General features: G+C 39.4%; 2 protein-coding genes across 4 annotated transcripts; both read left to right on the forward strand.

The window, feature by feature from the left end:
- Nucleotides 1-331: 331 nt before the first annotated feature.
- On the forward strand, nt 332-33,507 carry LOC144512669 (gamma-aminobutyric acid receptor subunit beta-3-like). 3 transcript variants are annotated; one of them, XM_078243507.1, is made up of 10 exons: nt 332-411; nt 512-603; nt 733-800; nt 14,709-14,929; nt 17,830-17,912; nt 18,749-18,886; nt 24,627-24,779; nt 30,593-30,840; nt 31,307-31,375; nt 33,136-33,507. In XM_078243507.1, exons 1-10 carry the CDS (start codon nt 332-334, stop codon nt 33,505-33,507), a joined length of 1,524 nt encoding a protein of 507 aa, XP_078099633.1. The 3 variants fall into 3 exon arrangements, with proteins under 3 accessions (XP_078099633.1, XP_078099634.1, XP_078099636.1); XM_078243508.1 differs by lacking the exon at nt 31,307-31,375; XM_078243510.1 differs by lacking the exons at nt 332-411; nt 512-603; nt 733-800; nt 31,307-31,375 and adding an exon at nt 9,393-9,419.
- An 18,623-nt stretch (nt 33,508-52,130) lies between these two features.
- Nucleotides 52,131-65,474, forward strand: ndfip2 (Nedd4 family interacting protein 2). The gene is made up of 8 exons (XM_078243386.1): nt 52,131-52,357; nt 59,224-59,458; nt 60,046-60,176; nt 60,688-60,775; nt 61,167-61,291; nt 61,442-61,508; nt 61,632-61,739; nt 62,134-65,474. The coding sequence occupies exons 1-7, from the start codon at nt 52,331-52,333 to the stop codon at nt 61,733-61,735; spliced, it is 777 nt and encodes a 258-aa protein (XP_078099512.1). The 5' UTR covers nt 52,131-52,330; the 3' UTR covers nt 61,736-61,739; nt 62,134-65,474.
- The last annotated feature ends 6,615 nt before the right edge of the window (nt 65,475-72,089 follow it).

The raw sequence follows: 72,089 nt of genomic DNA on the forward strand, positions 1-72,089 counted from the left end.
GCCACCAGCAGCAGCATCCCTGCACACCCTCCTCATCAATATATGCGCTTCAGCTCCTGAATGTAAGAGCCTCACAGTCAGAGACGGCAAAGAAAAGCGGAGCCAGTGTTCATGCCGAGGAGCCGATGTCTGCCCATATTTCATATCTGACTCCATCCACTGCAAGCTGCTGACACCCCCCCCCCCCCCCCCCTTTCTCAGTCGACTCTCTCCTCTCGGGCAATCAATGGATTTACTCTGATTTGAAGAGCGTCCGGAGCCGTCTCGACTGTTGCTGTTATTGTGGTTGTAAAGAGCGGAAAAGAAAGAAATAAAGAAATAGGAAAGGGTGATGTTTGCTTTGCACAGGGTTCGTCAGTTTCACGTCTTAACCGCACTGGTTGTCGGTTCGATTGTGTGTTGCGCGAAAAGGTGAGTGCTTTTGTCATTCTGTAAAGTCAAGGTTACTGCCCCGGCTGATTGACCATAAAAAACACAGGAGTCAAGGTAATGTTTTCCTTCTTGTTTCTAGCGTCAATGAACCGGGCAACATGTCTTTCGTGAAGGAGACGGTGGATAAACTACTGAAGGGATATGATATCCGACTGAGGCCGGACTTTGGAGGTATGTGTCGTATTTACGTCCATCAATCTTGCTTCACGCCGTAGGCAGCTTCATTTTTGGCGCCATTCACAGTCTTTCATTCACAGGTGTAGGCCTATATACATTTTTATGCTGTGTAACCTCCTCCAGGGGCCCCTGTTGCAGTCGGGATGAGCATAGACGTGGCCAGCATAGACATGGTGTCAGAAGTCAACATGGTGAGTGAATTTACATATAAACACTGTTTCCTCTGTGTTTACTCGACCGCATAATACATGCAGTCATCTATGTACATTGGCACTTACACAGCATGATTTCCTAGCTCACTTGCTGTAGTAGAAGTGCTGATGTAAATCCATTTTTCCCCCTCTCAGGCCATTATGTGATGCTGAGATGGATGGGCTGGGTTTCCTGTAAGCATTAAAACATCTTTATCTCACAAACTGCCAGCGCAGTGTTACCTTACAATACACAAAACCGCTCAGCCAGGGTGTAAGAAATTAACAGAGCTTCCAACAATGCTGATGCTCAGACAATAGCTTGCTGGGAGGATAGATTAGAGCTGCAACAGTGGTTTTGCAATCAACACAGTCCACATACAAAACCTCTACTTGTTAACCTCTGGAGACACAGTGTTTCAGGAGTGCCCTTAGCAGAGAGCCATCAGGGAACTCTGGAACTTGTGAGCTGGATGCAGTTTGCCCCGTGTTGACACGTGTCCCCACATGCAGGAAAGTAACTTCAGTAGGGCTGCAACTAATGATTTCTTTTATTGTCGATTAATCTGTCGATTTCTTCCTCGTTTGGTCTATAAAATGTCAGAAAATGGTGGAAAATGTTAATCAGTGTTTCCCCAAGCCCAAGACGACGTCCTCAAATGTCTTGTTTTGTCCACAACTCAAAGATATTCAGTTTATTGTCACAGAGGAGAGAACAAACTATTCACATTTAAGAAGCTAGAATCAAAGAACTTTTTTTTTCATTATAAAAAATTACTCAAACTGAATAATCAAAAAAATAGTTGCCGATTAATTTAAAGTTCACAACTAATTGATTAGTCGATTTCTCTTTACAGCTCCAAACTTTAGGCTTTTTATCTTAAAATAGCAGCAGGCAATAACAGCAGGCAATGACCCACACTGGAAACGAGTGATAAAAAAGACATGTACAAAAGATGTGATTTTTAGACCACATTGAATGACCTGTCCATGTGAAAATTGTTCGTAATTGCTTTGGGTCCAGGCTCTAAAAAGCCACAAGCCACAATCGCTGATTCGCAGATCAACACTGTTTCATGGTCCATTGGCTGTGCAGGTGTAACCATTAGGACTTTTAGAGATGATGGCTGGTGAGTACAGTCAGTCACAAAAGCACTGTGGTCATGAGGAGTCAAATTCAGGTCAGTCAGGGATGCACCATCACAGTAAACACACGTAATGTCTGTTCCTTATCGACCAGATCTACTAAAGAGGGGAAAAGGCTACATTTTTACTGCACCATATTAGAAAATGGTCATTATTTATCTAGTGGGGGCTGTGTGTGTGGGCGGGTGTTGATCAATGGTAAGGACTCAATAGTTTCTTCACCAGTTGACTCATGGCTTTGACTTCCCAGCCTCCTTCCGGTACTGAGGGGTTTAAACAAGAGCTCCCTGTTCTTTGACGTTTCAACACACCTCAAAAGCAACTTACATTTGTAGGCTACTAGTTTGTTTAGCCAATTATGTTTTGTGGGAAACATCATTTCTGCCCAGATTATATTTACCTGAAGTGATATATATATATATACTATAGGCAAAAACAATACTTACAATCAAATATTACCAATTTCCACCCACTCAACTGCTAGGATTTGCTGTTTTTTTGTCTTATATTATATTAATTTAATGATTTTGGGGTTTTTGACTAAAAACAGCAATTTGATGACGTCAACTTGGCATTTTCACTCTTTTCTGACATTTATTATGGTGTATTCATTGTTATTATTTTATCAGTCTTGCTTTATCCTTCTGATGTTCTGTGCACCTTGATCTTCATATTTCACCTAATTCATTATATTATTATACATTATTTGTTGTAACCTCTATGTTTTGGTGTTGCTGTCTTGGACACTCCTGTGAAAGACATTTATAATATATAACTTATAGACCAAAAAAATATATCAAAAAGGTTACTGTAGTTACAGCCCTACTTCAATATTCTTAGTTGTGAACGTTCACGCAAATTACATAACACAAATAGCTAACACATTATATATTACACGAGGAGAGACTGTAAAGGCAAGCTATATCATACACATTTGAAATAATATAACATATTTTACAATAAACCTATAGTTTCAGCCGAGCCTTTATGATCCATGCAATAAGTTTTGTTTGCCAACAGTTCAGTTGCTAAATTTGGCTGACAAGCCAAGTATATTCTTTACAGAGCGAATGAAGACCAGGGAATTAGACATATGAGATCACACTTAAAATTGATAATTAATTAGTTCTATTTCTCATTGCCACCAGTTCACTGGGGGACTGTATATGTGCATTTGTGCATCTGTGCTTGTTAGATGAACAATTCCTGGCTGTGATCCAGTGTTGAAGCCAAAAACAAGACTGGTCATGCTGTTTGTTATTTTCACACCAGCGTTTGACATTTAGTGGATGCTTTTCATCCAATGCTCGGACCGTCTGTGGCTTTAGCATGGAGGATTTCTCCAGCGAGAAATGGATAATGAGTGCTTTTGTCCTGACAGTGACAGTGCCATGGTTTATCCACTGAACAACACTAAACAGCACAGCCCCGATAAATGCTGCTGTCTCTTTTTCTTTTTGTTAGGCTCTATCTTACATGGATTTCAGTAGAACTTCAGCTGCTAAATCCACTTCACCAGCCTAGTGGAATGACCCACAGGCATAATTGGGAAACTAGTTTTTAAAAGTTTACATGTATTGCTTGCTATGCTGAAATGAGGCCTGGATCATACTCCGCATGTTCTACAAGGAGCACAGATTTGCAAATCAATACTGCCACATTTTAGGCTTGCTGTGCTTATGTTCTCTAACCTGACGAGCCAGGTGGTTTGTTACATTGAAAACTGTTTGGAAAAGGGCAGGCACTTTTAAAAAAATACCTGGCAAGTGATTGGATGAACTATCTGTCTAACACGTCGGCAGTTGTTTAGAACAAACAGTCGCGACCGTCACACACACCTAAACCAAGCCCGTAGCTGCCAGTAGCACCTCACCGGACCATGATTGGTTCGGAAAGCTGGTAGTTCAGACACAAAGGTATTACTTGAAGCCTGACAAGATGGATTTTCGTGTGATATGTGATCCTGCGATTCTTGCATGATCTCGTGATATCGCGAGAATGCGCAGCTGCCGTGCAAGGTAAGACGTTCTCTCCCATACAAAGAGAATAACAGAATAGCAGAACACTTTATATATAATAAAACAAAATGATTCCAAAGCATGAATATTCCTAATTTTGTTATGTTTGCTAATTTGGAAATTGCTAATTTCTTCTATTGGTGATGCAACAGAGCCAGAGATTTTGCCTTGTATTTCACACATTGTATTTCTTCCTTGTCAAACCCTGGGACCTACATCTGCAACAATGCAACTCCACTGCGCACAGTTTGGTCTGAGATTCAGTTGTGTTATTCTAGTAGTGGCTAATGTAACATTGAGCTGCTAGCAGTGATGGGAATAACGGCGTTACTAACGGCGTTACTTTTTTTCAGTAACGAGTAATCTAAATGATTATGATCTTAAAAACGCCGTTACCGTTACTGCCAAAAAATGCGGCGCGTTACTATATTTGAAGCTGTTTTTTTCATCAGACCAACTAGATCTCTGAGTCGGCAAATACTTTTTTTTACTGTTCTTCCTTGGTTAGTGGGCAGTGCACGACGCAAGCGCATAAATGCTGACGATTGGCTGAGGTTGAGTAAAATGTCATGGTTAGCCAATCAGAGGTAGAGTTGGGCGGGTGTTCGAAAGCATGCATAGTCAGACACACAAGAACAACACAAGCGAGTCAGTCAACGAGAGAGAGACAGGTATGGCGTATTTAGGTATAAAGATCAGGCCACTTACGTTATTTGCACTACAAAGAGTGTATATATTTGTTATTTATTTTTGGTATAGTGCTTAACAAGCATAATTTAATTTTGCCCAGTTGTGGCCTGTTGAGGTGTTGTGTTATTTGTATCGATCCACTATATAAACATAATATCTACATACATGGCATTTGATTGAAGGCTAGTCTCACTTTGTCCCACAGCAACATTAAAATAGTTTAGATTTGTGTACATTGTTTCTGTTAATAATGTATTGTATTAAGTGTCCATTTCATTATAATATTCAGATTTATCATAAATAATTGAACATGCATGTATTTTGAGGTTCCATTAAAGAGGGGTAGGTGGAGGTGGGGTCACATTTGAGCATTTACAAATGTACTTGAAAGTAACACAATAGTTACTTTCTGAAGTAACTAGCTCCTTTGATAATTTGTAACTATATAACTAATTTAGTTACTTTTTGGAAGAAGTAACTAGTAACTGTAACTAATTACTTTTTAAAAGTAACTTGCCCAACACTGGCTGCTAGCCTCAAGCAGTGATGAGCGGGCTACAGGGGTCCACAGTTGTGAGCTGCCTTCTAACGCTTTCTAAATAATTTATAAACTTGTAGTCTTCAATAAATACAACATTCTTCACATATGCAGTAGTCATAGGTTATTTACATGTTAAATCATTTATGCTTTGCCTCTTATTAATTAATAATGGTGAAACTAGTTGTACAAACTCAGTAGTATATTTTAAGATGTTAGGCGGAGGGTCAAAAGAAAGGAAGGCGCAAAATATGTGTGAAACCATTCCAAATCAAGTATTCTGTTGCTTCAGGATGTCCCGGCCTACAAATCGTATCCTACAAACTAAAGAAAACATATCTGTTTGGTACAGATCCTCACAAAAATCACACTATAATCAAATTACATTTTTTCAATGAAAATTAGAATAATGATACAAAAATTATCATTCCTTCCAATATAGTGAATCATATTGCAATATCAGTCAAAAATAATCGCAATTAGATATTCCTCATATCGTGAAGGCCTATCCGTTTGTCAGTGTTTCCGTCCATTTTTTTAAATTCCAAGGTGTTGTTTGTGTTTTGTGTTGTCCGTTGTTCACAAAGCTGACAGGTCTTTTTTAAATGGTGGTTGCCGTTGCATTGGCTCATGTGTTTGACCAATCACTGTACACTTACTTCACTCAGAGTTCTTTTGTGCTGGGAGAGTACCAACTCTGAAATAGGAGTTAGAAAAGTCCCTGAAAAAAATCGTTCCTAGTTATCGCACCGTGGTGGACACAATGAAAGGAATTATGTTCCTAGAACTATGAAAAGGTTCCTCTGGTTCGAAAATGCCTGTTGATAACGCTGGGGAGGGCCAATAATTTGTTGCAGTCCCTTAATATTAATAGTGATGAATATATCCAAAGCCTCACACTATATATTCTCCTGACCCCTGTACTATAAGATCTAAACATTTATTGAGTGACTGAGTGAGTATGGCATCTGGCTCGTCCAAGAATCCACCTGGCAGGGCAGGTTGACTAACTCAGTTACTCAGACGCCTTCGCAGAGCGCAAGCTTCTGCACTAGCAGATGCTAGAGCGTCTCAGAAAGGCGCACTAATTACCTCTGAGGTTTGTTTGTGATGTGCCAGGGGCCTCCGCTGATGAGAAACACATACTAGGACAAGATCAGAGCAAGGCAAAATAGAATATGCGTGTGCTGAGTAGAGGTGTTGAAATTAATCAAATAATCGATGCATCGAATCGTGGACATGGACGATGCTGCATCGATAATCGGCCGGGCCATAATCGATTATTTCTGTTTACAATTTACTATGCCTAATAACCTTTCTGTTTACATATTCTGTTATGTTTTGCACATTCAGGAAGTGCCATGTGCTCAGTGCTGTAGTTTTGTGTATCCAATGTATTTAGTATTAGAGCACTGCAGCATGTTTTGTTTTTGAAGCTTGAAAAGCTATGAATTAAATATCCTATATGGCTTTATTGGAAACATTTATTTGACGCATCGTGATGCATCGAGATATCGAATCGAAGACATGATAATCGTAATTGAATCGGGAGATCAGTGAAGAATCACACCTCTAGTGCTGAGGCAGTGCTTGCTCGGAAACTAGTTGTACACTTACTGTAGGAATGTATCACTTTAACAAAGAAATGTGTCACTTGTTAGTGCACTGAGGGGAGTTTTTAAAAGGCTTTTTTTTGGGTATTGGACAATTAGTTAAATGAAAGGTTTGGAGGTGGAAATTAAAGTATCAACTGAATTTACTGCAGCTAGTGTTGCCTGCATTCATAATGTTTTGAAATACTCCTACTAAGAAAGTTTAAGTGCAAAATAAGGGCACTATGTGTAGGTGTGTTTTCATGATCGTGACCTCCTCTTGCAGGAATGGACAAACAGGCGTGATTCTCTGTTGCAGTAAGAGCTATCAAGGGCTTTTATTCCATTCCATTATCGAAAGTCATCATAATTTGGGGAAATTTAATTAAAATGATGGTAGAGCTCCTCGCACAGGGAAATGGACAGAGTCGGCACTGTGAATGTAGTTGCAGTAACAGGCTGAACAAGCTAGTCATCCATACGCCCACGGCTGCGTGTGGGTGTCAAAAAGAAGAAAAAAAAATCTGTCATTATGAAGAGGTGAAAAGATCTCTCTCTCCATCTCTCTTTCTCCAAATGTTCCTTCTGCCTGGTTTGTTTTTTAGAGTGCACCAGTAACACAACAAGACCATAAAGTAGCTTCCAATTTATTTGTTTGCCTTGACTATTAATCAGGTAAATTAAATGTAATGTACAGTATGTGTGCATGTAGATTTCTGCTGAATGACATTAGGGTGACTTTATTAGGTATTGAAGTTACACAACCTGGTCTGACCCTGGTTGTGCCACAATCACCAAGGTAACCTCATCCATATACTGCGCACTGCATTAAATACATCTTGGAATCAGATGTTGCCAATGCACAAACTATTTCACCCTAATTATCTTATATAAGTCTTCCAGCTATGCGAAAAGAGCATATCTTTTTATGTGTGCTCTGAGTGTGGCTTAATATACCCCCATGTCTTTTATCCGGCATCCGGCTTCCTGCCTGATGGAATGTAATTGGCCTCAGGAGAGAGCACGCTGTATAGGGTGAAGTGATGATTTAGAGTAAGCACAGCGGGCACTTCCTGGTTTGCAGTGCCAACCAACCAAGAGGACGCAAGATTTGATGGGGGATTGCCCATTCTACTGACTCTAACTCTACATTCCCATCTTGATAATAGCTTCACTCTGAGGTGCATACACCTTTAAAATGCTGCATGTCTTGGTCTGGGGAATCTAAAATTGACAGGCGCCGGCCTAGTTTCCTCTCTCAGTGCCACTCAAGCAGTCGTAATGTTGTAGCAAATAAAAAGAGGCAGGTAAACTATGAAGTGGATTTATGATGGGGGTTATTGTAAAGGTCATCAGTCAACAGTCTTATTCCACTAACTGTAATGGATGGAGCAGATATATGAGGTTTCAGGAGAGTAAAGACGCCTGCAGCAATAAAATGAAGGAGCACTACACACGTTTGGTTTTGAAACTGATTTGAAGAAAAATCCAGCCTTCCATTTTTAGGTTGATCATTATTAGTCAGTCAAAATTTTTTTAGCATGAACGTACACACGCATGAATAATGTGAGTGGGTTGGACCACTCGGGAATTTCTTTCCAACTAAGAAACATTCAAAATACGACAATGTTTGTGAATGGGACATCTGCAAGTGCTAGCTAACAAATCTTTTCCTATGAGTGATTCTCGCATGAACCTCTTTGTCTGTTTCTTGCTGTTGGTAGACATTACTGTACACTGTGTCACTGTTTAACCAGAACAACTCTGGAGATCAAAAGAAGTACATAAAGGGTCTAATTTTGTATTTTTTGTTTGAAAATGACTGGGTTCACACATTGGGTTCCCAACTGAGCTGATCTCTGTACATCTCTAATCCATACACTTTAAAAAGTTAGTTAATTCCACTTACTACATAAATCTACTATGCTTTCCCCTTTGAGGCCTGTGCTGATGATGCCTAAACTTTGGCTACTTCCCAAACAAAAAACCTCTGGAACCTGTTTTGCCACTCTAGCTGCGCCTTTTCTAACTGCATATGTTATTTCAGCATATACTGTATGACACACTTCTGGGACCATTCAATAAAAAAACTTTCACACTGCATTTTCCTACAATCCAAAGATAATGGCCAACCCAAAAATTAATCCATCAACTTATAATAGCTTTACATGAAAAAGCAAATCCTTAAGAAACAAAATCTTCAAGAAAAGGATGTGATATACACCAATGCAGTGTCACAGTTGCTCTGTTCATTTAAGAGAACATGTTTTATTTGTACATTTACTACTGTTTGCTTCCTGTCTTCTCTCCCTCGATCTCTATCCCTCTTACCTTGTTATGAGGCAATACATCATAAAATATTAGACAGTGAGGAAATTATCCTGTATATTGCAGGCCAACACTGTCATTTGGAGGAAAAGCCCAATTTACCTCCCCCATGTTTGCTCTCGCGCTATTTTTACCATTCTATAGCAGCAGGAGGAGGGGGATAGGACCTCGCTGAGGGATTCCCCTGCACTGCGGTGATATACTGCCTCTGGGCCATCCCAAGGGAGGGCTCCGAAATTACATTGAAGTGACGCAAATTGCTTTACTTGAACGTGGGTTCATGTGGAGTACATGGAGATTACATACAGTATATCATCGTTTTTTTCTCTCAAAGATGTGAAGTTTAGCCGGGGAAAACTTGCAGAGCGGCGGTGTGTCAGGTGTAATGATCATTTCTCTCCAGTTTATTAACACATTTTCCATTCACTCCTATTGTGCTGCAGCCTATGATGATGAGCTGGTGGCAGCATATGCTCGGGACAAGAGAGCATATGCCATATGACAAACAATGTTAGCAGGATATTTCCTAGGTACTGTTGGTATCACGACGTAGCAGTCAGTATGGTAGCGCTGCAGAGAGATGGTGAGAGGGAGAGATTAAATTGAATATGGGTCAGTTCACAGCCAAAACTCTGCTTATCTGAATTCTCACACACCCTGAATGAAAGTGTTTATCCAGTCGAGTTAATTGAATAATTGAGGCTTGCTGGAAATCATTTCCACTGGTCACTGTCATTATCTCTGCTGAAAACATATGCTAATAACCAAACAGCAATGGTAAAGCTGTGTGTATTGGGAATTTATGAGTTGTGGGAAATGGGGGGTGGTCAATAATTCATAATCCATAGTCCTAGTTTATAGCAAATCTGTGCCCACCTCCCTTGAGTTCCACGGCAGGTACTGAGAAGCTGCACTCGTCCTCATCTGAAATTCAATTTGATTGTCCCCATGCAATATTGATGAGGATGGCCGCATGTTTGTACAGGATACCAGGTTAGTTTAAATCATTTATGTCTTACGAGGCTGGTGCATTGTAGCCGCTTGCTGCGCTGCCCACCTGCTGACACTCTGGCGGGAGATGGAAATGCATACCTAAAGCGTGATACCGCCCGGGGGAGAAGCGGGGGAGAACCAGGAGGGTGAGAAGTGCAAGGCAGTGTGAAAGAGATATTAGTCATTTGTAGGGATTAATGGGGGGTAAAGTTAAAGTGGTGATGGAGGAGACGGGGAAGTCTACAGTACTCATTCTTACAGCAAATGTAATTTTCACCACATGCTGTGATCAATCCACATTGACCACTTTAATGAGACTGTGACTGATAACATATTTTACCCTTTGTGACACTAAATCCTGGAAACTGACAAGGATTTATTTGTATCATTTAGAGGAACAGAAGAATGGTTAACTCCATGCTATGACTGGTCAACTGTTAGCTTCCTGCATTGGCAAGTAATTCAAAGGATGAAGACGAACCCATGTAGGAAGAAGTTATTACTGTTTTTATCACATGGCCAGTAGATTCATATACCTATTCTGAGCAAAAATACATCCGCCAGAGCTGTATATCCTATAGAATGAGAGAAAAAGAGAAAGTAGTCCCTGCTATATAATGGCAAGATTAACCAACTCTCCCTTGCCACAAAAAGATGTGTGACTTTCAAGAACCTAACACAACAGACTACACCTTAATTATACCGGCTTAATTATACCAGCTTAATTATATTTCACCTTAAGCCCCAACCAGTACTGAATGGCAATAAGTATGTGTTAATAAAACACAAATGTATTTAGAAAAAAACAAATATGCACAATTTAAGCATAAAAATTAACTGAAGTAAAAAAAGTCATTTTTGACACAGGACTCAACTGAAAGAGGAACTTCAAGTGGGTCCTTAGATCAGAATTCAATTCAATCAAGAATTATTTGATAAAGAATGGTCATAATTGAAGCATAAACATCCTGACCTTTTGTCCCTAGAGTTGGTCAAGCTCCAAAGGAGCCTCCTAGAATTCCCATAATACAACTCAATAGCATCTTTCATTAGGCCCCCTGCCTCCAAAATAGCCATTCTTAAACCCCACACCCAAGCTTCCTGTGAAATATTTTTAGTGTCAAAGCTAAGCTAAAATGACCCTGATGACAACATCAGGGTAATTTTTTTGGAAAAGCTCCAGAGACACAGAGGCTATTATACAGCTGTTTTCACATGCTGGGTAGAGCCAGTAATTAAAGAGGTACTCCAGCCAGTTAGTATTACAGTTGCATTATCTTAAGGGACTCACAAAAGCCAGTTTAAAAAATGCAATAAAGCATCTTTTCCTGACTTTTAGTCCGTAGTATGGGTAAAATGCTACAATTCCCACAATGCAACTCAATGGCATCTTAATCTCATATGTACCAATCCCCTACTAAATGGCAACTTGTTTCAAACCCCACACCACCAGAATGTAATGCAGGGTTATTTTTTTCAAGTAGTATTCTATATTATGTATTATGACAAGTAAACCATACTTCACATGCTAAATTGCTGGCCTGCCCCTTTAAATGTCCTATAGTTTCAGGTGGGATGAGTTTAAGCTGCATATTTCCAACACATTTTTTACCACCCACATCATTTTACCATAAACCAATGGAGATCATGAACTAGAAGCTTTCAGAGCCCCTTGGGGTAAAGCAGGTGTTGGGACCAATGGGATTTTAAGGAAATCACACTTACTTTTAGGGCTGCAGCTAATGACCATTTCCATTATTGATAAGTGTATTGTTTTGATTAAACATTTAGTTAAAGGACAGTGAAAAATGGCCATCACAAGCTCCCAGAGCCCATGGTGACCAACCAACAGTCCAAAAGATTTTTTTTTTTAATCAATTTACAATGATATGAAAGAGAGAAAAGCAGCAAATCCTCACATTTGAAAAGCTGGAAACGGAGAATGTTTGGTAATTTAGCTCGATAAATGAGATTAGATAATAGATCACTAAAGGTAATTGCAATCTTAGATTTTTGGGGGCTGCAGATACCAAACCGGCCATGGTTCCACCACTATACATTTATGGCTCAGTGCCAATGAGCTTTCCTTGTCATGCTGGGGGAACAATCTGTATCCTGTGCTGACTAAGATCATCCTTGTTCACATCTCTGTGTGCTAACAAAACCTGGAAAACATGTTCATTGAGTATGACGTTTTAGTAAAAATAAAGGAATGAAAAATTAATAAGCAGGCATACTTTCATTTAATTCTATTCTTTAGTTATCTCATGCAAATACAAATCCTCAAGTGTTTTCTAAGCTTTGGTAATACAGTGTTGAAATTACAGTTTCAGTTATGTAACACATTTTTTTGGAAGCCATGCTCATTGCAGTGGCCGTTTTAATCTTCATTTTTATTTCCGTTTGGTGCGAACCTGAAATCTGCAGCACCAACGGACATGTGTGCCTTTGCCAGTGCCAGCTCGGTGCGGGCTGGTTTCATTTCAACGCCACAGCGGGCAGAGGGGAGATAATGGCATGGCCGAGAGCGAGAGAGCGAGAGCGAGAGAGAGAGAGAGAGAGACTGATTTAGCTTGGGTAAGTGGATTATATGATGTGGAAGTTAGGAGGGAGGGAGAGAGGGGCTCTGTCCTCTATCTGCTCTGCCGCTTCTGCTCTGGCCAAATACCACTTGAATCAAGGCAAAACAAAAACACGTACTTGCTTACCGTCCTTTTTTATTTTTTATTTTTTTAACTTACACAATGTCCTAAAAATGGCCAACTAATAGTATCCTCATGGCTGGATTTAGGAAAGTCTTGCCAATACTTATTTGGCTTAGGTGCCAGATGGCGAGGGTTTGTTACTCAGAAAGATTCAGAGACTATTTAAATCTTACATGTTTGCAAACACTTAAGTTATTTAAAAGGAAACCATTAATTAACTCAGTTGTAAAGCCCATTTGTACAATGTAGTTTGAGGGGACTTATATGATAACATTGTATTCAGAGAAAAGTCACAGGCCAACTAAAGATCATTCACCTTACATTTTGATCCTTTGAAATCTGATTAATTGTCTCATGATTGCCCTTAAAGAACTCAGAGTTTTCACATTATTTGGACTCAACAATAATGTCATTCAACAAGTCACACCGCCATGCTTGAGGCTCTGTGAGGCTGAACTTAGCATGCTAACATACTCACAGTGACAGTGCTAGCATGCTAATGCTTAGCAGGTCGTATTTACCAGGTTCACCTTCTTAGCTCAGCCCTTTACCATGCTAGCATTTGCTAATTAGGACTAATTGCAAAGTACAGTTGAGGTTCATGGAAATGTCATTAGTTTTCCAGGACAGACAGACCGACATTGCCACTAGCGTGGCTTAACATCAATGATAGATTAATCATCATTGTAAATAAACATTACTCACAATCAAGAACAGGAGGTCACTACAGCAAATGAGAAATCAAACAAAAAATAAAAGTACCCATAGAACAAATGGTCTACCAGTTTAAACAACTTAAAGCGAGCCTATGTAACTTTTGCTTAACAGTGACTATTATGGGATAATGGTAATGCTAAAAGGTAATGTCACAGTAGCGAGTGAAAAGTGAGTCATAAAGTCAGTGAACTGACTCAGTAATGTCAGCAAAGTTTACTTACATAAGCGAACATTAGCCACCATAAGCTACTGGTCATAGCAGACCAAGTAAGGCTGTAGCAGCAAAACCTGTGAGTGTATTGAGGGTGTGTTTTAATGCTTAGATGAGGATTGTTCAATTCTTTATTCAAAAGTTACACAGTCCAATTTTAACAGCCAGCTTGACTGTTAATACAGCTAAGATTGTACTTACATGAAGTTAAAGTAAGTATGTTATATTCTGAAATTTACCCTTTGAGATTCAGTCTTTTTGATTTTGATTGCATATCGGGAATGGGGAAATAGCTATTTAACTTATTTAGACATATTGTTTTAGGTACCCTGTGGAGAGCAAATAATAATAGCTTGGCATACAAATTGCATTGAATTAAAACTAGTTAAACAACAGTTTACAGTAATTTACTTTTTTTGAAAGAATAATAAAGTCCTGTAAATCTCAAGAGTCAAACAATTTGAATGAAATAAAAGGGAACATATGTTTAAAAAGCTCTTGGGCGCAATTTCCGTTCAACTCTGAGGATTGGTGAATCACTGTGCTTATACTGGGAATACACTACTGTTGATATATTAGGTGAAATTTTCTATGAAATCTTTCTATGAAAACCACTAAAGCTGCAGCTACATGAGTCAGCCTGCCCACATGCTTGTATTACTGTAAGGGTAACTGTATTCCAGAAGGAAGGGCAAAGGCACTTGAATTTGGCTGCAGCGTGTGACCAGTTGGCCCACACTCCGTCCAGCTTGTGGGATGCTGTGATATGTCATATAAATAATCGGAGCCCTAACAGTGGGGAATGAGCAGAGTTAATATTTCAGAGGAGTTAGTATTTGTAAGATCTGCAGCAGCTTGTTCAATGCAGGAAAATGTGAAGGGTCCGTAAAATTTAAGAATTAAAAAAAATATTACTTATCTGATGTGACTTGTTGTTATTGTCTTTTTTTTCCTGTGTTTGCATCCATAGGACTACACATTGACCATGTATTTCCAACAGTACTGGCGGGACAAGCGTCTAGCCTACATAGGAATCCCCCTCAACTTGACCCTGGATAACAGGGTTGCCGACCAGCTCTGGGTCCCTGACACCTACTTCCTCAACGACAAAAAGTCTTTCGTCCACGGAGTCACCGTCAAAAACCGCATGATCCGCCTGCATCCAGATGGAACCGTTCTTTACGGCCTCAGGTGGGTTCTGCTTCTCACTCCACCAAGGCCTCCCTCTATTTGCCCAAATTTAGATTTGGAAAAGACTGGCGATTTTCTCTCTCCAAGGATTATTTGTCAACAAACCCTAAGACGGAGCAAAGACCAAAACCAACAATTAATAGATCCTACAGTGCAACTAAGTATTGTCTGTGTAACCAACACATTATATGTCTTATTCCTCTGTGCCATAGAGCTCCACTGTTGACCAACAACTATTAAGAACACACCATTGAGCCACAGCATTGCACTATGTGACATGTTCCTTCATTACCATGAACCTGGGCACAGCAGTTTTCTTTTTTTTTAATTCTTCATACACTCTCCTGCTGCCGGAAATACTCACTAGAGCACCAAATGTGTATTAATCCCCAAGTGAAAATAGTCCCCAACAAATACACCACTTCCTCCTGTTCGAGGAGCATTTGCTAAAAACTACAGTGACCAGCTGTTTTAGGAAACTACTGAGCCTTTTTCTTTTTTTACAAATTCAAACTATATACTTGTGACCAGATTTTAGAGATGCATGTCTTCAGTAGAAACCATTGGCCTTGGGGTTGTGTGCCACAGTCAGAGAAGTTGACAAATTGTTAGTTTTGGATTTTTCATCGTTTGTCTGCAATAAGAAAAACACAAAGAATCTAAATTTAATTGATTTTACATGTAACTATTTGTTGTGTTTCCCAGTGAGTTTATTTATGTTGTTAGAGTGGTAATGTGCAATTTATGGGCCATGCAAATGAGCAACACTCCCCACAACAGGTGAACAACAAAGTGAAGCTCAGGGTCAAAATGTTCTCAGATGTTTCCCCGTGTCAAGTTAATTCTATGTGTTTAAAGCCCTATTACGGCACCACAGTTGCCCATGCTGAGAACTTGGCAGTTTTCTGCTGCCGGCTGCTGAGCAGCCAGAGGATTATGTGTCGTGCTCAAGGGCAACCTGGCATAAGGGATGGAGGGTGCAGTCAGAGATCACCCATGAAAGGAAGTATGAACAGGTTAGACGGTGCATTAATGCAATGTTAAGCTTGCAGCTGTTGTTTGATATTTGTTTCATAAAGCCCTTATTTTGAATTTCCATTGATCTTTTCGACTGGCAGGTTCAGAAGAGTTAGTGCGACCTATGAATATGGATGCATGCTTTGAGTGCAGAGCGAAATGTGTGTGCGTGTGTGTGTTTGCACGTGTACTTGCGTGCTTGTGTTTGTATCCGTCAGTGTTGATACTTCACAGTCATACAGCCATGCTTGATTTTGTAAGTGGAGTTCATAGCACTTGGCCTTGTGGGCTACTTTTAGACCTCTCAATGCTTTTAAGAGATCAAAGGGAGAGGGAGATTTGTGACGTGGTGTTTTTGATACGAGCTGTTAAATAAATGTATGTCAGGTAAGGCTGAGTAACATGCTGAATACAGATTTCTTTCATGGTATTAAATAATGCACTCTGTATGTTTGCTATTTATTAAGGCTGCAACTAATTGTTTTCTCAATCTATGAAGCATTTGCTTTATGAAGTGGCAGAAAATAGTGAAAAAAGGCCAGAGGTTTTCATATTGGCAGTATTCTACTACCCTACATTGATTTTTATTTGAAATATATATAGCCTATACTTTTTTGCTAAATTGAACCTTAGAAACAAACCATTGAAAACAGGCATTTTGAAAAAAAGATTTTATAATGGAAAAAAAGAACAACAATAAAGTTATCTTATTTTGGAAATAAGAATGATGAGTTAAGTTTGAATCATTTATTTCCAAATGTATTGGGTCATTTAGGCTATAGCCCATGTTTTACACAATTTATGCATGCAATAATTCCATTGTCTTATTTGATTATTTAACACTTTTTGACTACATAACCTGCAGTCCCAAAATATATTAGATTTACTTACAGAGACTATAAATTATACAACTCTGCTGTTTATTATTATTGAAGTTTGCAATATGTAGTTTGTAGTGTATTTTCTGAAAAGGTGATGTAACATACAGGCTTCTCTAAGTGAGAAAATGCAGTCACAGAAATTACAATACATCTATATCTTACAGACACCATGTTATGTTGTTGTAATTTTAGCTGTATAATAATATCACCTAATGGGTTTCCACAGCGTCATCTGAGTCTTAACTGAATGAAGACATCCAGTGGCTAACTGCCAAGCAGCCGGCTTTTAATTAGGGCAGACTTAGCCTAAATCACTTTGAATTTGCATTTCACTTTGCTGCTTATTTTAACTGTCTGATTATCAGCCATTTGAGCTCATACTTCTAATAAACAAAGGGATACCTCCTGATGACTCAGTTCAGATGAGCAGCCACTAAACTCTGCCAAAATGTGTTGCCTTAATATGATTTTTATTTGCATAATTTTTCACTTAATCACTGGATGGAGGGTAGCCAGTTTGTTTGGGGGACATGAACTGCTTTAAATACAAGACTGAGGACTGCTTGTCTGTCTGTGATCTATAGCATAATTATGTATACAGTTACACAGTCAGCATTTTACTTTGGAGGGGGTGCCATAATCTTATTTTAAAATGACAATGCCAATAATCTCCAGTAATATGATGCCAACTGAGGAACTTAGTGTAAAGACAAATGGAGATTTAGTTTCCTCTAAAGATAAGGCAAAGTCAAGTGCTATCACCCCTAGTGCTTTAATCTAATTGTATTTCCACAGTCCCTTATACTTCCTTGTTAAGTAACTAATTACCTGCTTTGCAGTTTTTATAATAATTCAAATGGGCTACAAAATTTGTGTCACCCCTCGCTTCCTTACTACCTTCCCATCCATCTTCCTGTCAATACAATTTGTGTAAATCACATACAGTATTTAACCTATTCTCTCCTGCGTCCTCTCTTCCCTCATCTGTGTATCCTTTTTCAGGATTACTACAACAGCAGCGTGTATGATGGATCTTAGGAGGTATCCCCTGGATGAACAGAACTGCACTCTGGAGATAGAGAGCTGTGAGTAGAGAGACCTAATGCCTTTAGGACTGACTATCCGCACACTATGCAGGCTAAGAATAAAACCAACACTGTGAAATATTACAGAAACAATATCAAACCTGGTTTATTTTTTCTTCTTCTTTTGAGGTCTTTAGCATTTGTTTAAAATCTTGTATGGCAACTATTAATGGCAGAATTCATCAGCACCTTAAAGGGGTATATAATGATGTCCTTCCACAAAGTTTGGAGACTTTTGAGAGACAATTAAGAAGAAAATTGAAGCAGCACAGGCTGAGCTAGTCAAGACTAAAAAAGGCAGAATATCAGTCAAGCTCCAATAACACTGGGTGCTACACTTTCCACAACTCAATAGCCATTGTGGTCTCCAAGCCAAAATTGATATTAGCCTGAGGACATCACAAAGGTTATTTTTTCAGAAAGACCTCCCTCCAGACCCACAGAACACATGATATAAAAAAGGATCGGGGTTATCAGAGAAACCTGGATCCTGTTGGCATCCTTATAGGTTAAGTTGAGCTAAAGCTAGTTTCTCAAATAGTCAATGAGACTTTTTGCTAATAGTTTGTGTTAGATTTCTAAAAAAGGAGTTTACAAAAATATAGGAAATGTCAGATATTTTTGTAAATCTTTTGACATTTTTGTGAACTCAAGTGAACCCATTAACTGACTTGCTTTTCAAAGCAACGTCTGGTTCTTGGAAACAACTTCAAACATGTTTTATTCCAAATGACAGCCCAGTTGGATGATCAGCAACACTGCATATCTTGGTCTCCAGTGATGGTTAGACAGATGGTTACACCTTGGTGCATGTGTGTGTGTTTCTTCTTGTGCAGATGGCTACACCACAGACGACATTGAGTTTTACTGGAAAGGAGGCGACACAGCTGTAACGGGGGTGACGCGGATCGAGTTGCCTCAGTTCTCCATTGTCGATTACAAGCTGGTGTCCAGAAACGTAGTCTTTTCCACAGGTACAGTAAATGCTCTACTGTAATTTAGTGCTTTGGCACTGGAATAATACATGATAGACTGACAAGTCAATCTCAGCATTTTTTGAGATTGTTCATATCAAGCGTTGGTCTATTTCCAAGATGATTATTTAATCAATTAATGTAGTAAACAAATCTGTGCCAAAGCTTGATCTGTTGATCTTAAATCCTCAGAGCCAAAGAGTTTGTGTTTGTCAGTGCTTCTAATTGGGTTGAAGTGAGGAAATGCGCTGCCTTTGAAGTATCCCGCAAGTAACAGTGGCGAGGCAAGGATGGTGGAATGGTACTTAACCAAAACATGATGTAAACGCTGTGATTTATGGAGCAACTTATGTCAAAATCAGTTGGCCTTTGACCCTGAGAGGTGACGCTGGAATTAATAGTTTGGTTATCATGCTGATGCTAACAAAATGTAGCTGAGGACCCCAATAATAGTTAGTGCAATTTAATTTGCGCTTCTCAGAAATGTTATAGATTGTCTATTTCATGTATATTATGTTATCACCATACCACCTTCGCATATCCATCGACTTACTTACACTTCAATTTGAGCCGGCTTGAACTGCCTACTTAATCTGTACCTTTGTAGCCTATTGTATTCGGTTTTCTTGTACGATATTGAATGTGAAACTATATGTTGTCTTGTACGCTTATGCTTTTCTTGGCCAGGTCGCCATTTCAAATGAGAACCTGTTCTCAACGGCCTACCTGGTTAAATGAAAATAAAAAAATTAATTCTGTCAGTCAATACAATCAATTAATGTCAGCAGCCGGTTTATCTAAAAGCCCCTGGAAACTTAGTTTCAAACCTCAAGTACTTCTTTAAACATTAAATAGGCATGATTAAATAAGCAACAATCTAAGTTAACATCCATAGAAGTCAGAAACTCAGCTAATGTTGCTCTATTCTGATTGGTGCATGGAAGTACGTGGCATCACTTTTTCACAACTATGCCTAGCCCACCAAACCGGTGAGAAAAGCAACAAAAACAGTATCAATACCCTGCAGCGGATCCAATGGAGCCTCCAAACCGCAAATTAATATTTAGTGATCATAAATGAAACATGGATGCTCAGGAAAAATAAATGCAAACACAAGAAAGAGATGTACACAGCTTATATATGGTGTCATCATTAACTGGTGTTGTGAAACCCATCAATCAAGTGTTATTTATAGGTTCACAATGGACATTTTCACAAGAGATTTTCATCTATCAAGACAATTAATTAGATTACAGGGTGACATGTTAAAGCAATTTGTCAAGTAAGTTAGATTAAATATTTACATTTGCAGTATTGTAATTCATGCGATTCATTTGTGTTGCTAACTTGGAAAAGTGTATTGAAGTAATTCAACGATCCTCATTGCTCACAGGGGTGATCTGCTATATGCTGTGAACTTTGTTTTTTATTTGTTGTACACCAAGGTCCTCAATTAATCAGATTTTTTATGTGTACATTTAGTCCTAGATACAGCACTTTATTGACGCTCCCTAACCAACTGCCATATAATCTGGTCAGTGGAGACTCATTCAGAGAATGGGAAATAAAAGCTGTGTGACATTTAGTAATAACACAAAGTTATGCTCATGAGGAGGAGCTACACCCAGTCTGAAAAGGGTATGAAGAGTAAACAATTGTTTGCTTTTTGGGTATTTTTAACATTTCTATTGAGGCTACACAGTATATTTCCATGCCAAGTCTTCCCACAAGTGCCTCACCCTGAGCTAAAGCATCCTTTTCGCCCTCATTCTCACTGTGGGTATCTCTTTGTTATCTCACAATACTGCACGTGCTGCATTGCGTTAACCATCAGTTCTGGCTGTGTAAAGTACACACGTCTCTGCCTGCATGTGTGAATCACTTGCTAATGTGATGAGGCGAGCGCACCAGAGTGCACTTGTTTATGAGCAGGGGCATGTCCCCTGTGGGTGGCGACAATTAAAGGTTAGTGTCCAGTGATCTACTCCTGTGCTCTTAGCATGATGTGTGAAGCACATCAAAGGCTCCCCGCAAGGCTGCCTAAGTACATGTGCCACTAGCCAGCCTTTTATTCCATACCCCCTTTTTCTATTCCCCCTTTCTGTCCTGTCTTGGCATCTCTCTTACCCGCTGTCGTTTCTTTTACTTTTTTTTCTTTCCCTTCCCCAATCTTCTTTAGTATACTGTATATTTTCCTCTCTCTTGTGAGAGGTGCGGTTGGATGCCAATTACCCTGTTCTCTGACAGAAAAACAGCCCAGGATTCAGGGCATCATATATTTATGTGGAATGAGGCCCACATCAATTATTCTCCTCTAAGCACAGATAAAATCACTGCCTGTTTGTGTGTGTACATACAGTAAGCATGTCCATATGCAAACGTGTGCGTGACCGGATAACGTCGCTGTGTTAGGTGACATTTCAGAGTGTTATTTTGCGCACTGTGCCCATTAATCAATGTCATGGCTATCATCACTTTTTTTGTCTTCATCTACTTCATTAAGTGGATGACCACTTCATAGTCATCTTCATTAAGATAGCTGCAAAAATAACAGCTTTGAAAATTCTATCTATATTTCATGTTTTTGCTGTAATTTGACAGTAAAGCCCTTGAATATTCCTTCACATTTGTAGGTGTTTGAAAACATGAACTGCGTCACTAACGGCTTTTGAAATTAGCCCTTTAATATAGCGTTGAAATCATTAGTATACCTTAGGACTCTAGCGCTAGCCCTTAGTGACTGTTGCTACGCCTGTCAAGCTTTCCATTCTCAAATTGCACATATTACAATAACAGTGGCAGATTTACCACTCACAATTCATTTGGAAACAACAGGTTCTTGTCTCCTGCTAAGAATCTTTTTAAAGAGATTAAATATGCACTTGCACTACATGTCCCCGGTAAAAAGTCAGAATCCAGCATAACATATTTCATTTTTAAAGCTACAAGAAAAAAGGCTTTTAGGAACAGGACCAGTGTTTCTGCCTGACGTAAAGCTATGTTGGATAAGGGGTTTAAGGTTTCTGAAGTGTAATGCCGACACAGTGGTTGAAATATTGGTGGGTGCTATTATGATCTTGTAACCTGTAACCCTTCAAAGTCTAATTAGCTAATGCTCCTTGGCCTTAGAAGTAACTCTCATTTAGGTTACTACTGTAGGTAGTAAGCCAGACATCCTAACATTTGCAGACAAAAGACATGTTTTAATCCCTTCCTTACAGTTTTGCTCTTGTGTTTTTGGTTTCAGAATGGGCAAAAGAAACTTTAAAAAGAACTAACCCTGATCAGATCAAAACTGCCAGTGTTACATCACATTCATTCACTGCAACTCCCCTGCCATGAGGGTGACAAGAGAGACAAAAAAGGAGACAGTAGACCTCCTACTCCTCAGCACTCTCCTAGCCACCATCCCAGTCTCTACTGTTTTAATGTTATCATCCACTCAACTTTTATATTCATCCCATCTCCTCTTCTCTCTCCCTCTTCTCTGCCTCACACATGGTGTTCCTCCCACTCGCGAATTTTGTTTGGTGTAGCAGTTACAGCCAGTACAGTTCTACACCCACGCACAAGTGAACCAGAGCCTACTCTCGCATCTGCTACTGTGAAGATACTCTGCTCCCATTTAGGCTGTCGGAGCTGCCATTAAGGATACATCAAAAGAAGTGAATGGGATATTTTAAGACCTGTGACAGTCTATTCCTATATTCACACAGTAATGAAATGTATGTTTAGCGTGTGTTGAGTTTGTTCACTGCTCTCAGACTGTTAACCACAAGCCAAATACAGGAGGATCATCTAATGTGATAGATAAGGCAGGGTTTGCAGATCTATATATGCTCAACTACCTACCAGCTTTATATTAAAATGAGCTGATCGTTTGATTTTATACAAAGTTCTTGATAAGTTAGTTTATCAACATAAAATGTTTTTTTGTAACTTAGTATTTGTTTAAGTTACAGATCAAGCAAACTTGGGTTAGGGTTAGGTTTAGCTAGTTAGTTGTAAATTTGATGTAATTAGGTTCTGGACTGTAACAAAACAAGACATTTGAAGATGTTGGCTTCACCATTTAGACTTTATAGAATAAACAACTCATTAGATATTGGATAAATGAATGGGTTGTAATATATCAAGGTGTTTTTTGGTTTTTTTACATAGATGAAGGCGGACTTAAGAGGTAAAAACGTGCAAACACTTGCAAAAATGTACAAGATAACATTACAGGTACCACTTAATTCTTACTTAATTTTTCAATTAAGGTGCAAGGGTATAGTAAAAATAACAGATATGGAGTAAAATGATAAAGTAGGACTATAATATATTAAGTGGTTCTTGTTAAGGCCCCTCCAAAGTATTGGACACATTTAATGTTTGGACTTGTGATGGTGCTGTATGGAAAATGAAGGCATCACAAGTTACTACAATTCATCCTGAGGGGGAACATAAATGTGTGTGCCAAATGTCATAGCAATCTATGCGACATTTTACAAATGTCAACGTCATGGTGGCGCTAAAGGGAAAAGATTGAGGGATCACTGCAATTTACGTCTGCAATTTAATGTTAAATGTTATTTATTTCTTGTGTGACAAATGTCTCACCACTGCAACAATATTTTTGGTGAACTGTGGGCTGTGCATTTGTATATGCATAAAAGAGTAAATAACAACACAATTCCCATATACAGTAGACCCATATATTTGCTCAGGTTACAAACTGGGTCTTCTGGTTGCTGACTGCCTTTGGATGCCAATTACATCAGTCAGTAGTTATAGATAATATCATTTGATGAACAACCCAGCCCTTTACAATAACATGTTTGGATTTTATTGCAATCTAACTTACAGTCGCCACAGAACCTAATGAGATTGTGTGTTTTTTCAGAGTGACTCTCCATCCAACCGTGCACACGAGGGTGCAGTTGATTGGACCCACGCTCGCCACAAGTAGCTTTGGCTGAAACCCACGGATTGGAAATTACAGTGTAATGGCACCCAGTTCTCCTCCAATAGAAAAAAATTGGAAAATAACTGGGAAAAGTGGGAGTAACAAGCCATAGATTCAATCCATAAAGAGACATATGCTGGGCGATCGGAGAGAAATCATAAATCACACTTATATTCAAGCATAAGAACGCACATATAGGCTACTGTTTATGTTCCAGGTCATGGAAAAGGAATGACAGAAAAGCTCTGTCAAAGCAGATCGTGGTGAGGAGTATTATTTTCCTGATTTAGAATCACAGGCACTGCTACATGCATTTAGAAATCTACTATTCCTGCAGTAATGCTGAATCCCTCAGAATCATCATATGAATTATGTAGGTGGATGTGATGTGGAGAATAGATGAATCAAAATACTCAAGAACATTTGTATCACCATCCTAAATATTGTGTCACATCGTCACGAAATAGAGTTACAGTATTGTGCGCTTGTGAGAGAGTTGGTCTCTGCTGGCGCTAGTGATGGGGATACTTGTTACCATGGCAATAAATCCAACCCATGCTGTCGGGGTTGTCATGGAAACAAACAAAAACACAAGGTGTCCCGTGTGCTCCTATGAATAATATAAGTTAGATGTTTTTACTCTCGACAATTTCATGTTTTCAAACCATTGAACCAAATGTACTGTTGTAGGTACATTTGATGTACAGTGATCCTTAATACTACCTAAAAATGTAGTTTCTAAACCAAAAGATTTAAACGCACTGCTTTGATCTTTGTCTCCCCATTCCTCAGGTGCCTACCCTCGACTGTCTCTGAGCTTCAAGCTAAAGAGGAACATCGGCTACTTCATCCTGCAGACGTACATGCCATCGATCCTGATTACCATCCTCTCCTGGGTCTCCTTCTGGATAAATTATGACGCGTCAGCAGCCAGAGTGGCTCTAGGTAAGAAGCAGTGGCTGTTAAGGCTCAGGTATTTGGATTTTTAGATGAGAACGGAGCCCAGAATGATACACGAACTCCCTGGCTGAACTTCCCATCCTGTGCTGGTATTAGTGGGAGCTTTAGGGAATGACTTGGAAATTGGTGGGCCAAATGGACATTTTGAAGAACACATCTATTATGTGGAGAAAAAAAGACATCCCTGTCATCTTTGGACATAGGCATCCATTTTACTTTAAAGTGTGTAAATACTGTAGCTGTAACGCGGGAACAAGCATGTAAACATTTTGTCCATTGTGCCTTTCCATGTGACAAAAGCAGGAATACACAACCTTGACTCTAACAAAACTGGGTCATTCCTTGTGCCTGTTGTTGCCGTGGTCACTGAGAGGCTACCAGGAGTTTAAAATACATCACGTCTCTAATGAGCATAATTTCACTATTGAGGAGGATTGTGTAGGTACAAAGGCCCACGCACTGTCGGGCTCCTGTGAGCAGTAGGCAAGGCAGAGGTGGAAGCAGCAGGTCTCTGGGTTGTAATCATTGAGATTTCTCACAGGAGGTTGCAACACAATTTTGTCTTTGTTGAATATTGAAGCGCGTAGTTCCAGACGACATGAGGAACTAGGAAGGGAAGCTATGCAATATGAAGCTTGTCAAGACAATAGATGATTTGCAATTTAGAAAACAGACTTTCCACAGCAGTCATAATTAGCACACATGGTAAATTGGCAATTGACCATTCGCTAAATGCCTCCCCTGAACAGCAATGGTCCAATCACAGCTTAGCAACAGTAACTAGGATAACACCACCTACTGTTGTTTGGAGGTTTGAATCTTTTTTTAGCCTTTCCAAAACCGAAAAAAAACACAGGAACAAAAGTCTAAAGAATGCAGTTTATCGTTTATCTGCTCTAATGTAAGCCTACTACTTACACAAAGCCAAGGTTACAGTCTGTGTCTGGGTTTGTCTACCTCTGTCTTAAATAAAAGACCCATCGTTTAAACAATTTGAGTTCCCGGTTCAATTTCAGCCAGGGACCTACCTTTGTTGTAAGTCATAGCCCTCTCTCTCTCTCCACTTATTTCCTGTGCGCCTCTTCACCATCCACTATACAATAAACGCAAAAAAATGATCTAAAGAAATAATTTTTTGCTATGCTAAATCTGCCACTATCTAGTTGTCTCTCCACTCACAGGCATTTAAGCAGTTTTAGAAGACAATGCAAAGACAAAATCAAGGCTAGTCATGCCCAGATCCCTTTGAGAATGTGACCGTCAAAGCAAAAGCGGCTCACCAATTAACTGGAATACAAACCAAGCAAATTAGGTATCTGCTCAAGGGGACTTAAAAGGCCCAGATTCACTGTGTGGCCCAGCAGCAAGTCCTAACCTTATTCTGGCTATGCCAATTGATTGCTGCTTTGGCCCTTAAATCATCTTTATATAGGTAGATAATGGAACAGTTATGACCTTAACACATCATAATGCTTTTTGGAAATCATGCTTTGATCCATTACCTGTTTTCCACAGGCACATACAGCTCGACAGAGACTGGAATCTGGAGAGCGTGTACTTTTATCTGTTTTATAGCCACCGTTATTTGCCTGCTTAAACTGGTTATTTATCTAAGGCATCTAAGGTATTTTTCTAAGGCATGCAGTATCCGACCTTAGAGTGTAGGTCTGCTTTTATGTTTGTGCATGTGTGTGTGTTAGTAAGGGGAATGTGTACGTGTAATGTCTTGCTATAGCTACAATATCCGGTGTGTGCTAACTCAACTGAGAGGCAACCGGAGGTCCATTCACTTTTCCTGATGGATCATTACAAGCTTTCAGCAGGTGCCTTGATGGTGGAAGGAGGTGTGTGTGTGTGCGTGTGCGTGTGTGTGTGTGTGTGTGTGTGTGTGTGTGTGTGTATATGCCTGTGTGCGTCTGCTCCTCTTGTGTGTACAAACCTGCCAGTAAGAGCAACGTAATGATCAAGGAGAAATCAATTCAAGGAGGCAGCAGGCAAACAATTGAATTGTTTGAAGGAGAATCTCATTTTCCTGAGCAATTTCAAAGGATTGCAAAGTTACAAATGACCTGCTCGCACCCTAATCTGGTTGCAACCCATTTCCCACAGTCATGCCCTTCACTCACAATCATATTATATATGCAGTCAAGTCATATAACAGTCAAGGTGTGGGCATTATCTGTAATTGGTGTAGGAGCACTTTTAGTGTAATGGTAGACACAAGTTGAGTTCACTGTATGTTGTTCCAGTGCGTTAAAACCTTTTTTTTCTAAACCGCATACTCTCAAAATGACAAGTCTTGAAACATTGCGCATGCTAACTAGATAGTTGACAATTTGTGCTGTCTGCAAGTGATGAATGGAAGTGTTTAATTGACGTTGCTGTGATTTAATGCCCATGCCTCTGTTCTCGCAGTCAACATCCATTGCCTTTCACGCGCTTTATTGCATCCTACATGATACCTTTTCTGTTTTTCTAGTGTTGCTAATGGCCTATTGGCTTGTGATTAGAGGATATTTGATTGCTGTGTTCCTTTGTTTCAGCTGTTAGTTGAAAAGAGACTCTGGGACATATAACAAGAGAAAAAGGGGGGGATGGAAAGATGGAAACCACCAGTAAATGATGGGGAGATCTGGGTGTGTGTGTGTGTGTGTGTGTGTGTGTGTGTGTGTGTGTGTGGGAGTACAGGATAAATGAAGAGCGGCAGAGGGACAGATTGAGGGAGAGGGAGAGATAGCAGCGAACAATGGGACGAGACAGAGAGAGGGGATGAGAGAGACAGAAAAAGACAGAGAGTGAGAGAGACCATATAAAACTATATTTCTCCCCTAGGAGTGTAACAGCGTGATGAAAAAGGAGAGAGGCCCATGGGCGCATGGCCCCTTGATTAAATTGTCCGAACAGGGAGGGAGCGAGCAAAAGAGAGGGAGGAATGGAGGGAGGGAGCAAAGGACAGAGAGTAATGGCGCAGCTGAGAGAACACCTATAAAGAACAAGGCTGTTGTTAAGCAAAAAAAACCTAGAGATTGCGGAGCCTAGACACGAAGCATGTGCATGTTCAGGTGAGCTTGTTTATACGCACCCGCTTCTCACACTGTCCGTGATGTGGCGCACGCGCACACACACACACACACACACACACACACACACACACACACACACACACACACACACACACACACACACACAGTGTGTTAGCATTGTAATGTGCCAATAAATCACACTAAGGGCTAGATTGACCTAAGCTATCCTGCTCCCTCCTCCCAACCCCTCCCGACTGTCCCTTGTCTCTTCACTGTAATTTATGACACACACTCGTACACACACACACACACTTACACACACAAAAGCCTTGTTCATGTGTGTTATACGAGCGGCCCGGCTACTGATAGGCTCCATTTATTTCCAGCATGGGTAGATAAAGTAGTAGAGATAGTATCTGCCACATATCTATAATGAGATAAGATATAGCGGTATTGCATTGCAGGAGGTCAGGGTTTGCATGAATATGAGTGAGGCATGTGTTTATTTGCTATGACTTGTGATATGTAAGATGGTACTGTAAGATACATGGGGTTTTCATGGTAGCATAAGTGCAGAAACACGTCGCAAGTCACACATAATCACAATGGAAATTAGCTACAAAGTGTAAATCGTTTTTTGTATTTGGGGTTGTGTTTTCTGTTGTTGCAGTTGGGTCAAATCTTATTGTGATAATGGCAATATTCCGACTTGTTGACGTAATTGCTTGTTAATTTGGAAACTGTTTAGATGTGCACTTTGTTGTACAATTTTATACAGAATCTCACTCTGAGTTACTCTGAGTTGATTACAAGCTGAGTTGATTAAATAGTTTTTACTGAATATTTAAAGGCAAACTGTTAATGTTGATGACATAAAATAATTAACACTTATTTTGTTGCAATTGTATGTTTTTTAAATTATTGATAAAATATTGTTCTAGAGCTGCAACGATTAATGAATTAATCAATTAGTTAGTCAACTATTAAATTAATCACCAACTATTTTGATAATCGATTAATCGGCTTGAGTCATTTTTTATGGAAAAAAAAAAGGAAGAAATCTCTGATTCCAGCTTCTTAAATGTGAATATTTTCTAGTTTCTTCTCTCCTCTGTGACAGTAGACTGAATATCTTTGAATTGTGGACAAAACAAGACATTTGAGGACGTCATTTTGGGCTTTGGAAAAACACTGATCGACATTTTTCACCAAGCCAAACAACTAATCGATTAATCGAGAAAATAATCAATATAATGAAAATAATCGTTCGTTGCAGCCCTAAATTGTTCAGTATGTTGCCATATCATCAAGAATATCATTATCACAGAAATACCCTGACTATCGTGATATATTGCCCACACCTAGTTGCATTGCGTTTCTGTATTTGGTTGCGTTTCCTGTATTTAATTGTGTTTAGTCTTTTGCATGCATATTCATAGGTTACAGTGCATTGAGCTCTCAGAGCCACTGTAGAAATGTATCAAACCTCAGCCAATTCAATTTCCCCTCATCTATTTGTCATTTTATACGCGTCTCACTTAGTGTCTCTCTCTTTCTGTCATTCTGAAACAGACAAGGTGCGAAGGTCCTTTACTGGGATACAGCAAAGAAGCGCGTCACTCTGTATCCGTTGTGGTTAAGGTTACAAAGAGCTAGGGGCTAGATACATGCAGCACTATTCTAATGAGTTTTTTTTGCCCGATGACTAAGGGGCAGTTGGAGGTTTCAAGGTAGACCTTTAAAATGCCAATGAAGCAGAGGTTATGCACACACCTACCAGTGCCTGTGTGTTCATGCAAGTAAAATAAGATCAAACATAAAAGTGATCAGGAAGTGCTCAAGCTAAATACTGTGCATGTAATATTTTCTTTTCCCGCCCTCACTGTTTCTTTGACACTTCAGCAAGGCAATCTCAGAGCAACATAGGTTTTTTTCCCCCACTAGGTCCATTCTGCTCTGAACTAGCAGAGGAAATGGAACGAACATGTTTTCTATAAAAAATATCCTTGTTTCTAAAGTAACACCTAAGACATCTGTTGGAGTTTTTCCTTCAACGTGACCTTAAGGTTACTGACGAGATCGAAGCATCTGCTTAGAAAATGTGTGTGTGTGTGTGTGTGTGTGTGTGTGTGTGTGGGGGGGTAAAACAGGTTTGGACTAATTAAGCGTCAAATTTACCATCACAGATTGAGTGCCAAGATTGGTATTAAGAAAGCCTTGGAGAAAAAGATAACACATTTCATCCTCTAAATGATGCTGTATGATCTGAACAGGTAGAATTTACTGCGATTTTCTCGATTAGTTGTTTGCACTATAAAGTGTCCGAAAATGGTGAAAAATGTCGGTCAGAGTTTTTCTAAAGCCCAAGATGACGTCCTCAAATGTCTTGTTCTGTCCACAACTCAAAGATATAAAGTTTACTGTCACAGAGGAGTGACGGAACTAGAAAATATTCACATTTAAGATGCTGGAATCAGATAATTTTGCCTTTTTTTTTTCTTAAAAATAATACTCAACCGATTAATCGATTATCAAAATAGTTGCCGATTAATTTAGTAGTTCACAGCTAATCGATTAATCGACTATTTGCAGCTCTCACTTATATTGATGCTTTATATTACTGATATTGATGACTGATAGTTGTTATCCAAAATAACCATTAACTACCTTTTGGCTCATGACAGTTTCTGCTCCTGTGGTTATTTAATGCTCTTTTGGTCATAATGACACCTAAAATGATTAAAAAGACCATGTTTTTCTTTTTATTTATGTCAGGGATCACCACGGTGCTGACAATGACCACTATCAACACCCACTTGAGAGAGACGCTGCCCAAGATTCCCTACGTCAAGGCCATCGACATGTACCTGATGGGCTGCTTCGTCATGGTCTTCCTGGCCCTGCTGGAGTACGCCTTCGTCAACTACATCTTCTTCGGAAGGGGTCCCCAGATGCAGAAGAAGCTAGCGGAGAAGGCAGAGAAAGCCAACAATGAGAGGGCAGCCAAGTACGACGCAGCAAGGGTGAGTTGGGATTTGACGATTGTGACGTTTGTGACATGATTTCTGGACTCAAATGATCAGTTGATAAATGGATTGAATTAAAGTATTAATCAATAAATAATGGTACTGCACATGTATGAATATTTGGTTATATCCACAGAAAATGCCGCAGGACAACACTGTAAAAAGGACCGTCTGAGTGGACTCTTAAATTCCTTATTTTTTTCTTCCTCCTAACAGGACATGAATGATAAAACAGCCTTGACACCACAGTTATTCTAAAATTAACTTGTTTTTTCAGCTCTCCATCGCAGAAGCAGCAAAAGGAAAATGTTCAGCATAATTGACCTGTATTACATCATCATATTATTCACAGGCATCTGTATCACTGTATCTGGAGGCTTCAGTAGGCAAAATATGTTGAGTTCAAAAAAATTAAATCAGGTATTTGTTCCCCACATGTGGCTGAATATTTTCATCTCCTCAGGAGGCAGGTAGTAGGACCGCATCCCTAAAGCGGTCCAATCAGGTTAAAGGTCTTCGCCACTCACGCTCGGTGAGTTGCTTGTTCAGTGAGACTCTTCAATATCCTTGAGTCAACTCTGCCATTGCCATCAGCTGACATGGATGTCTTTTTAATTTTCTTTTGCCGTAATGCAAAATATTTCCCCATCCATGGAATGAGTCAAGCGACAACAGACATCTTCATGACATTGCCATATTCTCAGGAGTATTTATTTTGACTTTGACTTCTTCATTGCAGTTGTTTCTGCATTGAAATGATGCTCGTGCTCGATTGCATTGTCAAATCGCTGTTTCAGATATGAACCTGTTTCTCCTTTCAGAGGATATCCTGAATGCATGCTGTCTGTATATCTTTTCTCATTGAAATCATCATTAAAAGCCACGTCTCACATAGCTTTCATAGATTGACACTGTGCATGTCAGAATGTGGTAAATCAGTTGATAGTTAATGCAGAGGTCCCCCATTTTTTCTGCATTAGTACCATGATTCTTTTTTAATTGGACATTTTCAAAAGGTTTAATCAATTCTGAAAATATTAAATCAAACTGAGAATAATAATAGTAACTTATAGCCCACTGCCTTCAAATCAAGTGCATACAAAGTCATTGGAAGTCAGTGAACACACCTTAAAAGGTCTTAGTTAGATCCTTTCTGACCTGTACAAACACTGACATTAGAAGAAAAGGGGAAATGTGGGACTTCCACAGTTGCTACATTTGCATGAATGATTGCCACTGTCTATTATTGTTGATTTTGTGGTGCACACATCATAGGCATGGAGTATGATGTGTGTCCTATGTGATTGATTAAATTGTTGAAAGTGATGGTGTGGACTTATTCAGTCCGGGAAAAAGAAAATCTTCATGTGCTTCAGAGGGGAGGTCCACAGGTTATAGCAGGAGGCATGACACCCAAGAAAACGAAAATATTTCTCTGATCATTTATCAATGTCAATGTATCAAGTCATACAGAGCAGCTGACATTGTAGTGGCTGCCGTTAAATGATAAAAATGCCATCAAGGACCAGAGGCGCTTGAGACCCAAGCTGTGCCTGAAACTGCTCCTTCATCCACTCAATTACTTTTCCATATGCAAGAAAAACTCAAAAAGGTTTCTTGCGATGCACTTAATGATGATAAGTTTCATTCAAATTTTATTTATAGTGTCAAATCATAACCAAAGTTATCTCAGGACACTTTACAGATAGAGTAGGTCTAGACCACACTATAATTTACAGAGAACCAACAATTCCCAAAAGAGCATGCATTTGGTGCCCAAAATCACAATTTACTATTGTAACACTTTAACTTACACACATGTCAGGTCTGGAGCAAAGCACTGCAATGTTTTAGAAAATATGTCCCAATGTTCTAAGGAGACATCCATGGACGGATTATGAGACAATAGGCCCCTGGCACAGTCATGTAAAAGAACCCCCACCTCTCGTAGGGACAAAGCACCCACACTGAAAGTATAAAGAGATGCAAAACAACATGTTTTGTGTCTCTTTATAGTCATTTAGCATCCCTTTGGAGTCATTTTATGTGTCTTTGTAGATGTTTTCTGTATATATGTAACTGGTTGCCAGTTTTTGTGGTCAGGAGTCTCTGGGCCCCTGGGCCTGTGCCCGTTCAGTAATCGTTCCATGATGACATCAACATTTCATGGTCTTGAATGCATTGTGCACTGAGGGAGAGTGCTTTAACACTTCAGGTAGAGTCCTATCTAGCTGTTCCAGTTATTTGCACATAATGTCGCTAATTAGTTTTCCCATTTCTTTATCCATTCAGGCGGAACCGCACGGCCACGGAAACATCCTGCTAACCACCCTGGAGATCCATAACGAGGTGGCGGGAGGCGAGATCACCACCAGCTTGGCGGACATTAGGAACTCTCAGTCCATGGTGCAGTTGGACAGCACGGCCTCGTCGCACATCCAGTACCGCAAGCAGAGCGGCGGGATCGGCCCACGCTCCACCAGCAAGCACTCCCTGGACCGGGCCGCTCAGCTGAAACGCAGCCGTCTGCGGAGGCGGTCCTCGCAGCTCAAAATCAAAATCCCCGACCTGACGGATGTGAACGCCATCGACCGCTGGTCACGGATCATCTTCCCTTCTGTTTTCTCACTGTTCAACCTCGTCTATTGGCTCTACTATGTCTGATTGGACTGTTTTGTTGAGATGTTTGTTGTTGCTGGTTTGATTTCTTTTCTTCATTTTGTTTCTTTTTCTTCCGTTTTTCCTGTTGCTTTTATACATGATCGAATCTTTCAATTAAAGACTGCAACACTTCAAGACAAAAAAACAACAGACTGAGAAAGGACCAAGTTCTTGTCAAAATTGTTTTTATATTTGCAGTCTTTGAATCCTTAGTACCAAGGTCTTTTTATTTTCGAAAGTATGTACTGTAATTGGGACTTGTGACAGTCATTTCCCAACATTTGCCCTTTCAGTAATGTGTAAATAGAGAGATACAAAGCCAGCAATTGAATAAATAATACAGAATTAGCAAAAAACAAACACAATGGCAGTTAACGCAATGATTTTTCTAATAAAAAAACAACTTTATACTACACAGGTGGTCAGATAAATGCAGGCAATTCCTAAAAGTCCATTAAACAAACTAATGTATGTTTGACTGGTACCATATGCACTATTAATGCATGGAATGATCAACCATAGTGAAGAAATTACTCCTTTTTTGCCTTGGATTATGTCACAACTTTACAGAAGACTCTGTTGATGTGTATTTGTTTATAGCGTTAATAATATACAGAATACTTGCTATTAACCATGTCATTTGTTGATCTGGTAAAACTTTACCCAAAAATAATAATTTAAAGTTGAGGATTTTATCCTCTGTTCAGGATGATTGTATCTCAGGTTCTGAATCTTTTGCTATTTGACATCTTTTTCTTGACAAAGAAAAGTGTCATTAATCCTTTTTGGTAACTTGATAAGGAAAAGAAAGCACAAATATACGAATAAAACTGCCATTTTTTCACTTCTACCTTCTGGTAACAGCGCTTCAAGTGATAGCATGACAGAATTGCACTCAAATTTATCAAACTTCTTCTAAAAAAACTGGTCTTACTTTCATTTAAAACAACTGCCAAGGGCCTTTTGGGCGACACGGTTACTTAACCCATGAAATATTATGATATTTTTGTACTCTGTGTCTTCAGGTATTCCTTTGACTTTCCTAACCCGTCTTTTTTTTTTTTTTGCTCAACACTAACTGTGTTATGGTGAGGAATGAAATCCATTTTTTGTATATAAGTACATATGTGTGTATATACATAAATGTGTATATATATATATACTGTGTGTACAACCCAAAATGAAACTGATCTGAGCATTTTGTGATTGTCATACTGGCTATTAAATGTCAGAATATTTAGTGCAAAAAAGACAAGGATTAAACAAATTAACCAACAGGTCAGTTTCAAGCATCAGTTTAGTTTTTTGTGGGGCACTCTGAATATCTTCTCAAACATCCGTCCATGTTCAAGACCACACTAGACACTGTATGTATGTTCACCCTGCATTTTAGAGTTACTGTATGCCCCGCCATACAGCAGCAGATGCAAATGGATTTCATTGATTCCGCAGACAGACCACAATAACCGGTCTGTCGACTAATAAGCACATGCTAGCGCTGAATGTAATGACTGTATGCATTCTTCAGGGAGAGGATAATGAGCCATGGTCATCATTTCTCCATCAGAATGTAACACGCCCATTCTTACAAGTGACGAAGAAAGAGAGGAAAGAAATGGTGTTTTAAGAATGTGTGCGTGTGTGCGTGTGTGTGTGTGTGTGTGTATGTGAGAGATGGGAAATGGATAAGGAGAGCTTAAGATAGGAAGGGCGTGGGTAGACCATTTATTTTCTGTGCTGCTTGCTCGACTATGGGCAAATGTCAACGTATAATAGTTTTGTGGATAAAAATAGCTCTCCTGTCCCACTCTTGATGAACTGTGTGCCATTCCACCTAAGGTCGCAGAGCAATCAGACAGTTACAACTCATGGACGATGATGTAAATCTGTCATTGATACATTACATACATACATCGTTTGTGCATGTACGAGAATACATGTAGAGTAAAAAAAAATGCTACTTGACAACATTGGGATCAATTTAACTAAAAAAATGTTAAGTTTTATGTGTACAGATTGATTGATATATGACTAAGAACTGAATGTATTGTACTTGGATTGTTCCTGCATAAATGCAATTCTCTTTCTGGAAACAGGATTGACCTCAACTCTGATTAATTAGGGCTTCATTGATTCCACATTCAAGTGACCCCAAGTTTCTTGCTGGTTTCTTGACCTGTTTTCTACTGTGTAGACGGGGCACAGTGCACATATGACCTGGGTCCAAGAAATAATATATATATATAATAAGACAAAACATCCTGCTAAAGGTGTGTTCAGAAAGATTTCCAAGTGAGTTTTCACCTTGTGTCATTCGTACAAATTTGTGTTAATTCGCCCCAAACAGCCAATGTTCCAACTGTACGTTAGCTGTAAGCTAGCTAGCAATGGACACACTGAAACTTCTGTCTGGTATATCCCTCTAGTCTCTGTATGTTTATAAAACAGATTCATAAAGCCATAGAATCTGTGCAATTTTTTCGGAAGTTGAAACATTTTCAACCTGTATGGATACGTTTTTGTGTCAAATTGTGTCTTTCCGTAGACTATGTATGCAACTGCGCCGCCACTAAAACTCGTTTGGCGTTCTGTCTGAACACAGAGTAAGAGAGGATGTCTTGACAGAGCTTTGTTTCGTGATCTCATGGTTGTTAAGGCATGGAACCAGTTTGTCCAAAGATGATCAAGCTGCTTTGTGTTGGTTGAAGGAGGAAATTTGTACGAATAAGACTTCAGATTTCTGGAACACTGAAGCTGGAAATAGTTTTACTTACTTGCTTACTGTTTCACTTTGATTAAAACGATTGCTTACGGGTCAGGATTTTGCAGTTGGTCATTTGTGCATTATTTTAATTACCAAACTACAGTATATAGTGCAGTTGAAAAGTGAGATGCGGTAACTCTCGATACTCGTTTATCATGCATGCAACTACAATTCATAACATGGGAAGACTTTAAAAAAAAAAGATATTTTGCAAACTCACTCATGAGAGCTACTCATTTTAGAGATGACAATATGCCATGTGAGCCTACAATAAAAAAAAAAAAGTAAAAATAAGGAGTCAAAGACTTCAGGTGTTGTATGGCCTTGGTCCCATAATGGAATGTGAAATGTTCTGTGCTGCCACAAATTGTATTTAGGCTTAGATTTATACTGTATATCTCTGTATGTTTCTCTTCCTTTTTCAATAGATTATCATGTTAAACCATCAAATAAATGATATACATTGTAACTGTGTATTTGGTATTGCGAGCATGCATGACACTCCGTATGAATCTCCATATACTGTACATGTAGAGCAAGCTAATGCAATAAACAACCATTTCAGACATACAATACAATTTTAATAAAATGTTGCCTGTACATATCCCCAAACTTGTTGGGAATGTATTCTCCTTGAGCAAGGCACTCAATCCCTGTCTGTTTCAGTGCAGCTACACAGTGACAGTTGAAGACTCCCAGTTGGACATCTTTTGTGTATGAAGTGAACTTTATGAATGTGTGCCAGAGTTGTTGTTAAATAAGAGTACAGTAGTTCCCCAGATAAATAAAGATTGACAAAAAAAGACACTCTGCAGTTGGAGGTTATTACTCAGCGCCGTAACTTGTCCATTTTTTGCACCCTACTCAAGTGCCACCAAGTTCATGATGATTTCTTTAGCCTAGTCAGTACAAGTGTTAAAAAAGTAGTATGCATCTGAGAAAGTTTTTATCTTTGATTAAGGTTTTTTCCAGTTAATATCAAGTGCTCAAGTCTTTACAATATCAGCTTGTACCTAAGATGTCTTAGCAGTGACCAATCAGATTATTTCTGTCTCCAGAACAGTTGAGAAAAGGAAGTGAAAAAGAAATGTTTCGTATCCATTTGTCCTGTTTATTACCCATTTAGAGAATTTGCAATTGTTAGCACCCATGTGAATCATAGTGTGGGGTGACCATATTGGAAGAATAGTAATGGTGTCTATAAACATAAATACAGATATGGACTCAATTCTTATGTGGTGATGAGATGGTTACATTAACTAAAACGAATCAATTTAATGTTAGTCTATGTAATAATGTTGCACAGTTTGTGGGTTTGTATAAACATTTTCCAGACCGTCCTCACCCAGAAAACAACCATATATGTTGATTGTGCGGGCAAGAACTAATTTTTTGTTGTTAAGCGGCAAACAACAAACGGTAAGGAAGCCCCTTTTTCTAAACAGTAGATGAGAGGAAGCTACACCAGAACCCCACAACTATAGAGTGTAATGTGTATTTACAAACAGGGTTTCCTGCTTTAAAGCTAATGATTATAATTAGGCCATTAGTAGGAGGTCAGAGCCACTAAAGGGACCCACACAAAACTATTTTTGATTTTATCAACACTCAACAGCACAGTAACACAGAATATGGGGGGGGGAACATGTTTACAGCTACTTAATACCACTGATACAGATACTGATAATACTGATACAGTACCATAGACTGTTTAAAATATGGACGTAGTCTCTGTGACATCAACCATAGGTTTCTGAAAAGCTATGGGTGCAATAAAAATGTTACAATACAGCAATACTGTAATTTTACTATTCATTCTCTTTACTTATATTTATTGTTTGTTTATCTGTGTCTTGTACTTTTCCCCCTAACCCTTGCTGCTGCAACAGTGTGACTTTCCCATTGTGGGATTAATAAAGATTTAATCTTGAAAAATTAAGCTCAAATTGGGAGGCTCTTGGTGGCTCCGTCTGTCACCATCTTGGCAGTGCCCGACGTCGGCTAATCTAAAAAATGGGCAATGAGGCGCAGCATGGATGGAGCTGAAGCGGGATGAATGAAGTCTACAGTCTACACTTGCCTCCTGTGATGGCAGCCCACCTGTCACTCAAAGTGGAACACCCTTAATTATGCAGACCTTTAAGCCTGAATATAATTTGAATCGTAAATTATAAAAAAAGCTATAGATATAAAAACTGTTTTTTGTACCTGGCTGTTAACATGTTTAATTCAGCTGTAAAGTTGGCCATTTTAACATGGGGGTCTACGGGGATTGACTCAAAATCAATCAAGTGGCCGCTCGGTGAACTGCAGTTGTTGGCACTTGCGCATTAGCTTCATTTTTCAGCACTGGAGGTTGCCGCTTGTACAGTACACTAAACCTGGGTGAACTAGTAACTGTAAATAATACATGACAATTAATTAACTGTATAGACCAGCTGGGTATAGGTAAACCAAGCAATGCAATTCATTACGGATGAGTCCGTCTTAAATAACGTAGTCTCTATGGGACCACTCGCAAAGATAACTGTGAGCAATTGTGGTGGGTTTTACTCAAACTGTGGGTGACAACAGTGAGACAGTTAAACATGTTTGGAATGTCTTAAATTCAACACCTACTGAAGAGGGTAATTTAAGCAGAGGCAGGGAATCAAACAAACATTTTGTCGGTTTTGGAAAGAGAATGCTGAATGAGGAAACAGCCAAATGAAATTTCCTTTGGAGCGTGATGACCTGCCCTACATCCCAGGTAGAGAAAATATATATAGTTCATATTACACTATTTATGCATTATGACTTAAAGGTCCAGTGTGTAACATGTTTAGTTGTTCATTATCAAAATCTGTGTTCCTGTTCACAAACTTGTCCTTTTTTATGAATATTTACCACCACCATCAATTCCAAGTATTCCTATTGGTTTGAAATTTTACATTTGAATGAACTGGGGTAGACGCTCCATATTCATGCACCATCTTGAAATACGTTAGCCGGTAAGGGACATACAGGATATACTGCTCCGCCTTTCGCGTTTTCGCTGTCACATGATAACCTCACAGGTGCTGCTAATGCTGCTAATGGGTATCGTAGCTTCCCGGCCCCGGCAAGTTTGAAGAAGGAAACATGGAGGACCACACGTATTCAAAATCCAAATTTCAGGAACAGGAGTCTTCTTCTTCGCCCAGAAAAAGGATATTGAAAAGAGCAAGAGACTGGCGTCATCAGAAAAAAGCGTGAAGGCTACCGTAGCTGTAATACGTACTTTGAAGAAAATGCTGAGTTGGCTTTCTATCCCCCCCCACAGTACATGAGTCCATTGGGGTACGCGTGATCGATTTTTTTAATCCCCTTCCTTTATAATGTATAGGGGTTCTAACCCTAAAACTATATTGCACAGTTTATCATTAAATTAATCAATAAAGAAAATCATCGTTCAGCAGTTTGAGGGGGGCCTGTGAGTGGTGCTGTTATTGATAACAAGGCACATATTTTGTCTCTAGGACAGGCTCAACCCCACGAAGAGAAGCAACTTATACTATTTTGGCAGTTTGAATATGCTATAATGATGCTTGGCCATTCACGAGGGCTAAATGGGAACATAATATCTAATTATTGGATAATCAGGTTAGTTGAAGGGTTAGATTACGTTGATAGCTAAGATGTTGTAGGTAAAAAAAAATGGGACAAGCTTCTATGTGTTGTCCAGTCAATATGTTTGTTTATCCAGCCGTAACTGCCTGCCTAACTTCCTACTCACAGTACCAACAGTTCTTGCCTCTGTGCCGTCACATTCAAAGAAGCCAAAGGACAGATTTGCAACTTCTGCTGTCAAACTGTTTCTAGCACATCAGGTCCCCAGATCATTTCTGTTCTCAGTTTTGAGAGGAAAAAAAAATACAAACATACTCCTACTCTTCAACTTTGTCAGGTTCCTTTGCTGTGTTGAAAACAACCTCACCACCAGTCCTTCTTTTAGAACATCCAAACAGATAAATAATGAATAAATAAAGGATTGAAGTTCATATTAAAGCTCACCGTCCTGCCTGTTTCTCAGGAGGTCAGTGAGAGGGATTGGGAGAGATATTGATAGATACCTCGGTCAAACAAGATGCCAAGTCACTAATAAAAAGCACTCCAGGGGGCCATAAAGCCAAAGTCAAAAGGTTAAAAAAAACAAAAAAACATTATTTTTTTACAAGCAGCTTCCTCTCTTTGCCTTGATCTTATTGACTCGGTCTGGATCCTGATCCTTACGCTTTTAAAAGGAACAAGCTGTTCACACACACGGAAAAGGAAAAATATGGCAAGTGATAACTATGGATAAAGGCCAGAGCCTCTAGGCTTGACATCATTATCATGCAGTGCAAAGGATCAAGATCTGTATAATTGCTCAAAGAGTAAAGCTCAGATATCAAGGGTGATGAATATTGTCAAAACTATACACAAATCATAGTTCTTTGTTCACAGGCAATAAACCTCAAAAGACTTAATGGGGGTGGTGGTGGTGGCCTTGTTAGGCATTGTTAGGCATGACCTTAAGCAGAGTGGAGCTCTATGTGATGCTCTGAAGCACTGTGGTAAATGACTTATTGTTTTCATAAAAGAGCATTTAAAAGAATGTAAAAAATCAAAAAAAATATTATTTCCTGTTAAGAATTAGATATAGATTAGATACAACTTATTTCTCCAATTGGGAAATGGAGTCGCAACAGCAGCAAGCAATATGAAAACAATAAAAATGCACAAAGGACATGCAGGACAGAAATATGATAATTATCTGAAATATTCTTTGGACAAGCAATATAAATAGGTAAAACAAGACCAAGAGCCTACAGCTTGCTAGCAGCTCTGTGAGCCTAAATGCTAAATGCCAACATTAGCCTGCTCACAAAGAATGTGCTAACATGCTGGTGTTTAGTAGGTATAATGTTTACCATCTTCACCATCTTAAGCCCTATTCCTACGGGACTAGTATAAACTGGGAACCTCGAGTAAATTGTGATACTAAAGAGGTTGTCTGTTCTCTTTAATCCCGTGCCATGTCAGTAATTCGTCAAGTAAAGATTCCACCGCAAATTACCGACCATATTTCGACAAACTTGCTTCATTGCTAACTCTCTTCTAAAATAATTTCCCCATATTTTAGTCTGTAACCTCTGCTGTCTAAAACCTCTACACTATTCGGTCCTCTTCATCCATAATCGTAAGCTTACCAGCTGACTGCGACCTCCGACTCGCCCATGGATTTGCCTCGTCTGTTGAGCTGTGACGTTTAGCCTACGATGGGCTACGCCTAATGAAAAATGTGTAATGGCCGCTCTTTATGACCTGTAGCTTATGGTGTCTAATGTTAGCAAACTTTTTGCTGTGTGGCTAAAGTCTGTTTCTTAAAAGTCTCAAAAGTCACATAGTCACACTTATACAAAAGTTATGTTAAACTTCAGCAAAGGTTTAAACTATATACTAGAATCTGTTTTATAACCCTAAAAGACTAGTTGCAGAGAGAAGAACATCCACTTCTTCTCTCTGTCTATTTAAATGAGAATTTAATATGCTTGCCCACATCGTGCAGTGATGAGAGCTCGCCATGTTGTAGTACATCAATTGCTGCGACATAAAGACATTTCAACTTTTAGCATAGCGGTGCTATACTGTACTCCAAACAAGCCCTCAACAGTCGCATAGAAACAACTTCCAGAGCCTGGGCTTACAGTAGATGTTTTTAGTGCTGCTTGTTAAGAATGAGGCACCCCGTAGACACTGGGGCCAAGTTGTTCTGATGGGAATATGAATCAGCTTAGCAATACATTTGTCCCGTGTTTTGTTGTGTTTTTGTCGGAAGTGCTAAGTGGACAGATCAAGGTGTGTTCTCAACTCTGATGACTGACCCAAATAACCACCTTCAAGCCCCGAAAACTCCCGAGGTGGTGAAGATTCAGCCCTTGTTTCTTGTTGAGAAACTCACTGAATGAATTCTTTCTGATGTCTTCTTTCTTTCCTCCCTCCCTGCCTGCCAACTGACATACTTTCTTTTAATTCATCAGCAGCATGGCGAGCAATGGAGGGGGCGTGGGAGAGAGTAGGAGGGAGGATGGGAGGATGGAGAGAGAAAGAAAGTGTGTTTCAGCATCAAAAGACTGTCTCGGAGACTAGGGGGAATACATTGACTCGTCTATGTGCTTTTTGATGATGCCTTTCTGTTTTATGAACTCAATGATACACAACAGCAGCAGCAGCGTATTAGCCTACTTCTTTCTTTACTGTTCTCACCCTCGTCTCGCATGCTCCCTTTCCGTCATCAACACATTATTCCCTCTCTTGCATGCACCTTCTTTCTGGTCTGTCATTATAACCTTTTAAGTCTTTTATTTTGTAAGACACACTTCATTGCATCAGCTGGCAAGCAAGGGCGTACTGTACAAGACAACAATTTGATGGCTCATCCTTCCTACAATGAAACCCTTAAGTCCCTAGACAATAAACTTTCCTTGAAGAGGCAACTACATATCCCTGAATCATTAAACATTTAAAAGGGCTATTCCCCAAGTGTCCGATGCTACAGAGAATAACATGTCTTATTATGTATGACCCAGAAACAACTCACTCATATCTTGAGTCACATCTGCTCATTGCAATAATTAAGAAAAAAGGAAAAAGATTAAAGATAATACTGACCACTGTTTTGCTTTGTCAAACTGGAGAGGAAGGTTTTGTAGTCTAGCTTTACATTTGTAGCAATGACATGTAACCCAAACTAATGTTTGTCTAACTAAAAAGAAAGGAGTCTCTGTATGTATGTATATATGTAAGTATGTACAGTATATATGTCTGTCCTTCAATTTTCTAGACCACAGTTCCTTGCTGAAGACCCAAGGAAGTGCAGTGTTAGTGCAAGTGTGAGCTCTTGAGATCTACAGGACATATGTATTAGTAGCGTGTTATGTACACACTGTTGTGTATTGAGAGGGGACCTACTATTAACTTTTACATCCCTGAACGGCATGCTGGGTACAATGAAGAACAGGTGTATTGCTCAGGACCCAAGGAAGCACAGTGTCGAGTGTTAAGTTGTTTGAATGAGCGGTTCGGGAGGAAGCTGCAAGCAGCAATACTGCAGGCCAAGCAATCGGTCGTTCCGAAGTGACCCATTTTGAACGGCATTGCACTAGTGTTTAATTGAACATGATTGCATATCTGGAGTTGTTCAGCTGTCTTCATCGCTTTGGAGAATACAGTAGTGGCAGGCTATTTGATTTACTAGACAACATCATCAGATGCAAATTAAATGCGTACATTGGCACACTGTAATTGACAGGAGGCTAGACACTTATCCACTTATCGCATAGATACCATCTGAAAGCAATTTTTTTTTTAAAGATTTTTTTTGGGGGCTTTTCCCTTTATTTATACAGTGATAGTGGATAGACATGAAAGGTGGAGAGACATGGGGGACGGCAAAGGACAGCAGGTCGGATTCGAACCCGCGCCGCTGCAGGACTCAGCCAACATGGGGCGAACGCTCTTACTGGGTGAACTAGAGGCTGCCCCCTGAAAGCCTTTTTTAAATGTCAGTGGGCCCAATAGGATCATCGTCTTTGTATTTTGGTTTGCATTATCAACTTTTATCTGTACACTACAAACATAGCTGAAAGTACTCACAATTGTATTTAACCACAGCTGATGACATACTGGTACTTGGTACTTGCCGTCATTTTCAGATGGCAGTTGTTTAGAGTGAAAAAGCTCAGAAAACCCACTGTACACTACCTGCCCAGCACCAGATGGCTATCAAAGAAAGTTAACTACTAGCTTGAGCATTAAGCAGTTAAGGATACAAATATCTTTCTCAGGAGATGTTGTAAACCAAACTGGCTAAATGGAATATTGGACATACATTGTCCAGTGGAAAGAAGCACAACTACAAAATGAATGCTAATGTTGCTCTCCGTGTCTACTCAACGTTTAGGTAAGCTACTGTTTGCTAACACTTTAGCCATATCCACTTTACAGTATAAATAAAAAAAAATTAACAACAGTGACTGAACTGGCATAAAATTGAGGATTCAAATGCAGATGCGTGAAACAGGGGTTGGGTCAAAAACACTCTTAACTTGGTAAAAACACAACTGTTAGGCAGTCAGATACACTGACAAAACCAAAAGGGGCTGAGGCACATAGATTTGTCTCAAAATAAAGTGTCACACATATACATAGATAGAACGAGCAGAGGCAACACAGACAATCTGGCCAAAGTGTGATTGCTGGGCTGGAGGTTAATATATACTTGGGCTGATGAGTCATGAGGAGCAGGTGTGTAGAAATGTGACTGGTCAGGTGATGGTTTAGGCGGAAAACACACGGAGGACAACTAGTGGGCAGGTGAGGAATAGCAGGTTCCTCTGCAGGTTTTTAAATTGACTGAATTAAACCCCAATGTATGCTGCATGATGAGTTTGGAAAATTCAGTTTGGGTATAAAAACACTTGATCTCTTTGATTCAGACAGCTTCATACATTCCAAATATCCAAGTCTAACTGAAGTTCTCCAACATTAAATGTAATTAGTGCACTTTACCACTGTTTACCACTGTTACCACTGCCACTGTCATTTTACAAACTTCGAACTTCTACGAAAATGACCATCTTAAAAAAGATGCCAGATGCGGTGGAATAAATTAAATCTCAGTACATCATGGCCAAAATAATGCTACGGGTTTCATGAATTATTTTCGATGACATTACTAGACTTTTTTCTCTTGGTTTTTAGACTAAATACAACATGATATCACTTGTTACACAGCCACGTTTTGTTTGTGAGTGCACATTCCCATTTTCTGTGTTCAGACATTATCAGCCTGTCCCCCCACCACTTCCCCACAGGAGCTCTTTTATTCCCTAGGCTCATTGTAATCAGTACAAAGTGAGCTGTGGCTGCCAGGGATAGCGGGAGCGTAGCCACAAAAGTACCTTTATTTTAAATGTCACCATATATCTCCAAAAAGGTTAACAAGTCCGTTTTATCATTCTGGTTGCAGGATTGTAATCAAATGTAAGTAGTGTGTAAGTCACACAATAAGTGTCAACATGCTCTTCTATAGAGATCAATATGGGATCAAAAGGAGAAAAAAAAATACATTTAAGTTAAGAAACAGAAAAATTTTATTTTATAGGTTAGGGTTAGGTTTGGTTTTTCCGACAAATTGAATGCACATTTTTGACTCAGAACAATGAATTTGATCACATTTAAACACAATGTTAATCATCACACCGAAATGCATGAGAATATTTGTATTTCACAAGTACGATTGAAAATTAAAATGATTTAAAAAGGAGAAGTGACAATTAATGTTTTCACAGCAAGGTGAGATTAAAAAAAATATAGCACCTCAAAACCTAGTATTTTCTGCCCTCTGCAGGACGATTTAAGTACATACATGCTTACTCTGTGTGCTGCATCCCCCCCACCCTATCACAGTTTCACACGCCCACACATTCATCTGCAGAGACAGAGAGGCGTGTACGTGTGATTAATGCTCTCTGTTTTCACATTTCTTGCTAATTAGCAGCTGCTTGTATCTCATACTGACGGTTATTTAAAAGACATTTTATTTAGCCTGTGTCGATAGAGCCATAGACATCATAATTACACGTTAAATTACTCCATGTTTGTAGTTTGTGCTGTGCAGGGTCCAATTTCATGGACGGAGTTTCTGCTTATTTACACTTTTCAATTACTGCTCTGTTCTCATATACAGCCAGTGTGGGCTGGATGAATCCAAATCGTTATTCAGTATCCTTTTAAATGTTGATGTATTTTGTTACAGATGTTTGGATTTGGTATATTATGATAAAACAAGTGCACGCACTTATAAATAATGCATGCAAAGTCTTCACTTTAGCTAGATATCAATGTCTTGTTATAGGCTTTTAAAGTGAATTAATTCAATACATTTCAAAGTCAGAAAACTTTGAAGCCTTTATTACTTGACGCCGTAAAAAGAAAAAAATCTTGTATGTGTTATGGTCTAATCAGAGAGAATTGCACCAAAACAGTAAAACCCATACGTATACATTTTCAGATAAATACATGTCTTAAGTGCTACTCTATTTCTGAATGTAACGCAATCGTAATTCAAATTATACCTAGATGGGTAGGCGGATGGACGGGTTGGAGGGGTGACGGATGTGTCAAACAAACAGGACTTTGACCCAAGGGACAGCTGTTTGTGTCAATGTTGAGTTATTTTATCTCTACGTAAGAAACCCAACTACGTTATGTGTGTAATTACGCCATGCATGGAAGTGAAGTAACGTAACACGTGTACTGATTTCAATCCAAACACATTTTTTCCCTTAACCTAACCAAGTACTTTTGTTGCCTAAACATAACCAAGTAGTGTTGGTGCCTAAGGCTAACCAAACTGTGACTGTTTTACAACTTCAACCACGTGTTTAAAACTATGAAATGTTCCTGTGGGTCATATTAGAGGGTAGGAACAAACAACCTATGTGGTTGTATGGGTTGGAGGACTTGTTGGTACAGAGCTAGAGAGATGCCATGTTTCAATTTGCGCACTTCTGTACTTACACTTGCTATTTTGAGTGCATAGTGCGTTTACACTGATAAAGTATAGCAAAATTCAGTACACTACAAGTCCTAGGATGCTGCACTCATAGCCATAACAATCAAAATGAATGCTGGACACTACTCGCCCTCAACGATCGCCATTTTTGCTACGAAGCGGAAGCTGCGGGATCACCAATGTATTTTAAAACTTGGGAAAATGGCAGGCAAGGAAGCTGCAGTATACATGTGTAAGTTATACATTTGTTTTTGTTTTCAATAAGTACTACTATACTGTAGTCGGATAGTGAGAAAACAAGCCAGTATACATTTTGGCAGGTGACAATAGGTGGCAGTGATGTTCCACAGGTTGCAATTTACCATTAAAAAGAAGAAGATAAATTCCCAGTCAGTGCATAACGGCTTTGTGCGATTTGAGCAAGGGGGTAAGCTTCTCCTCACAACGTGTACCTCCTATAGCGCCATTTTAATGCTAACAAGCACTCACCCCCCCGTTAGCGTCCCATTGACTGCCATTCATTTTGGCGCCACTTTGACAGCGAATAACTTTACATCTGAAGCGTTTAAAGACTCTATTTGTCCATTGTTTATTTCTAAAGAAACACGACAATGTATAAAAGGCTCCATTACCTTGTACCTCACGTTATGGCTCCGTAGCAGACGTTTTTGTAAAAATAGGCTAACGATTGTGTCATAACCACGGGACTTACTGTCGCATAGTAGAGGAATTACCGTATAGTACAGGAGAAGCTCGCAGGCAGTTTCGACTTACATTAGCTGTTTATGTTTAATTACTAATGTTAACTAGCATTTTTGTTAGCAATAATTAGTCTGTGTCCATGTTATCTCCTTACGTATACCTATACGCTCTCCGTCTCTGCAATATTCGGAATGATTGAGATTTCTCTTGGCACAGCTACCAGAAGACTTACAACTTTCAGACAGGTTGCTCACGTCACATTTACGTCGTCGTTCTCAGTTGGAGGCTGCGCAGTAACGCTCAGCGCTCACCGGAAAAGTGCTTCTAAAAGCCTTCACTGGTCTCCATCCAGAGCAACAGGATCTGTTGGTCCATTCTATATACAGTCTATGGATTTGAGACAAATACTACCCTGAAGCTACCGTCTGAGAGGGGCTGTGCTGTGTTTGTGACTCACCCAGATACTTCTCATCCGCGCTACGAAACTGCCTGCTCGCTCCAGTTTTCTTTGTCTTGTCATCAGTGCCCTCTTGGGCTTACAGGCAGGGTTGGTAACCATTTCCAATATACACTTTTTTATTTATTGTTTGAAATGGTCTTCACACCGCAACAGCAATAAATAACTAATGACTTGAAAATGAGCGAAAAAGATCCGTCATCTGTATCTGCTGTAATCTAAGGAAATGCTACTTTCAAATCTTGCTAGCTTTTCAACATCACCAACCCTGCCTTTAATTGAGTCAAACACCACCTGCAGCTTGTTGGGCTTAATTAACACCACACCCCTCATATGTGCACATGTCAATCCGACCCTGTCCATCAGGCTGAAACCACACCTACTCCCTAGCAGATGGACTGAACCGTAACAGTACATGGTGTACACAGTGTACTACATCCAAGTGTGCTCACGGAACTCTCCGAGTTGAGACACAGCAATAGTCTCTTCATGTAACATTGTCAATGGGAAAAGGACATTAACAAAAAACTTTTGCAAAATGGACTTTTTCCTTTTTATGATTGTGGGAATGACTGTTGCTATAAATTATGTTTAATTACTAATATCAATAAAGATAGTGTAATCCTCTGCAACAAAACATACCCCTTTACCCTTTTTTAACCCGCCTCTCCGTCTTTAAAAATGTTCACACAGTCCCTTACAAGAACTATTTCAGTGTTATGCTGTAGAGCCTGAATTATGATCATTTTTGTAACAATGTACTGTATACTGTATGTAGCATTTAGGAAATATTTTGAAGTCCTCTATACAGCCTTCCTTTTAATGCAATTTTCCACACATGAAATGTAAATCGACTCAAAATACATTGCAGCTAGACAATTAAATTGCTGCTTGTGTCCTCACAACGCTAACAGATGTCATCTCCTGTAATACACGATCCCATCAGCCTCTAACAAAACACTCACCTCCAGTCAAATAGCAAAGCTTTCACAGCATAAGAATGAGTCTACCACGCTGAAGAGCTGCAGCATCTGACACCCACTGTTTTTCTTTATATAACACCTTTTCTACAGCACTTATTTACCTTGAAATGATGTTGCCAAGTAACAACCTCCTGATTGTGTGCGTGGGTGTGTGTGCGTGTGTGTGTGTGCATGAGTGGGTGTCTTTTGGCAGATGTGTGCGAGTGTGTCAGTGATGGACGTTCTGAAGCGCAATTACGGGATGTGAAAGTGGGGTTCTAACAGTAGCTGGGCAAATGACTTCAAGTCCTCTTTACTCTCATGCAGGTCTGCTGCTTTAAAAAGGTGCAGGCAGGAACTCATATATCACTACTACACATTGATCCTTAATGCTGCTAATGCCTGCTGCCTTGCAAAGGGCAAAACACTTTATTTTGCAGGATATTGATTTTTTGCATCACACCTCACGTCTTTTTCACATTTCGTCTAACCCTTTTTTACCCTCTCTGTCTCAGCATGAGCTGCTTAACTGATACATGTACTACAGTAATCCCCTTCTTAGCGAATGGGATTAATATTTAACTCAAGAAGAGCCTTTTATCAATACCTCGCTGTGTTTTCAGTGTTCGCTCTAGGGTGGCTTTATCCAGCTTTTGGCAAATTGAAGGAATGGTAAGTGTATTAATGTAGTAGATTGGGCAGATACAGTAGGAGTGTAAGAACAGCGTCTAATCACACACACTGGAGTTCTTTCAAGAAAGTATCTGCACTACTTTAGTTTTGGAGGGAGCATTTCTTAGCATATTGTTACAAATGCAGTAGAGTCACTGGGGTTAAAAAATGATGTTGGTGAAAAATCGCACCAAAACGTTCTATGAGCAATGCATCACATGCACTACATTCCTATTATTCTAAAGGCGAAACACAGCTGTAAAGGCTTTGTACAGGTTATACATCTTTCTAAAAACCTGATCTATCCCTTTAATATCAACCCGTAATGGTTTCTGAACCTCTTTGTGCTTTATCCTTGAAACTCCAGTGCTTGCATTCATAAAAGTACCAAGAGCCTATTGTGCACTGATCCACAGTATTGCTGATCCAGGATTAGCCCAGAGGCAAGAACACATGATAGAGTAAACTTCAGAATTAGGTAAAGACACAAATCTGCATCATCTATAGGAATTTGAATGAAATCACAGAATCTTTGGCGCTGAGTAACAAACGCACACAAGCAAGCTAAACTATTTCGACTGTGACATGGCAACAGTGTTATTTTCTTTAAACAGGGAGCTGTTAATGTTGGCAACATATTGCAAGAGTGCAACCCCCCCCACCCCCAGTACACTCACATCCTGGAGTGAAAACCATGAAATCCATCTGAGGTTATTCTCTGCAGGAGAGGGCTGTTTTTGTTAAAGAGCTCAGGGTGTTCAGTACTGGTAAGAGATGCTGAAGGTGAAAGGTAGTACGCAAGAACATCACAGCAAAAGTCCAAACTATCAAAAAGAGTTTGACTACGTCTTAAACTGCAATGCTAAAGGTCACAAAGTTTTCAGAATCTGTGAGTAATAATCTACAACATGGGTTTGACTTATAAAGGTTGTTGCATAGAAAATGCATGCATCTCGCAAAAAAACTATTTTCAAATATTTCTGGAGCTTTTTACAAGCGACATCAGGAGCTGTTCATCCATAGGACTTGCTGTCGGTGTTGAAGTTAAACTTGATCAAGGCCACGATGTGGTTAAAAGCTCCAGAAAATGCTTATTTTGTTAAATGTACTGTAGAATTTTGTCATCCGCAATCTGCCATTTTTACTTATGAATTCCAGTGTCATTATTCCATTCAAAAGTTACTTATCACATTAAGGCTTTAACATATAATAACACAGAAGCTAACATTATACCAACATTATACTACGGAATACCAGAGAGTCCATAGATCGCAGAGATATGTGTCCATTCGTCTTTCATTCAAGGCCAGATTGTCTCTGTGCTACAACATGAGTTCTCTTCAGCGTTGGCCTATTTTTTTCTACTGCTACCTTTAATAATGAACATTTAAAAAAAAAAAAAGAACTACACAATGTTTTAAAATGCAACCCACTTTCGATAATCATGGAATTATTTACATTTTTGTGACATGTCTTTGAAAAACAGACATGTAAACATCAAGCAGGTCAGTGATATAAAGGGGCTTTAGCGCCACCTTGTGGCCCATTTATTCACAATTTTTGTATGCATTTGCGTCATCACGCTTGCTCAATCCGTGGAATTCCGGTAACAACCCCCACCATCAAGTTAGCCAGAGTCAGACTAAAATCGGAAATAATTGAAATAATTGGATTTTGCCTTCAAAATAAAACATCTAAAGCCGTCAAAAATTGTTTTTAGCAGACCACTTAAATAAAAAAGATAAAACAAAGCTTATCATCTAACAGTCATTTTCACATTTCCACACAGATTGGAACACTACACAACTGCACCAAAAAATACATTCTACAAAAACGTCACAATCGCATTCAAAAAGAATATACAAAATTATAGGATCACATTCACAAGAACATCTAACACACTAAGAGTGAGTACTACACAATTAATTTAAAAGCAGTGGTAGAATGTAAATTTACTCAGGTACTGTACTTAAGTACAGTTATGAGGTAGTACTTAGTATTAGTATTTCCATTTTAGGCTACTTTACTACATTTTAGAGTGGCATTTTATGGTATGTATGGTAAAGTATGTTATAAGATACATAAGACTACATATTATAACACTAAATTGAATGGTAGCTATAGTTACCTACTTACTTTGCAAATTAAGATTTTACATTCAGAACATATCAGTTTCTAAAATGTAATGAAATTTGATGCATTCAATTTAACAATATATTAGAGTATATAAATTAGTTAAAACTCTCCCAGGGAACTATGGTTAATACTGCAAATACTTTTTTACTCCTTTGATACTACTTACTAACATTTTTAAGGCAGAGCTCCCGGAGTTCGGAGGTTATTGCTAATTAATGTATTATCACTTTGATATTATTTCTGTTACTCAAAATAAGGAAATTACGTAGCATTTTTATATATTTTACTTTGAAATATTTGATAGGAAGTATCAGATTCCATGAGAAGTTTGACTCGGTGTTTTTCTAAGCGAGTGCACAGCATAGACTGTATGTGCACACACACACACAGTAGATTGCAGCCATTTCTGTCATCGGTCTGTGTCCTGTAATTCTACGTTGTTTGGGAGAAGTATCTCCTGTCTGTAATACACATTTTGGAGTAACGTTTACAACAACTTAGATTTCCCCTATTGTTCTCTCGGCTGGCTTGCTTGCCAGCTGAATCTCGTCGGGATGGACCCAGCAAGCCGATACCAAGTGGTGAGTGAGGACAGATGAGATCAAAACAGCGTTTGATAGCTTGGCCTGCCTGTCACAGGAAACAAGGCCTTGCTAGAATTAGCTAAGGCATTAAAAAAACTAAAATAAAAAAAATATTCAAGTAGAATATTACTATAGCTATATTATGTAGTCACAAATGCAAAACATGTAACGTTAATGCTAGTTTCCTTCTGAATGATTTACTTCTGTTGTATTTGGCTTTATTTATTTTCTCGGAATTGTTTTGTTATGGCAGCTAGCCTCTCAAGCACTTCCGCATATTGTAGGCCTCGAAAGTTAACATTCTAAATATATATAGTTATAATCCTAAACTGTGTTACACACTTATTATGCATTCTCTTGGGTATACTTACTTGCTAACTATGAAACCTTTGTTAAGTTACACGACTGTTGACAAGCTAACACAAGTGTAAAGAAGCTTAGCTGTAAGTTAGCGTTAGCAGGGGAAGTTATTAACCGGCTAATATGTAATATGTAATATGTAACGTTAACGTTAACGTGAGCTTAAATGCACTTTTTAAAGCCACTTAGCTAGCTAGTCAAGTGATATTAGCAAACACCCCGGTTAGGTATTCAAGTCCAAAGGGCTAGCTAGTAAGAGTCCTGTAAACTGAATGATAACAACTGAGTAACTAATATATTTTCCAAGGTGTGACTATATTGCATCTCCTAGCATACATTTTACTAAGACAGCTTATTAAGACATTCAGTGAGTTATTCATGGAAGTAAACGTTGTGTTCCCAGTAGCCTAGTTACTAGTCAAAAGCAATGCGGATGTTGAGTTTAAAAAAGGGCAACCTCCCAATATGGTGAATATTTGGGTTAACTGGCATTTTAAACGTGGAATGTATTGCTGTTCTAAAAGTGTTACCAGGCGTATAAAGTAACAACAGTGGCTGAGGTATTTTGGAAACGGTTCCTGCCACTTAGAGATAAACGTCCGCTTTGTGCTCTGATGCCTGTGGTTCTGGGTATGCCAGTGTGATAATCCCACATGAACCAAAGCAAATCAGCATTGTGCTCTAACTTTGCAACACTGAACAAAGTGCAAATTTCAACATTAATAAAGTTTTTTGTAAAATAACATTAGCACAACAACAAAAATCAACTTTTAGACAATGGATTCTCAAGGATTATTTAGATAATTTACATGTTCAACACGTCCGGACCAACATGCGATGTTGTGGTTTGTAGACAGCCCGGTCTTCCTTTCATTATGTCTACACATACACTTTTCATTCCTTCCCACATTTTACCCTCTAACTGTCTTATTCGTCTTCTCCAAATAATACTTGGATTTCTGCAAGTATGGGGCACTGCTGCTCTGAGTGGGCCTGCATGAGTTTTGGGTATATTTGGACACACAAGGAAGCTTGTGGCTATGAAGATTTTATGTAATCCCCTGTGCGCGGGGGTGTGTTATGCTTTGTCCTCAATTCCAAGCCAGACGTCACTCACTGCCTTGTACATTGACCCTGCCCTGGTGGAGTTTTACAAGGTGGCTAGAATTTGAATTTTAGATTTTGGTGACGAACAAAGTTCCTTTTAATTATGACTATGTTTCTTGGGTCAGTAGTTGATTGAGATCTCCTGTTATTACCTGTGATGTTTTAGTTGTCAGTATGATGTCAGCTGTTATTACGAAGGGTGTTTCCCTATCTACACTGTGGTGTTTTACCACAACAAGACTATAGCCACTTTGTCATGGAAAATGTGACCTAAATAAGTTCAAGTCATCTTTATTTATATCGCACATTTAAAACAACATAAGTTGACCCAAAGTGCTTTACAACCAAGGCAGATGGTTTGAAGTCTGCCACGATGTAGCCTATAGATAAACATCAGGCTACATAAATAGAAAGTACATGACAAACAACAATACAAAAAGTAATACAAAGCAACTGACATGATAAAACCAACGTCAAGTTAAAAAAAAGGAAGGAAGTTAGGCGAGGGAATTAAATCAAAAAATTGATTAAAAAGCAGTATAGGGAATAAAAAGACAGGTCAGGAGATGACTTGACAGAAGCCAAGCAGCCTCAGACTAAGCTAAAAGCAATATGATGGAAACAAACTTTCAACCTACAGTGGGGAGAACAAGTATTTGATACACTGCAGATTTTGCAGGTTTTCCTACTTACAAAGCATGTAGAGGTCTGTAATTTTTTATCATAGGTACACTTCAACTGTGAGAGACGGAATCTAAAATAAAAATCCAGAAAATCACATTGAATGATTTTTAAATAATTAATTTGCATTTTATTGCATGACATAAGTATTTGATCACCTACCAACCAGTAAGAATTCCGGCTCTCACAGACCTGTTAGTTTTTCTTTAAGAAGCCCTCCTGTTCTCCACTCATTACCTGTATTAACTGCACCTGTTTGAACTCGTTACCTGTATAAAAGACACCTGTCCACACACTCAATTAAACAGACTCCAACCTCTCCACAATGGCCAAGACCAGAGAGCTGTGTAAGGACATCATGGATAAAATTGTAGACCTGTACAAGGCTGGGATGGGCTACAGGACAATAGGCAAGCAGCTTGGTGAGAAGGCAACAACTGTTGGCGCAATTATTAGAAAATGGAAGAAGTTCAAGTTGACGGTCAATCTCCCTCGGTCTGGGGCTCCATGCAAGATCTCACCTCGTGGGGCATCAACGATCATGAGGAAGGTGAGGGATCAGCCTAGAACTACACGGCAGGACCTGGTCAATGACCTGAAGAGAGCTGGGACCACAGTCTCAAAGAAAACCATTAGTAACACACTATGCTGTCATGGATTAAAATCCTGCAGCACACACAAAATCCCCCTGCTCAAGCCAGCGCGTGTCCAGGCCCGTCTGAAGTTTGCCAATGACCATCTGGATGATCCAGAGGAGGAAAGGGAGAAGGTCATGTGGTCTGATGAGACAAAAATAGAGCCTTTTTGTCTAAACTCCACTCGCCGTGTTTGGAGGAAGAAGAAGGATGAGTACAACCCCAAGAACACCATCCCAACCGTGAAGCATGGAGGTGGAAACATCATTCTTTGGGGATGCTTTTCTCCAAAAGGGGACAGGATGACTGCACTGTATTGAGGGGAGGATGGATGGGGCCATGTATCGCGACATCTTGGCCAACAACCTCCTTCCCTCAGTAAGAGCATTGAAGATGGGTCGTGGCTGGGTCTTCCAGCATGACAACGACCCGAAACACACAGCCAGGGCTACTAAGGAGTGGTTCTGTAAGAAGCATCTCAAGGTCCTGGAGTGGCCTAGCCAGTCTCCAGACCTGAACCCAATAGATAATCTTTGGAGGAAGCTGAAAGTCCGCATTGCCCACCGACAGCCCTGAAACCTGAAGGATCTGGAGAAGGTCTGTATGGAGGAGTGGGCCAAAATCCCTGCTACAGTGTGTGCAAACCTGGTCAAGAACTACAGGAAACGTATGATCTCTGTAATTGCAAACAAAGGTTTCTGTACCAAATATTAAGTTCTGCTTTTCTGATGTATCAAATACTTATGTCATGCAATAAAATGCAAATTAATTACTTAAAAATCATACAATGTGATTTTCTGGATTTTTGTTTTAGATTCCGTCACTCACAGTTGAAGTGTACCTATGATAAAAATTACAGACCTCTACATGCTTTGTAAGTAGGAAAACCTGCAAAATCGGCAGTGTATCAAATACTTGTTCTCCCCACTGTATTTGTAGTCAAAACTAAAGCAAGCTTAAAGGGTAGGCTAACTTTGGTTTCTTCCAACCTGGACCTTATATTCCTATGTTTTTGTGTCTAAGTGACTGATGGGAACAACAATCTTTGACATTGGTCCGGTATTAAGCAAGACCGCTGCTGTCGGCAGTCAGCGAAACAAGCTACGTCACATTTCATACAGTTATAGGGCAATTGCGCAGCTTGTATTTACGTTCACTAAAGCGCTTGTTTTGCCACTGACAGGCTCAGATTAATATTCCAAGTGTCTGACGACATTAGGGAAAGGATTTCTAAGGAGGTCGTCCTTTCTAGTAAGATCCTTTTTTTGAACATATACACATCTGCGAAATTGCGTTTGTTAAAGCCACCAGACTCCATGTAAATAAAAATAAAATAAACAGTAATTTTAGCATCGTAAAATACACTTCATTGAATACTGGACCCATTTCAAAGATTGTTACACCGATAGATATAGAACAATTTATTCTATATCTATGGTTACACCTATCAGTCACTTTTTACACACAAAAACATAGGAAAGTAGGGTCCAGGTTGAAAAAACCCCCCGAAATTACCCTTTAACACCAAAACTAAAATAGCAAACTGCAATCTCAATAAAGGTAGCTATTTGACTAAAACGTTAGAACCGGAAGGGTTATGTTTTGTTTTGTTATTTTGTTTTATGACTCTGAATGAGTTGAACTTGCTCAGCCACGTTAAGATAGCGTTTGCTTGCTTTGTGTCAGCAGTATAACACACGAATAGCCTCTGGTTGTTATCTTATAAAACTGGGTAGTGTAGCATTATCCTTAAGGTGAGATACTAGTGAATGAACCATAAAGCCACAACAATATATGTGCTGCTGATTTTTATCAAGGCCAAAATCAGCTTAATTGATATTATTGAGCACAAGGTTGCATAATGCTGTCTGGGTTTGAGTTAACTTTCTTGAGGGGACCTCTTAATGAAAGTCACAGAGAACGTGATGAGGATTTACTCCCTCACTTTGCCCACCCAGATTTCCCGCCAGTCGCTCTGTAACCGTCATGTTCCCGTTGCCCCTCTGTAATTTCAGAGGGTGTTTGGCTCTTTGGTCTGACAAAAATGTAACCGACTCTATCAGCTGTGGCGAGGACGCTTATTAACTGATTACATGCGTATCACTTTTCCAGAGACCTTCCTCTGTTGACATACCGATATAGTCTCTTTTGCTTACAGTGTCAAACATTCTGCTGAGGGCAAACGGTTAGGTTCTTACCCTGCCCCGGGCAGACATACAGTATGTACCCCAGTCATTTTATTCCAACACATACTTCCAAATAGCAGTTCCAGTTGTAATACTGCGTTGTAAATTCTGTGGCAGCTTCACAGTAAAAGCCACCAGTTTAACACTTTTAATGTGAAGCAGCGGCAGTAGGAAATGTTCTGTTTGCTTTAGTGGTAAATAAATACCGCTCTGATACAGTGTAAAGAGAGTGAGCAGTAAACAGTGAAGCTGTCATCAGTGAGATAAAATGGAGCTGGTTTACATCCCTTGGAGGTAGGCAATTGGAATACAGTGGAGAAATGGTGGACCCCGCCACTACCAGTAATATATATATATATATATTAGGGCTGTCAAACGATTACATTTTCTTAATCGTGATTAATCGTTGAATTTCTATAGTTAATTGCGATTAATCACATGTTTTATCACATAATTAAAATTATATTATTTCACATTTCAGAACAGTTTTTAAGTACATATTAACAATGGAAAGCAATTCTTACCAGTGTATCTTGATTGGGAATCAAATGAATGCAAAGAAAGTTACTTTATGAACTTGATTTTAAGATTTGTATTTGTTTATTATATATTTAATCTAGTCACACATTTGAATCTAGAGTCAATATTAGGGTTGGGTATTGTTTGGTTTGGATACCGGTGCTAAAGCGGTGCTTTTAAAATGGTACCGGTGCCTGAACCGATACTTTTAAGAAAGTAGAAAAAAGAAGGGTACTAAACAGTTGGCGACATTAAAGAATGAAAGCTTGTTTATTGCTAAGGCCGTATCGTCGAAATTAAATGTTTAATAATAATGTAATCACTATAACAATAACTTATTTCACTAGTAAATAGCTGTTGAATGACAAAAACAACCACCAGATGAGAAAAGGGCATTTAACAACAACTTTGAATGCACCACAATCCCGGTGTCGGAATCCTTTACAGTGAAACACGGTCACACTTTACACCGTTTAGCGTTAGCTGTCAGCATTGTAACCGTGTTTAATCCAGCTACTAGCTAGCGGTAGGCTAACGTTAGCTGCTGTCGAGTATAGTGTTAACTAGCATCACGTGCAGCGGTGTTTCTGTTTCCTGTAACGTCTGTTTCAGAGCATCAGAGAGAAGTGCAGGCATACCGGTGGCACCAGAATGAGGGACCGAAATCCGCGTTGCTATTCCTGCAGCAGCAGGATGTGTTACGAGGAAGTACGGCAAAATAGTAGCCTGTTAGGCACGACGCAAAGCCGAGTGAAGTAAAAATAAATTAATAAATGGCGGCATGCGATTAATACGATTAAAAATAATTAACGCATTATGCTCGACCCTTAATCGCATCACGATTAACGCGTTAATGCTGACAGCCCTAATATATATACTACTAAGATGTAACCCATTACATAAGTTATGTCATTGAAAGTTGTTCCTCCACAAATATTGTGTTGCCCACTTATTCAGCTTGAAAATCGATTCAGCATGACCCACATTTTGCACTGACAAACAAAAACAGATTGTGCTCATTTAGTTACATAATAACTACCCGCTATCAGAAAACAGTACCAATGTCCGACTATAAAAAACGTGGCTAAAAATGTTGCTAAAAATAACAATCTTCTTCTGCCGTCCATTCAGCCTGGCAAAAAAAAATCACAAAGTGCTTCACAATAAAATGTAATATAGTACAACAAATTAAAATACAAGAAAATTAAATACAAATAGAAAACATGACAAACAACCATAAGAAACAAAAGGAACTTGGCACAGTGTGAACATCCCCTCGAGCAGCCACACTTTTTGGCTGACTGATTAGCTGATCTGCTTGTGCCGATTCCTCTAACCCCCCCCCCCCCCTTTCCCGTATCATCCTCTTCTCCAGCTGGACAATGAGGATGACTCTTCGGAGGCCTCAACCAGTGAGCAGCAGCCTTGCACTTCTGCCACAGCCCAGGCTGGTAGGTGCAGCCAGGACCAGAACCAGAACCAGGCCGGCCCGGCGCCTGCCGCTGCTGCAGCAGCAGAGCAAGCGTCGGGATCAGGGACTCAGGGGGAGGCGGAGGCACCTCCACCCCCTTACGCCTCCATTGACCTGGGAGCAACTGCTGCAGCACCCGGTAAGTACGGGATTACTTCCTATTTTGTCCACGCCCAGGGTTTTCCCTACCATTACACGGCTTAGGTGCACAAGCCCTTTTGGGCAGCACCTACTCTTCAAAACTAACTACATTATTTGATTAAATGACTCGGATCTAATGATTGTAGTTGGTCCCCAGTAGACTTCTTAAGCAAGTTTTGTCTTTAATTATCTTCTCTAGTTTTTACAATGTTTTAAACATAGATGAGGTAATAGTAATAATGGTCCAAAATGATCGGAAATTGCATTTTTCTTTTTGAAAAACGGAACATTTTCTTGAGGGAGGACACCTAAATCCCCCACCAAATATATGTGCACCGATGTCTTCCACAAACCTAGGGAAAACACTACATTTTCTTCGCTGCATCTTCATTTTTTTGGTGTGGTTGCATGCTTCCTAAAATAGCAACAGCAGCAGTTTCGAGGCAACTTCTGGAGCGTCTTAACTCATGAGTCAGTGCTCATTTCCATGACAGCATTACCACATTATGGGCAGCTACTTAGCTAGATACTGCATGCGGTCCCATTTCTTCCCTTTATCTATCTCCTTCTCTGTCATTCCCACAGAGACTAGTTACCGTGGTGACTTCCCAGTGCCTCCGCCCTACAGTGTCGCCACATCACTGCCCACGTATGACGAAGCGGAGAAGGCCAAAGCGGCCGCAATGGCTACCTCGACTGTGGAGGTGATGCCACGGGTGAGGACCAGCGCTCACACACATGCTCCTCTCGCTATTTGTCGCATTTTCTGTGTTTCTATGGGCTTGTTTTATCAACGTTCTTCCATTAAAGCAGTATAGATTTCAGACCTGGGCTACATTATAATATTTGCAAGCTATTCATGTGGTGTGTGTATAATTTGACTTACATGTCCTTAGAATGGGGTTGATCTCAAAGCACGCTACATCTAAACTACCCCAGCCAACGGACATGTAAGATCAAAATACATGGTAGTAATTAGTCATCACATTCTGTATTCTTTACACTGTGTCAGTGTCACATCACGAGTCATTTATTTTTAGAATTGATGGAGCATTTATCGAGATGGCAACGCCCGTGAATGAAATAGCTCTCAGGGCTCGAACGTGTTTTGCAACCCATCTGTTGACTTTGTTACCACATGTTTTTAACCAAGCTCATATGTACATTTTGTGTGTGTGTGTGTGTGTGTGTGTGTGTGTGTGTGTGTGTGTGTGTGTGTGTGTCCAGGCTGAGGAATTCCCTCCCAGAGATGATTTCAGTGACGCTGATCAGCTTCGAGTTGGGAACGATGGAATCTTCATGTTGGCCTTTTTCAGTAAGTCTGTCTCATGATAACATTTTTAATGCTTCTGTTATTTATTATTCTTTTTCCTTTTTTTCAAATCCAGTGCAATGCAGTGAGACAAGGCCAGCATTAAGTGTTAGTGTTTTAGTTATGTAGTTGCCTTTTTTTTTCTTTTTTTTTTTAAGTTGTCCTAATCAGCCTCCATCTCTAAAAGTCATTCCAATTCGACATCAATTTCCCAGTGCTTTCATTTAGAAAATTCCCATAGCCATTTTCAAACTAAAATATGACAAAAAAATGTAATAAATGTTCCTTAATGTATCAGAAAATGAATAAAAAAATTGTTAAATTGTCATGACTATTTTCTTTCTTTGTTGTTGTAAAGCAAAATGACTAAATGTCTCTGTGTTTGTCCCTCTAGTGGCCTTCCTGTTCAACTGGATCGGGTTCTGCCTTTCCTTCTGTCTGACCAATACCATCGCAGGACGCTACGGAGCCATCTGTGGATTCGGCCTTTCCCTCATTAAGTGGATTCTCATCGTCAGGGTATTTTGACAATTGCTTTTTTCTTGCAATATCAGTGCTGAATTGAATTGTAACCTCTTCATTAAAAAAAATAATATATATATATATATATATATATATATATATATATATATATATAAAAATACTGAAAGTGATGATCTCTGTGTCCAGTTCTCCGACTACTTCACTGGCTACTTTAATGGTCAGTACTGGCTCTGGTGGATCTTCCTGTTGCTCGGTGAGTATAACGTTAAAAATGTTTGGTTTTCTTTTATTCATTTTTAAGGTCTTCATCTTGACATTTTGCCGACTCGCAAGTGGAGATCTCTGTTGTGAATTGAACTGTGCTTTCCCTCCACAGGTCTCCTGCTGTTCTTCAGGGGTTTCGTTAACTATCTTAAAGTCCGCAACATGTCAGAGAATATGGCCACCTCTCATAGAACGCGCCTCTTCTTCCTCTACTAAAAAGGTAAAGTAAAAGCTCTTCTAAAAATTTAAAATAAATCACAATATCGCTGCTATTGCTATTGGCAATTCTGACGGTATGATAACCTTCAGCAAAGATATCACGGTATTGCAATAACAGCTTTAAAATGTATTATTTTTAAATGTCTGGGTAAAAAAACATTTCCCCCCCCCCCCATTGAACACAATGTATTTCATTTTCAAACACACTGCACACTGACAGGGAGAGACATTTCTAAACTGCACTTTCTGTCCTTTTAAGACTCATGAGAAACAGCTCGTTAAATTTGAGTGGTTTTGAGGCCGTGACTTTTTCAAACCGTGGCACGGTAGACCTTGAAACCGGTAACCGGCCCGTGCCTAGCCTGCTCTAATGATTTTTATATAATGTCCCACAGGTTTCCACACCATCACCATTCCTTTCCGATGTGAAGTTCCCTCCCTACCCCTCGAATAACCTGAGCGAGGAGCCTTGCAGTGCAGAGAGGAGACGGGGAAGAAAGGAAGGAAAGACGTAGGGAGAAAGTGTTACCAGTCTCATTAACAGCATAACACGGCTCACTCTGAACTTCTGAACCGAGCCGAAAAAAATTAGTCTACGATGATCTATCTTCTGGCTTCGTTTTCATTTCTCTTTTTCCATTTTCCTTTGATTCTAAACACAGTTTGAACAAAAGAAAAAGCAGTCCCACATACGTGTCAAGATGTATCTCTCAAGAGTGGGAGTGCTGTTCAGATACATGACCATGGTTACCGGAGGCAAATTCAGCCTCCCATAATGAGATATCCAATATTTTAGGAGTCGCAGAGATGCTAAATGAAAGCACAATGAAACTTTTTCAATGAAACGGCGTCGTAAATGTCAGAAACACAAAAGTTGCTCTAGCTCATTTGTGTAATCAGCTTATGTTTGAGAAAACCTCTGTCCAAAGTAATTAGTAATTTTAAAAATAGACAAAAGGTGCAGCAATCGGAAACCTACTCCGAGCCTTCATGTTCAAATCTCCTCTTCCAGCTTTGTCTACGACTTTTGCACATTACAATATATCGCGAGCAGTTTTAGCACTAGCTTTGCCATTCCACATTTTTTAAGTTCAAGGTGTTTTGAACAAGTCTTACTTTTAAACCGTGATGTAGCATTTTTACGCCCTCGTTAATGTGTGACGTGGCCAAAGTCGGTCTACTTTAGTTGACAGCGTGCATCCTTCTAACATCTCAGCCTCTCTACCCTGAAAACAATTAGGCAGCCGAGAGGAAAGATGGAAGATTTTCATCTCAAGGGCACTCAAATGTGCATGTATAAGGAAAACCAGAGTAATGCAGTGATCAGTTTACATATCACAGACCCAGATGCATTTAGTGTTTTTAAAACAAACACAATTTCCGACTCGCCCACGCTTATTCCGTTTACCGTGACACGGCAAAATATGACAAAGGCCAGAAAACAGCTTGGAATAAATTGAAACTCTTTCTTAACGTCAACGTTTTTGAGACAACCAATGGTTAAATTAAGCCCTGACTTTGAACTTTGGGAGTTTTGAACTAAATGAAACAGGAAACAATTTTTCTATTGATAATCTCTGAGTCACTGAACGGAAAAAGAGGAAGCCAGGCAGTCAATGAAAGTCGGTAAAATTTGCGTATTTACTAAAAATAAAAAAATAAAAAATCCTAATATATGTGATACATGTGCGCATTAAGATCTCCATACATTTTTCCTAGTCTTTTTGCCTTTTAATGATAACTGTCATGCTAAGCTGACCTATGCAGTAAAGATGTTCATCAAGCATGACATTTTTAGAGGGCTACAGTTGCTCTGTTTGAATCAAAGAAAAATAAAAAGCATCTGCCTAACTACCAAAAAACAACAACAACTTCATAATCCGTTTTTAACCATATGTTAGAGCAACACACATTTGTCACCTTTCTGGGGCTCAGTTTACCGAAACAGGTCTGTAAAACAAACTGCTTTTTGTTCTTCTCAAACTCCACACTGGCAAAACAGTGTCTGTAAGCTGCGGAGGAGCGCTGCTAATCAGTGGAGGCTCCTTGGACAAATCAGTGTTTTTAGACCACACAGGCTGCTCCAGGCTGATCGGTGGAAAGTGGCCCAAAAGCAAGACCATGTGGAAAGTGAGCTCCTGCTTCAGTGCTGTGGAAGGGGAACCGATAATAAGCATTTTAAATACCACTTGAGTAAGACTCTTTGGAACAAAAGAGTCATATGCAATTTAGTTCTCTGTAATGACCTACAATAGTCGTGGAGTTAAAGTCCTGTGATCATGGAATAGTTTCACCATTAGAGATTGAGATCAGGTTCCGCCCAGAGTGAAGCGGGTGTTCATTTTTGGGATAAAGCTGAGGTGCCCTTTGAACAAGCTGCACAATATGTGTGTGTGTGTGTGTGTGTGTGTGTGTGTGTGTGTGTGTGTGTGTGTGTGTGTGTACTGCACACACTTGCCAACACAAGGATTTAAATTACCAGTAAATCAGAAGAAAAATGCAATAAAAGCTATTAAAATGGGACTGGTTCGGGCATGTTGTGCATGATTTCGAGAAACCTAACACATGGATCTCTCTTTGAGATTTTAGCTTTTATGATTAGATTAAAATGTTCTTTTCATTGCGCGAGAAGCTTTTGGTGATGTAACATAGCTCCTATTAGAAAGGTGGATTCTATGTGGAGGAAAACACTTTTTAATATATGATAAGATGAGAATGACATCAGCAGATGTTGCCATAGGTTCTCTAAGAGTAACAGCGATGAAGTCAGGGGGTACAGTCCAGTGGGGATGCAGTAGTCTTTGAGCTTTTGCGCCATGAAAATGGAGCCTAATGCTTTTTTTTTTTTTTTGTCATCCAGAAAACAAAATGTATATACCAGCTTATGCAATTCATAATATTTGCACTTTGAAGAACTTCTGTACAGTATGATTTGTGAATCTGCTTAACTTGTTGTAGTGGACAGAGAAAAGAAGAAGAAAAAAATATATATCTTCGCCATCCAAGTTTGACAACTGGAATACTTAATCATCCCCAATAGATAATTTGCCTTTTGCACTTTTTATTTTTCAGTAATGATAATATTGTTATTGTATGTCTTGTTTCATTGCTTTTAGCCTAAACTGTGACAGCTTAAGTATTGCCCAACTTTTTTTATGCTTTTTTTTTCTGCTCATATCCAACTTTTTTGCAATATCAAGGTCTTTCAACAAATTAAAGCTCGGCTGCATGATTTGTCCACCTGAATGAGTGGGGTAATATTAGAATGAATCTAGTACAATTACATTTCTTTGTAAATAAAGAAAAAATGAGAAGGCAGCCAAACTATTTTTTTTGTCTTAAGATAATTCTTGTAATGTCTTCTGAAGCAGTTGTGCATTTATCGTAACTGGAATGAAATTGACAAAAAAAAAAAAAAAAATGCCAATAAAGTTCAAAAGTCGGTTAAGTTTGACTCTGGATTCTTTTCTTTTTTTTTTTTTTTTTTTTTTTTTTGCACTTAAAACCTGAATTTTGTCAGTTTAACTCACAAGCAAGCTAGTATTTAGGCGTCCACATTTAATTCATGGACACGTACTGGCTATCATCCAGCCAATCATCAGGCTCTTAGTGTGAAACTGACCCTAAACCAGCTTCACGGGCCTTTCTCTGTTGCATTATCTCCCCCCAGGCCTTCCGTTCATAGCTCAATAAAGAAGAAAATATAATGTTCAAACGATAACTACTTGAAGTTAAAGCCCCAAAATGCCCCGTGTAGATGGAGAGGGGAAGCTTCTAACAATGCTTCAATGCCTTTAAGAAAACAAATGAGAAATGATTACTTTGGTTTATGACCAAATACTTAGAAACTAATGATGTTCCCATAAGCCTCAGATGCACTTCAAATGTTACCACATGCTCAACTAAGATGATGAACATTGCTCATATTCATTCATTCACTCACTCACTCATTCAACCTTTATTCATCCTCGAGAGATCGTTGAGGGGCGACCCTCCTTTTCAATGTCATCAAGTCAAATTACAAAGACAAAAACAGAACACAGAAAATACAATCGTAAGACTCCTATGGAAAGATAATGAAACTGAAAATGGATTTGCACGATGCAAAAGAAAGTACAACTATGCGAAGCAGTTACAAGTAGAAGTTTGCAGGTTTAAAACCAGATTTCTAAATTGTCTAAGAGGCTGTAATTTGTTCCAGTAGTCGGCGTGCACTAAAACTAAAGGCAGTTTTTTCAAGTTCAGACCGAGCTTGTGGAAAATGAAGCAAAAGCCTGTCAGCAGAGCGAGTCTGATAATGTCCCTCTGAGAGACAGAGAAGTTATGTAAGGTAGTTTTCCAATAAGAGCATTATAGATAAAGAGATACCAGTGAGTATCACATCTTTCTTGGAGAGAAGACCACCCAATACTTTCATATAAAACACAATGATGTGTGCGATAGGCATGACCAGATATAGTCATTGCGTCCACTAGATGGAGCTAAATACTGCTTGTAAGATTCCACTGTAGTAGTTTCATTAGCAGCTCAGTACACATTCTGTATTTGGGTCAAAGCTCCTATCAGTGTCAAAGCTCTTCAACTCAAGCATGTCCTTCTTTATGCATGTCTTTGGGGTTTCTGTTAACTTCATTGCTTCATTCAATTTATGGGTCATCTTTAGCCTCTTTTCCACCAACAAGATCCTTGTTTCTCTTAGCTGAGATAAAAAGTGAATTAGTGTTTTTTCATCTGAAAAATAAAGTCCTTTATATTCAATTTAAGTTTCATGAGTATAGAGGCAAAGGGACTCGTCAAGGAGGCAGCATTAATATTGTTAAAGTCTTGGAGCGAGGGACCAGCGTGAGATCATTTCAGTTGAGTGGCTCTCACGTCTTTGACGACATTTTTATTATCTATAAAATCGAAAAGTATTCTGAAATATTGATTCAACACCTCTTATCCCATTTTATTAGATAGCTCCTGTTTCATTGATGATCGGATATCTTATATTTATGATTTAGTCTCTCTAAAAGTCTGCTGTGCTGCTACACTGGTGATTTGTGACCCATTTTTTACTCGTCGTTTTATTGAAGTTTAAATGGTGGTGTGACCTAACCACTGAGCCGAGTTCAGCAGTCCAGCTCAGAGAGACTTGATAAATATAAGCCAGGGGCTCTTTAGCACTGCTCTGGGAGTGCTTTTTGCTCTCTGCTAGATCAATGTCCACACAGCCCAGTGCCTCAGGCTGTTAACTAGGCCCTCTGTCCTCACACAGCTGCCCATGTTAAAATCTAAAAGCTTGGTTTTACAGTATGTCAGAAGACACCACTGGTCAGGAGGCAGAAAAATCACTAGGTCATTAAGTGGCTCTCTGTCAGCGCAAGATTGACAAACTGTGCTCAAAATAACATTTTGGTTGAAGCCTAAAATAGACAGATGATCTGATTAAAAAACTAAAGTGGAAACTGTATTTGACACTTGCAACCTTTATCAGTTTTAGTATCTGGAAGTGTAGCGTCAAACATTTATCTGATGAAGGTTGGCAAATTGAAACACTTCAGGGTATCCCCCAGAAAAGTTGTTTAGCCCGGTGGCCCGGTTTTCAGACAAGGGCCCGGTTGGGGCCAGTCACAGACTGATAGCAGCATTAATGTAGAGCACAATAGTTTCTGTGATAACAGAATCATGGATGGAATCACGAAATTTAAAAAAAAAAGCTATAAGACAGATTCCATAGGGCCGTTCATTAAGTCAGTGCTAAAAGCTAACTGGAGATTTGAAAAAAGTTTCAAACAGAGCAGCCCCACTGTAACTGTAGTTAAAAAAAAAAAAAAGTCTTTAAATACAATAAAAAAAAATAATTCCAAGTGGCTTAGCCCTGGTGGGGGGCAATTTAGGCCCGGTGGGCTACCAGGTTTGCAATACACTGGGTAAAACCCTGCTTAAAAGTGAGCTTTACATGTAAACATTTACAGCCTAGTTTATTCTCCTAAAGCTGCTAAGTGAAAGCTTACTGTGTATGTATGAATTCATTAGAGCTGCAACGATTAATCGATTAGTTGTCAACTCTTAAATTAATCGCCAACTATTATGATAACCGATTAGTCGGTTTGAGTAATTTTTAAAAACAAAAGTAAAAATTCTTTGATTCCAGCTTCTTAAATGTGAATATTTTCTAGTTTCTTCTCTCCTCTGTGACAGATCCACATTTTTCACCATTTTCTGACATTTTAGAGACCTAACAACTAATCGATTAATCGAGAAAAAAATTATTTTTAATTAATCGACTATGAAAATCATCGTTAGTTGCAGCCCTAGAATTCATGCAGCGTTGTACCATCAATCTAGCCCTGCGATAATATTCTCCACAATGTCTTTTCATCAAAAACCTGTCAGTATTTTCCATCATTTCAATTAAAAAAATGTAGTTACATATAAACAAGACTAGGAGTTGACAGCCATGCTTGCAGCTTTTTGAGTTTGTGGCACAGAAGGGCTTTGTGCTGAATGCTAACACACGCATGCTAAGCTGCTTATAATGACAATGCTTACATATTAAGCAGGTATAATGTTTATCATGTTCACCATCTTATTTAAGCATGCTAACATTTGCTAATTAGCACTAAAACAAAACTGCAGGGTGGTAATAGTGTCATTCCATGTTTTCCCACAAGGAGGAAGTGGCTGCACATGTTCCCTTCACCTAGGGGAGCTGGTAAGTAAAACCACAGACTTTATGTTGAGGTTTGGCTCCAGTGGAGATGTTACAGGTTAAGTAAAAGCGGAATGAGGTTCCTGTGATCTTCATGCTCCTGCAGGCTCTAATCTTTATAGAAGAAGAAGAAGAAGAAGATCCAGATCCAATTTATCCCATTGCCCTCTGCACCTCAACGTAATGGATGACAGTGACTTCTGGCAGTTTCATTAAAGTGGAGATCAATACTGTTTGATCCTGTTTTAGTCAGTAAAAAAGTAAAAGTGCAGGAATCTGGACTCATGACATCACTCAAGACTAGACTTGAGCACTCTCCGTGCTGTGAGAAGGGTCGCTACATGTGCCAGACCACGTTTGCCTGTTCATTGTGAAACATTTGAAGCTACAAGGTGTCTCCTGACTTCTGACAGACAGGGCTCAGGTGTTGCACTTCCCTTCCTGTGTAAATTATACACCAGGTTTTGATAGGTGTCACATTAGACACAGGATGTTGCCCCCCCCCGCCCCTCTGTCTCTCTCTTCCTTCTTTTTCGTGTCGCTGACAGCTATGCGAGCTGTCAGAACTGGCTCTACAGCGGCTGCTTGTCGACGGCACCACAAAGCCATATACGCTGTATATCATGGATTGCTGTCAATTGCGCAGAAACAGACAAAAGGTTTTCGACGTTGTCAGTTCAAATGGTGCCAAATACAGTATGCGCTTCATCTTAGATGTAAATATTCATTTAAAAGAACAAATTCTGCATAGGTTTTCTGAATTAACCGTGAATTCCTGTGGTGTTGATGTAGCTGAAAACCATAGTAACACAGAAGCACACTGAATAACAATCAGTGTCCGAGACGTTGGACTGAAAGGATGAGTCAAGTAGAAGCCTCATTGCTCTGGGAAATACTATAATGACCGCTTTAAGATATTCTTATTGCTGATATTAGCCTTTAAGTAAAGACTGTACAAAAAATAAAAATAAAAATAAATTTAAAAAAAGAGGAAAAGAAAGAGGAGCTTACGTTGAACAGAGAAGCCTATTCACATAATGGGTTTATGTTCCCTACTTGCCTACCCGCCTTCCCCTGGCCCCAATCTGGCCTCCTCTTTTTTAGAAGGCCTTAATGACTGACCCATTTACATAACTCCCTTCCGGTTTGCAAATGTTTTCCTTTATGGGGCCCTCTCCTGTCTCCGAACTCATTTTCCTCATCCTTTCTCGCTATCCGTCTTTCTATCTGAAAGCCTCTCGCCCACGTTCTGACCAGGTGGAGCCTTGTCAGGGTGTAGTTCCAGCCCAAAGCAAACTCTGTCACATGCAGAGAGAGAAAGGCAGCCAGGGAACTCCACTGATAATCTCTGTCAACAGCATATCTGAGGGCCTCGGCTGCCTGGCTACTACCGAGTGTGTGTGTGTGTGTGTGTGTGTGTGTCAAGGTGAAAACCAACTGGTGAAGTGTGTGTCTACTTCACCATGCTCTTCCAGCAGCTTTCTGGTGTGTGGGTGTTTCTTCATAGCAAACAGCTTGCCTTAGCCAAAAAGCATGTGTGGTAAGTGTAATAGTTTCAGAACAAAAGACAAAACAGTGATCAATGAGATGACTTGAGGCCTGCCTTCACATTGTTGGTGTATAGGTCCAAAACATTCAAAAAATAGTTAGACATAGACATTCTCATTTAACATCTTGCTGAGAGTTAGATGAGATTATTGATACCACTCATGCCTGTGCCTTAACTGTGGAGCTAGCACAGAGAGTTGATTAGCTTAGCTAAGCATAAAGACTGGAAACGGGGAAACAGCTTGCAGGCTCTTCAAACTTTTAAAAACACCTACAAATACTGAAAACAGCAGGCTGGGATTGCCTCCACATGGCTCTCACAGACCGTTCACTAACACGTGAAATACCCAAGTTTTTTCACGGTCACATGCACTGACATGACGGACCGCCTACCAAAACTAAGAACAGAGAAACTTGGATTCCAACACACAGAAGGAGTGTGACTTATTCTCTGCTCAGAACGCAATTACTCCACTATATCTTTGCATAGCAAACATTTGTTTGCTGCTATATTAATGTTCTGAATATCTAGTACAGCCCCTTTAACATATCTTGTTTAATCCGTACACATACCAAAAATGTGTAAATAACAAGATGCTGGAACTATTACCTGGAAACCAGTGGCCAGCTTTAATGCCTTCCTAGAAAGAAAATGTTTGTGGTGTGACAGCTATCCTATCACACTTACACAACTTTAATTATAGACAACCACTGAAGTGATCCGATCATACACAGAAGTGTACCGAATGTCAATGCATCAGCCTTGTAAAACCACAAAGACTAACTCTTTCCATGTACAGATGGTTTTGTGTTTGAGCGTTCACTCATTGCATATGCAATACAAATGATTCTGTTCTGAAACCGTCTCCTGGCTCCAGCTTCATGTTTGATGGACAGATGGTATTGATCTTCCCGTGTAGATCTCGTTAAGAAAGTCCAAAATGTTAAACTATTCCTTTTAGATTATTTCTCTATTGTCTCTGTGAATTTAAACTCATTCCACCACTGAACCCCTTTCAATCGCCCACACAAAAGCAAAGCTTCTTAACCCTGTGGCATTAGGTGAGGAAATATGTAATCTCTTTGGCACAATGCAGCGCTGCTTTCAAGTGAGCACGAAACACGGTGTTGCGGAAGAACAGAATGGCTGTGTGATCCGCTTTTTGGCATTCGCGTGTACACACGCCTCCTTCATTTTGGAGTCACTACAAACTGCAGGGCCTCGGGGCATCTTTCATACATACAGGAAGAATGGACACACATACCTGTCTGTTGTTGAATGTCAAGCATGGGACTGTGACATTTCACAAGACTGCACGCACACACAACACACCCCTCCAAACACACATACATGCACATAAACAGGGGTTTTTGAGGCATTTCCCACAAATGTGAAACTACCAATGTGGCCTGTAGGTTATCTCTTTAAAAAGAACAAGGAATTTGTTAATGGGATGCAAAGTCTTTAACCAAATATTGTATAATGAATAGTGTGGTGGTAATTCTTTGTGGGTGGGTTGTCCTGCACTGGCAAGCTTACTTCACTTCTTTCCGGGAATTGTCTAAACTTTTTTGTATAATCCTGTCAGGCAAACCCCACCTATTTGGACCCAAAATAGACTCAAAAAGGGACTAAAAAAAGAATTTGCCCCACATCTTTAAAGACACACTAAAATATAAAAACCCAAGTTCTAATTGTCTGTCCCTGTTAATTGTTCAGTTAGCTCTTGTTATATGCTAAATATATGTCAAAGTAGTATTTTTTACAATACTATACTTACTATATATGATTTTATCCTATCAAATATGAGACCACTAACTAACCCGCGTACTTAGCTTACGTATAAAACTATACTTAGTAGCTAGCAAAACAATATGGCATTACGTGGTCTTAAAAGGTCCTAAACAGTTTTTGTTGGCAAAAACTTTGTTCACATTTGCAGAGAATGGGGTTGAGGTGTGTGCACAGTTTTTGTGGGAGGAATTGAGCAAGTACATGTGCAACAAATCCACCAAAACAACTTTTTAGCAGCTAATATTGCTAATGAAGGGCCAAAACAGGTGACATTCAGCCTGAGCAGCACATACTGTATAACCTACACCCAAAGT

The sequence above is a fragment of the Sander vitreus genome, chromosome 24 (genome assembly GCF_031162955.1).
Source record: "Sander vitreus isolate 19-12246 chromosome 24, sanVit1, whole genome shotgun sequence".
Taxonomy (NCBI): domain Eukaryota; kingdom Metazoa; phylum Chordata; class Actinopteri; order Perciformes; family Percidae; genus Sander; species Sander vitreus.

What these genes read in the sequence shown, in the direction of transcription:
- LOC144512669 (XM_078243507.1), top strand. Translation starts at nt 332, where the DNA reads ATGTTTGCTTTGCACAGGGTTCGTCAGTTTCACGTCTTAACCGCACTG. An exon ending in CACTCTGGAGATAGAGAGCT is followed by an intron (nt 17,913 to 18,748) that starts GTGAGTAGAGAG and finishes CTTCTTGTGCAG; the next exon opens with ATGGCTACACCACAGACGAC. An exon ending in GTCTTCGCCACTCACGCTCG is followed by an intron (nt 31,376 to 33,135) that starts GTGAGTTGCTTG and finishes TTATCCATTCAG; the next exon opens with GCGGAACCGCACGGCCACGG.
- ndfip2 (XM_078243386.1), top strand. Translation starts at nt 52,331, where the DNA reads ATGGACCCAGCAAGCCGATACCAAGTG. An exon ending in CTTCATGTTGGCCTTTTTCA is followed by an intron (nt 60,776 to 61,166) that starts GTAAGTCTGTCT and finishes TTGTCCCTCTAG; the next exon opens with TGGCCTTCCTGTTCAACTGG. An exon ending in AGTGGATTCTCATCGTCAGG is followed by an intron (nt 61,292 to 61,441) that starts GTATTTTGACAA and finishes CTCTGTGTCCAG; the next exon opens with TTCTCCGACTACTTCACTGG.